The sequence below is a fragment of the Odocoileus virginianus genome, chromosome 22 (assembly GCF_023699985.2).
Source record: "Odocoileus virginianus isolate 20LAN1187 ecotype Illinois chromosome 22, Ovbor_1.2, whole genome shotgun sequence".
Lineage (NCBI taxonomy): Eukaryota > Metazoa > Chordata > Mammalia > Artiodactyla > Cervidae > Odocoileus > Odocoileus virginianus.
The window spans coordinates 1,196,356-1,268,444 of NC_069695.1; the positions used below are offsets into that span (position 1 = coordinate 1,196,356).

The following is a 72,089-nucleotide window of genomic DNA, read 5'->3' on the forward strand; positions in this document are numbered from 1 at the left end:
CACCCCACTCCAGTACTCTTGCCTGGAAAATTCCATGGATGGAGGAGCCTGGTAGGCTACAGTCCATGGGGTCGAAAAGAGTCAGACACGACTGAGCAACTTCATTTTCTTTCTTTCTATAGGTCCTTTTGGAGAAGGAAATGGCAACCTACTCCAGTGTTCTTGCCTGGAGAATCCCAAGGATGGAGGGACTTGGTGGGCTGCAGTCTATGGGGTTGCAAAGAGTCGGACACGACTAAGCAACTAACACACACACACACACAGTCCAGAAAAGCAGTAGTTTATGAGGATCACCAGATCAAGAGGAAACAATTTGCCAAGGTTCGACATCATAAAAATTGATGGCATGGTTCAGAAGACAGTCTGCACAAAAAGAATTCATTCTGAGTTTGGAGCGATGTGTTGCACTGTCATTTTTGATTAACCACATCATCCTACCAAACATGTAATTGAGTTTCTAAAGAGCCATAGTTAATAGTTTCTCTATTTCTGCATCTCTGTTGTCATGGCAACAAATGTAGAAAAGCCACTGAGTGATCAGTCACCTGAAATGAAGGATAGAAAGTCGGATATGAGTTTCTCTATTTTCCTCTGCTTGAGAAGAAGCAGTCAGAAGCCCATTAAATGGGGTCCTATTAAATACTGGTCTTTCCCTAATTTTTGTGACTCACTCTTATTTTAAGACTTCAGATAATCTGTCAAAGTAGATGTGCAGATTTTCTGCCAAAGTGGAAGTTTTCCACGTGGTTCTAGTTGCAAAATATACTCTTTTAATTATATTTGTAAAATCTTTCCCTCCTTTATTTACAAAATATTCGACTCAATTATTTGTCTCCATGTATCTTATCATTAGTGATTCTACTTTTAAAAAAATATCTATTAATAGATTTGAAAATTGGGAGTTTTTTTTTTTTTTTTTAGTAATAGAAGCAATTATAGGCATCTTTACCCCAAACCCAATGGCAGTGGAATCTAAAATAGATATTACTTTTTGGATGAATGGATGAATCCATCATGAACTTTTGGATTCCAACATTTTATTTTGCATCCAGGAAATTCTGCCTATAGAATGGAGTGAAAGTAGTCTATCCATGTTATAAGCTATAATTAAAACATCTGGTAAATAATTAATATATCTGGTAAAATGACTATAACAAGCATGGCAAATCCCCAATTTTAGCAGTATAGTGACAGGGTAATATTTATGAAATATTTACTAGCGCTCAATATTTTGTGACTACTGTTTGTCTCAGATTGACCCTCTAATCATTGAATCAAATCATTGTATTACTTTAGAAGTGCAACCGAGAACAAAGTAGGCATTACATTGCTTTAATTTTCCAGGTTGTTATTTTTTATTTAAAAAATTACAAACAGTAAGATTTACTTTTTACTATATACAGTTCTCTGGGTTTTGACAAAGGCATAGAGTATCACATCCACCACTACTGTCTCTACACAAAAATAGTTTGATCATCTCTTTTGGAGACCATCTCCTCCCACTTGCAACTTTTGAGAATCACTCATCTGATCTCTGTCTCCAATAATTTTGCCTTTTCCTACAATTCATGCATAACTTCTTTCGTTTAACAAAATGCATTGGAGAGTCATCTATGTTGTTACAGAAACCAATAGCTTGTCTTTCTTACCGAGAGTATACAATGCGATATATACCACAGTAGATTTTTCCATTCACAGGTTGAAGGACGTTTGGGTTGTTTCTTGTTTTTTTGGTGATAAGAAATAGAATTGCTATAAATAAACATTTGCCTGTAAGATTTATACAAACAAGTTTTTATTCTTTTTAGACAAACAACTGAGAGTGGAATTTACTGAGTTTTATAGGAAGTCTATGCCTAAGAAAAGGTCAAACTGTTTTCTTATAGAACTGCACTATTTTGCATTCCCATCAGCAATGCAGGAGACTTAGAGCTGATCTGCATTCTGGTAAGCAATTGGTATTGCCAACTTTTTTTGTTCATTCTGGTAAGTCTGAAGTGATATTCCATTGTGGTTTTGACGGGGCTTTTACTAACGAATAATTATGTTGAACATATTTTCATGTGCTTATTTGCCATCTTTGATGAAGTATCTGTTCAGATCTTTTGCCCGTTCTTTAATATCAGGTCCCTTCTTTTTCTTATTGCTGGATTCTGAGGGCTCTTATATAATCTGAAAACAAGTGCTTCGTCGGAAACATGATTTTTCTCCCACTTTATGTTTGTATTCTCTTCTTCACTGTGTTTTCACAGACTCAAGGTTTTTAATGCTTCCAATTTTTCTTTTATGAATTTCACTGAAAACTTTTTAACTAACCCAATACATTGTTTCTTCTATATTTTACATATATATATAAAGTTGTAAGCTATGGGGTCGGGATCGTGGGCATGTGTGAGGCATCACTAACTGTTTGGTTTTGTCATGTAGTTGCCAAGTCATGACCGACTCTTTTCGACCTCATGGACTAAGCACTCCAGGCTTCCCTGTCCCTCACCATCTCCCGGAGTTTGCCCAACTTTATGTCCACTGAACCACTTACTTAAAAGATGATCATCTCTCAATCAACTTATCCTTGAATCTTTGTCAAAACTGATTTACTATATTTATGTGGGTTTACTTTTATATTCTGTTCCAATAATCCACATGTCTGGCTTTTAACCAATAGCACACTGTCCTAATTACTGTAGCTTTATACTAGGTCTTGTAATTGGGTTGCATGAAATCAGTCAAAATGCTTTTGATTGACAATAATTATGCCCTCAGAAACCTGGGAGACTCAGGGCAAAAAACTTACAGCATTGACCCAAAAGTCTGCAATAAAGTGTGTTTCTGTTCTTAGAAAACAAAAACAACTTAAATTTCAGTGATTTTCATAAGTTCTAAGTGTCACAAGTAAATAGTACCATTTGGCCAGGTCCCACAAAACTACTTGCACATGATTTCATTAGGCGTGTGCATTATTGTGAGGACTTGTGAATGTATAAGTCAATCAACAAATAACCCAGCTCTTCATGGTCCCTGACGTATACCAGGTCCTAGACTGACCCTTGCCTCATAGTGCTCAGTGAGGAAACTCTGGTCTTGGAGTTATGGGGTGAAATGTAAGAATAAAATGTAAAGCATTTAAAAAGAAAAAAACCCACAGAAATGTTCTTTGCTTTAGAAGTCAAGGAAAGAGTAAATAGAGTAAATAGAGACTAAACAATAAAGCTATAAAACAACTCTATACAGATGGCATTCACACATATTTGACATCTTACTTCCTGGAGGCATTTAATTTTTCAATACAAAGTTATGGTAACAAAACAACTGGAGTATTAGTGGATTGTGTGTGTGTGTGTGTGTGAGCTGGTCAGTTGTGTCCGACTCTTTGCAACCCCACAGACCGTAGCCTGCCAGGCTCCTCTATTCATGAAATTCTCTAGGTAAGATACTAGAGTAGGTAGCCATTCCTGTCTCCAGGGATGGAACCCAGGTCTCCTGAACTGCAGGCAGATTCTTTACCATATGAGCCACAGGGACATCCTGGGAAAAGTAAATAGAAACCAAATTTAATAAAGGAATAAAACAACTCTGTATAGTTGGCTTTCTCACATTTTTGTCAACTTACTTCCAGGAGACACTTAAATTTTCAATGCGAAGTCATTGTAACAAAAATCAAGCACAGTTGAATGATCATGATAAATAATCTGTTCAAAGGAAATTTTAATTTATGACACAGTTACTGAATGCATTTGCTGTAATTATGCAAAGATCAATCCATAGCATTTGAGAGGGGCTGAGTAATGCTGACTTTCAAAGTTATCCATAAATCACTGAAATAAAGGACATGTGCTAAAGTTAAATTGTTTGAACAAAGTTGTACTTTTAATTATGCAAGTTATTCCCTCAGCTCTGTGATCTGGGCAAAGGGAATTAACGTAAAGCATGAATTATGCCAGGCTTCCCCGGTGGCGCTAGTGGTGAAGAACCCGCCTGCCAATGCAAGAGACGTAAGAGACGCTGGTTCGATCCCCGGGTTGGGAAGATCCCCTGGAGGAGGAAATAGCAACCCACTCCAGTACTCTTGCCTCGAGAATCCCATGGACAGAGGAGCCTGGTGGGCTACAGTCCATAGAGTCGCAATGAGTCAGACTCAATTGAAGCAACTTAGCATGCACAAATAAATGATGTCAAAGCTCTGGAGTGGGTTGCCCTGCCCTAGAGGATCTTCCCAACCCAGGGATCGAATCCACTTCTCTAAGTCTCCTGCATTGACAGGCAGGAGACTTTACCACTAGTGCCACCTGGGAAGTCCTTTAAGCCCTTGAATAAATCAAAGATAATTTGGATAGGTATGGTTTCACTTCTATTTCTATTTATGTTTAAGTGATTTGACAAATGGAAATATAGGAGCTGAGACAGAAATACTGTGTTTACTACCTGTGGAAAGCTAAATTTGCCATAAAATGTTCCCAAGGGACCTCAATGGTAAAATACTGTCAAGATTGCAGAGTTGCTGAGAGAAAATTTGAAATTGTGGGTCAGTTCCAAATGTATGAGATATCTCTGCAGCCAAGATTATTTGGTCTGCCTGGGAATACAGAACCAACCTCAACAAACATAACATTCATTGTTTTGATCCACATGGGTTACTGGCTGTCTCAAAAATTTCCAGCTCTCATAAATGTCTCTATAATTCACACGAGTAACCTTTATTCTTGCTGTATTTCAGCCTTTAAGACACCTAGATCATGCATGTGCTAAATACAGGAGACAGCCAGGAAAACTCACATGGGTCAGGGACAACTCACGGATAAAATTTGTATAAAACTTCTTTTCCTGATACAGTTATGCCTCTTCTTTCTAGATTAATATTATATTTTCTGATAAAGTCTGGTCATTTTATAAGGAAGGTGATGTTCTTTGCACTTAGGAAGTAAAACTATAAAACCTGAGTATAATTGAAAAGTGTTTTATTTTTTTGGCTTTCAGGGACCTTCGCTTCATAAAGTACTGCTAGAATTTAAAGTACTGCTAGAATTTATGGACCACAGCCAATTTAATTTTTTATTTATTTATTTTAATTGAAGGATGATTGCTTTACAATATTGGGTTGGTCTCTGTCGCGTATCAGCATGAATCCGCCGTAGGTTTGCACATGTTCCGTCCCTCGTGAACCTGCCTCCCACCTCCACCCCATCCCACCCCCCGGGGTTGACACAGAGCCCCGGGCCGAGCTCCCCAAGCCATACAGCGGATTCCCCGACCATCCATGTTACATACAGTGCATATGTTTCCTTGCTACTCTCTCCATCCATCTGACCCTCTCTTCCCCCCTACTCCCTGTGTCTATGAAATCTGTTCTTTATGTTTGTCTCTCCATTGCTGCCCTGCAAATTGGTTCATCCGTACCATCTTTTAGATTCCATTTACATATGTTAATATAGGATATTTGTTTATCTCTTTCTGACTGACTTCACTCTGTATAATAAGGCTCTAGGTTCTTCTGCCTCATTAGCACTGACTTAAATGTGTTCCTTTTTAATGACTGAGTAATATTCTGTTGTTTATAATTAAAAACATGGTAAGGTATGCCTCTGGGCTTCCCAGGTGGTGCCAGTGATAAAGAATCCACCTGTCAATGCAGGAGATACACGAGATGTAGGTTCTATCCCTGGGCTGGGAAGATCCCTTGGAGTAGGTAATGGCAACTCACTCTAGTATTCTTGCCTGGAAAATTCCATGGACAGAGAAACCTGGTGGGCAATAGCCCATTGGGTCACAAAGAGCTGGACATGACTAAGCGGTTGAGTGACTGAGTACACACACACACACACACAGATACACATCTAGATGGACCAGAGCTACTTTTTAAAAGAAAATTTTAAGTTATTCTTAATAGGATAGTTCAGAACACTGAGTGGAAGTTGCTAGATGGCAAGACTGTTTAAATATCCAATGAACTACAGAATTTAAGTCACAACAGTGCTCCTCATAAATGGTTCATTAGTTTGAGACTATACAGGTATGGTTTAATGGGCTGTCTATCATTCCTATGTGGAGTTTAAATAACATATTAGCATAGCCACTATCACTGCTTTATCAAGGAAGTGTCTTTTTGTGAAGTTAGTTTTTTTCTACATGAAAAGACATTCCATGTGAGAGTGAAGGTCAGAAAGATTTAATGTATATCTATTCTTGTATTTGTGAAAGGAAAACTAAAATGGGGACCTAGAGATAAGACACTTCACATGAGATTGGGAAAATCAATTCTGATATTTCTGTAAAAATATTTATTAAATTTGTATCCACATGATGCTGGGGATTTGGATTAGGAAAACAGCAGATATGTTTAGATGGACATTAAATATCACTGTTGTTGATCTTCAGAGACATTAAAAATGGCACTGCAGAAGCAACTAATTGAATCACTGCATATAAGATTGGTAGAAGCCACAATTCCTTCTTAATTGAATCACTGCATATAAGATTGGTAGAAGCCACAATTCCTTCTAAATAAAAAAGCAAGGATCAAAAAACCAATCCTGTCAGCCCTGTCATTCTCTTCTCTAACTCTCTGCTCCAAAATACAGAACATTTCTTCATCTGATTTATTGAAATAGAGAAACATCATATATGTACTACTTTATTTTTTTACAGAGACAGAATACTACCATATGATACTGAAAATGATTTGAACTTGGCAAGTCTTTATGCAATGAAATCAATCATGTAAATATATATTAACTTACCAAATTTCACAATGAAATTTCTTTCTTTATAAGAGGAGGGATTTCTGTCTTTTTAATTTACCGATGTATTTTAATGCACCAAGAAATGTCCCTGATAGTTGTGGTGGTTATTCAGTTGCTCAGTCATGTCCGACTCTTTGTGACCCTGTGGACTGCAGCACTATAGGCTTCCTGTCCTTCACCATCTCCTGGAGCTTGCTCAAACTGATGTCCATCTAGTTGATGATGCCATCCAACCATCTCATCCTCTGTCATCCCCTTCTCCTCCTGCCTTCAATCTTTCCCAGCATCAGAGTCTTTTCTAATGAGTCAGCGCTTTGCATCAGGTGGCCAAAGTATTGGAGCTTCAGTTTCAGCATCAGTCCTTTTAATGAATATTCAGGACTGATCTCCTTTAGGATGGACTGGTTGGATCTCCTTGCAGTCCAAGGGACTCTCAAGAGTCTTCAACACCACAATTCAAAAGCATCAATTCTTTGGTGCTCAGCTTTCTTTATAGTCCAACTCTCACACCCGTACATGACTACCGGAAAAACCATAGCTTTGACTAGATGGACCTTTGTCAGCAAAGTAATATCTGCTTTTTAATACACCATCTAGGTTTGTCATAGCTTTTCGTCCAAGGAGCAAGAGCCTTTTATTTTCATGGCTGCAGTCACCATCTGCAGTGATTTTGAAGCCCAAGACACTTGTGACTTTCCATAAATTTTACTGAATTAGTGAAAACAACAAATACATAAACAAACTTGAATCTCTATATCTATCTCCAATGAACTCATTCCCCTGTCATCATCTTACATAACATAGGATAGAAAAGAATCAAGCATTCTAAAGAGAGGATACCATTTATAATATCCCTTTATTATTATCTTCAGTAATAGACTTTTCAAGTTGGTTTTTACATTCAGTATTCAAGTTTATACTGCCATATCATAAATCTTTCCCAAGTCTTTGAATTTCATCAATAAGATAGTCAACATCTGTTTGTCTTGTGGCAGGATTAGAAAAGACCATTCGGAAAAAATTTACTTTGTCCCCACAGGGCTGGTAGCTGAGCATGACTGTACCTTCCACTATCATCTGTGCTTTAATCTTTGGAGCAATCTGTGTATAAATGCAAATATCATTAAAAAGAAAGTTTAAAAATAAATACTGTTCTACCTCCTAGATGCCTACATGACTATCATTAGCTTGAGGTAAATTGCAGGCAATTTAAAACTGTCAGGGATAATTTTTAAGAAGCAGCTTACTACAGAAAAAAAGCAGCCTGTTCTAAACACATATTAATGCTCTTGCTAGTCCATGATTCACAATTACCAAACTCGTAAAATAATGCAAGTGTACTAGAATACATTAAAGAAGGTTGTATGACATTTTGTTTACATTTTTATGTCAATCTAAACAGACATATCCGGGAGAGAGGTAAAATGAACTAGAGAATGGAAAAGTAGGAATACCTTCTGGTATTCTAACTTTCACTCTTTGAGTTATTACCATACAACTTGAGTTTTTCAACAAGGTCACTGTTTTGCAGCGAAACATGGTTTCCTTGTAAATTCTACAGAGGAAAATTCTACCTTTAATGTCTCACACATTAAAAGCTCCTAAAACAATACTGGGCAGGCGATGTCAGATCATATGACACTCTTAGGTCATTATGGATACTATAGGACAGAGTGGTACTGAGACTTGGGGAAAGCAGAGGGCATTCACACGTTATTTAAAATGCAGTATGAAAAGTATAACTCCCGTATCACGCGCACACACAAACTTACCTTTCGCAGTTCTTGATCTCTTTCAAAACTTTTCGGGATATGTTTAAGTCTTGGTGGGAAATACCAGAAGCAGACATTGGTGAACTCAGGCTAAATCAAAAATCAACACTTTAAAAGTATTCTTAAAGTTTTATCTACTTCTTTAGTAATTTTATGAGTATTCTTAAAGCCCTACCTAATTTCTTAATTATCCCAGAGGTATTTTAATTACCCATGCCATCAGGCTGCCAAGGGGTTGACTGGCCCTTGAAGAGGAAGATGGATATAATACTAGCACACTCTCAATTTTACCATTAATACCTATAACTTAGTACCTTATTAATAATTAACCAAGCATTATCAGGTAACTTAAAGATCACTTTTCTTATGTTACCTACTCTCCAGAAACCCAACTTCATAGCCTAACTTACAAGAAAAATGCTAGGAAAAATTAAATTTCTCTTGATTAAGTGCCATCAAAATCAGAAAAGCAATTATAACCAAATAGTTTTATCTTAGTTTTTTTTAAATTGAGTGCCTGGTGGGATATAATTCATGGGATCATTAAGAGTCAGACACAATTAAGCATGCACAAAGGCAAGGCAACTATTAAATTAATCTATTCGGCCCTAAGCCTTTAAAAAAGAGAACTTAATGGAAAAGTTTTTAAGATCTAAATGTTTTGCAGCACTTAGATAAAATAAAATGTGTATGATAATTATTGCATGTAACTTTTGAATTATCTCAAAGTGTTAGACAGGTAATAGATTCAAGAAAAAATACTCAGCAAAGAAAGAATAGATCCATTAAAATATCACCAAAAAAAACCCACTAATAGATTCCTTACCTCTGCATCAAATACAAGCTTAAAGTTATCTTTTTTCTTTAAAACTTTATGGAAGTATTTTGCAAGTTCCATATATCTGTCAATCTGTACCTCAAAGCCATAGGTTCCCTGTAGTTTTAAAAAAAAAATCAAAAGCTTTATTCAAGTAAGTACCTTTAAATTAAACTAAAGAAGCTCTTGAAATATATGAAATTTATTTAAATGTGATTATTATCTTATTAACAGTAGGTATCATCTGTTCTCACTGCATTCTTATTTCTATCTTCTCAATCCGCTTTTACTCCCCACTGTCTGTGGAGCTTGAGGCAAGTTACGTAGCCTTGTTAAGCTTCTGTTGCCTAGATCTACAAACGTTTGATAAATATTTTGACATGAGTTTTAAAAATAATTTTACTTATTTATTTGTTTGTTTTTGGCTGGGCTGTTCTCCCTTGCAGGGAGGGCTTTTTCTTTAGCTGTGGTGACTCAGGGCTACTCTCTAGTTGTGGGGTGCAGACTGCTCTTGTCGCAGAGCATATGCTCCAGGGTGTGTGTGTGCTCCAGGGTGTGTGTGCTCCAGGGTGGGTGTGCTCTAGGATCTGTGTGCTCTAGGATGCATGGCTCTGGGTGCGTGGTCTCTAGGGCGCGTGGGCTTTAGTAGCCGTGACCCCCGCATTCCAGAGCTCAGGCCCAGCAGTTGCGGCTCACGGGCTCAGCTGCTCCACAGCATGTGGGATCTCTCCAGACCAGGGGTGGAACCCGTGTCTCCTGCGTTGGCAGGCGGACCCTTTACCACTCAGCCACCAGGGAAGCCCCTGACATCTAACTTTTCATCTATCTAGTATGCAGAGCAAATTTTTTAAAAAATTTTATACCATGCAGTGAGGAACAGGAGAAATATGAAAAATAAAGCCCTTGGCATATTGGCTGGCATAGGATATCTTAAAACTAACAATTGTTGACCTTTAGCTATATCCCAGGTATGTAGTTCCGTGCTTCGTACTCTTGGTCTAATTTACTTTTGGGAGAACACTATAAAGTGGGTGATGAAGGCACCGAAAAATCGACCCGTCTCTGTCTCCACTCACCTTCTTTCCCTTGGTGATGTCCGCTTATCTCATGGCTCTAAGCAATATGGAAAGGCGATGACTCTCCCACTTATATTTCCTCCTGAGACCTCATCTCTGAACCTCAGATTCATATGTTTGATTCCCTATTAATATAACTAACATCTCAAAATGACATGCCCAGAACCGAACTCCTGACCTTTCTCCACAACTTGTACTTCCCAGTGTTTCCAATCTCCATTCTATCCTTTAGTTGCTAAGGTCCAAATCATCAGCATCTTATCCTTGATTTTCTTTTTTCACACCCACACCCAGTAGAATATTTTGAAAAATTCCATTGGATTTACCCTCAAAAGGTAATTAAATTCTAATATATCTTAACCTATTTGTTGCCACTTTGCTGGCCCAATCACCCCCTTCTGCATTACTGAATTTGCTTTCTAATGATCTCTACTTCTGTCTGTACATTCCAGATATTCTTTGCTGAGGGTACCCATTACTGGTTACTTTAGGGGTATGCAATGTAGAGCCTTTACAACAATATAAGGTGGCACTTCAGCATCTTTTCAATACTTAAGCTTTTGTGATCAGGCAGACTAGTGTCCTTGGGGTCGCAGAGCCAGACGCAACTGAGTGCATACACATACCTGTGTGAAAGACAGTAGGAAGGACGTAGGCAGCCTGGGAAAGCTTTCAGACTGTGAATAAACACGACTCGTGTGTGTGTGTATTAGTCACTCAGTTGTGTCTGACTCTTTGTGACCCCAAGGACACTAGTTGCCATTCCCTTCTCCAGGGGATCTTCCCAACCCAGGGATCGAACCCTAGTCTCTCACATTGCAGGCAAATTCTTTACCATCTAAGCCACCAGGCAAGCCCAAACATGTCTCTAAGTGAAGGGAAAAGATGGGCAATGAAATCTAAGATTTAGGAAGGCCTTTAAGACCTCTTCACATCAACTCAGCTATCAGGAATAGTCTCCTGATACTCTCTCAGGAGCGGTATGCCTTAGACTCCCTGCCACGCAGTCAGTCACTGACGGGAGAAAACCGGGAAGCCCAGCCTTTGGTCAAATGCAACTGTGACTTTAGAAGAAGCAGATGGGGCTCTTGGACAATTAAGCTCCCGATAGCTTTCTCCTGGCCAAACACAGTTATTTTATGAATATGAAACTAGTCCAACTCATGTAGAAAATCCATCCAAAAAAAGAAGCTTGTGCATTACATTTGCTTTTGCACAATAATTAATGTTTGTGGAATCTTATATTTCTATATGATTTTATTACTTAGTTTTATAACCTACCACAGTATTTTATGGAATTAATTTTACTTTAAAGAAATATGAATTTCATTAAAAATGGCTCCTCTTTTCTGTAATCAATGAAGTATTCATTCTGTAATTACAACAAATGAGGAAAAAATATAAAATTTTCACTTTTATCTCTAGACTTTATTATTAATTCCCATCATCTTGTCAAGAGAACTGATGGAGTCTCACACAGCAAATGTTTAAATATTTAGTAGTTATAGATCATGCAACAAACTTGCAAGTCAACTCATCCCTTTCAAGCCTGCCATGGATATTTACCTGAACTTTCATTTTAACATATAAAAATGCTCTTAAATAGGAAAACAATGTCCATTCCACCGTATACTGGGATTTTGTTTCCCTGCTCTCAGGAATGGCCTTGCTTACATAATATCTGCTTATACACCTTTTTTTTTTATAACATAGTTTCCATATGCAAAAGGTGATAAACTTGCTTCTTCATCACTACTCTACATGAGTTTTAGCATTCTCATGGTGCTATGAATTATGTTAAGAAAGATAATATGGATTCGTGGAAAAATAGATTTTTAATCTGAGAGTCAGCTGTGCTCCTTAGATTAAGTTCTCTTCATCCACCAGCAAGTTAATTTCTTTACCTATTTACCAGATATAACCAGCTCAACTGTTGGGACATGTAAGCTAAATAATATAAGTAAAGCTTTATAGCCTAATATATGTTCAACGTATGGTAAACCCATTACTACTGAAGATCTATACTATTGAATAAATATATTTATTATTTCAATGCCTCACTATCAAAAGAATTTAAGGTGAGTTATCAATATATATACATTATTCAAAGTGGATTTTTAAATGCTTATTTCAAACAAGGTGATGGTAAGGTTAGGAAAAAGCAGGTGATAAAAGACAACTTTGTAAGAGAAATGCCGCCAATGTATTATAGATTACTAAAGAAGGATTATGAATTCGCCTCTGGGATTCATGTTACAGAACATATTTTTCTATTTGTGTTTTGTACTAGGAATTATATATCCACAAAATAAAAAATCTAAGCAACTTTTCTGGAGGATAACTACCTGTAATATACACAAGAGCCCCCTTGAGATGCAGAGGATGGGTGATGTGTTGTGGAGGATCAGGGTCCCACTGCATCAAAGAAGCTGTTGGTTCATGTCAAAGCTTTCATCTTCACAGAACCTACTGCCCATCTTCCTATAGAGGACTGGGAAAGAGGTGATAGAAATAGCTTCCTAAAAGCATTTCTATTATTTAAGTTAAAAATTATAAATAAGGTGCAGAAGGAGAGTGCAGAACATGATCTGCTGTTGCAATCTTCAGAGAGACTGTATCTGTTGTCCTTGACTCTGTGTGTGTGTCTGTGTGTGTCTGTCTGTGTGTGTGTGTGTGTCTGTGTGTGTGTGTGTCTGTCTGTGTGTGTGTCTGTGTGTGTGTGTGTCTGTGTGTGTGTGTCTGTGTCTCTGTGTGTCTGTGTGTGTGGTGTGTCTGTGTCTCTGTCTGTGTGTCTGTGTGTGTGTGTGTCTCTGTGTGTGTGTGTATGTGTCTCTGTGTGTCTGTGTGTGTGGTGTGTCTGTGTGTGTGTGTCTCTGTGTGTCTGTGTGTGTGTGTGTCTCTATGTGTCTGTGTGTGTGTGTCTGTGTGTGGTGTGTGTGTGTCTCTGTCTGTGTGTCTGTGTGTGTGTCTGTGTGTGTGTGTCTCTGTGTGTGTGTGTGTGTGTGTCTCTGTGTGTCTGTGTGTGTGTGTGTGTGTGTGTGTGTGTGTCTGTGTGTGTGTGTCTGTGTGTGTGTATGTGTCTCTGTGTGTCTGTGTGTGTGTATGTGTCTCTGTGTGTCTGTGTGTGTGGTGTGTCTGTGTGTGTGTGTGTGTGTGTGCGTGTGCGCGTGTAGTAATCGCCCAGTCACGTCTGACTCTTTTCGACCCATGGACTGTATCCTGGCAGGCTCTTCTGTCTGTGGGGATTCTCCAGGCAAGAGTACTGAAGTGGGTTGTCATTTCCTTATTCAGGGGATCTTCCCAATCCAGGCATCAAACCCGGGTCTCTTGCATCGCCCACATTAGCAGATGGATGTTCTACCACAGCACCACCTGGGAAGCCCTAGCCTTGACTCTAAGGTAGATTGAATATTCAGGTAATTAATAAGTGTTCACATCTGGGAATCTATATTGGCTTCAAGTGGCTTGACCTATTTCCAATTCCAATTAGAAAAAAAAAGTTGTTTTTTTTAAACCTGAAGGCAAATTTATATTCCTAAAGATTTTAGGAATCTGCTATTTAATCTGTTATATAATTCCTACCGCACAATTGCACTCATCTCACATGCTAGTAAAGTAATGCTCAAAATTCTTCAAGCCAGGCTTCAGCAGTACGTGAACCATGACTTCCAGATGTTCAAGCTGGATTTAGAAAAGGCAGAGGAACCAGAGATCAAATTGCCAACATCCGATGAATCATTGAAAAGCAAGAGAGTTCCAGAAAAACATCTATTTCTGCTTTATTGACTATGCCAAAGCCTTTGACTGTGTGGATCACAATAAACTGTGGAAAATTCTGAAAAAGATGGGAATACCAGACCACCTGATCTGCCTCTTGAGAAACCTGTAATGCAGGTCAGGAAGCAACAGTTAGAACTGGACATGGAACAACAGACTGGTTCCAAATAGGAAAAGGAGTACGTCAAGGCTGTATATTGTCATCCTGCTTATTTAACTTATATGCAGAGTACATCATGAGAAACGCTGGGCGAAATATCAATAACCTCAGATATGCAGATGACACCATCCTTATGGCAGAAAGTGAAGAGGAACTAAAAAGTCTCTTGATGAAAGTGAAAGAGGAGAGTGAAAAAGTTGGCTTAAAGCTCAGCATTCAGAAAACTAAGATCATGGCATCTGGTCCCAACATTTCATGGCAAATAGATGGGGAAACAGTGGCTGACTTTATTTTTGGGGGCTCCAAAATCACTACAGATGGGGACTGCAGCCATGAAATTAAAAGACGCTTACTCCTTGAAAGGAAAGTTATGACCAACCTAGACAGCATATTAAAAAGCAGAGACATTACTTTGCCAACAAAGGTTTGTCTAGTCAAGGCTATAGTTTTTCCAGTGGTCCTGTATGAATGTGAGAGTTGGACTATAAAGAAAGCTGAGCGCTGACAAATTGATGCTTTTGAACTGTGGTGTTGGAGAAGACTCTTGAGAGTCCCTTGGACTGCAAGGAGATCCAACCAGTCCATCCTAAGGGAGATGAGTCCTGGGTGTTCATTGGAAGGACTGATGCTGAAGCTGAAACTCCAATACTTTGGCCACCTGATGGGAAGAGCTGACTCATTTGAAAAGACCCTGATGCTGGGAAGGATTGAAGGCGGAAGGAGAAGGGGATGACAGAGGATGAGATGGTTGGATGGCATCATCGACTTGATGGACATGGGTTTGGGTAAACTCTGGGAGTTGGTGATGGACAGGGAGGCCTGGCGTGCTGTGGTTCATGGGGTCGCAAAGAGTCAGACGTGACTGAGCGACTGAACTCAACTGAACAGATTTTACTCCTACCATTTGATAGAATACATAATTAATGGTAAAACAAGCTAAAATCTTATTCACCTCAGTAGAATTTTGAGCTCAGAAACCAAGCTTGTCATTTGTAGTTAGAAATAGAGCAGCTTCCTTGACAGAAGTTTAACAAAATAAAAGGACCATAGGGCTTCTCTGGTGGCTCAAGGGTAAAGAACCCTCCTGCGAACGTAGGAGACAGAGATTCAATCCCTGATCTGGGGAGATCCCACACACCACGGAGCAAATCAGCCTGTGTGCCGCAACTACGGGGCCTGTGCTCTAGAGCCTGCAAACTGCAGCTACTGAGTCCACGTGCTGCGACTACTGAAGCCCCATGCACCCAGGTCCTTTTCTATGCAACCAGAGAAGGCACTGCAGGGAGAAGCCCCGAAACTAGAGCGTAGCCCACCTTCGCCCAACTAAAGAAAAGCCTGCATAGCAGTGGGGACCCAGCACAGCCAAAAACAAATAAATAAAATTTTAAAAAGAGAAAAACTTAAAATAATAAAAGGGCTATAATTTGGGAAAAGACATCCAAAGTAAGCTCTAAAATATGGAACTAGTTACATCAGGTATCCAAGTACATAGGACCTAATAAAAGATGGCAAATTCCTACCTTTGCCTTCCACATTAACCAGAGCTTAAAGACATCAACGTGTCGGCCACACTGAATAGTTTTATCCCCGGTGTCAAAGTTAATATTGTAGACTTTATCAGGCTGGAAAAGGTATTCAGCTTGCATCTGGTTGCATGCTCCCAGAAGACCCTGAAAAAGGAATGATATATCTACTGTGTAAGCCATCCACTTCTCAATAAGAAGCCACAATTACTTATTTATTTCAGTTCACTTAGCATGTCTACTTTAAAGGCACATTTAAATAGAATTTGTGTTTACTTTATACAAAAATATGTTACTTTCTGAGGATTTTCATGGATTCAGTTGTTCTTTGGATTTATCTGGAACAGTAGATGGTGTAATTAGATTACCAGTTGTCTATATTTCTTTAACTTTTCTTAGAAACCTTGAAGTTTTGCGGCTCTTTTGAAATTACGTGACCAGCCTGCATTGAAGTTAATTAGAATTGAGTGCCTGGTTCACTTTAACTAAGGTCCCTCATGAATCAACCATTTAGATGCCAGTCAAGCAAACTGCTCTGATGGCCATGGGAGGTAGAGAATAAAACAGCCCATTTATTTAATTTTGCCCTTTCCTAGCCATTTCTTCCTACATAAAAGGTGTCGAAAAATTCCTCCTTGGTATTGAAAAATGGAGAAATATTCCTTTTGAGTGATTAAATAATAATCACTAGAGAAAAGAAATGTTTTCCATCAAGCAGTTGAAAAGAGGCTTTTCTCAGAAGATATGCATTGCCACAGCATAACAAAGGCTAAACCTGTGTGCACTGACTGGGTAGAGTTTAAATATATACCAACTATAACCTTTTGAATATGAAGCAAATAACATATTTATCAGGTGCCTATTATATGCTGGACACATCACAAATATACCATCTGATCCTCATGGACGACTTAGGGCCTAAGAGCTACTATTAGATCATTTTTATAGATTGGAGAAACAGAAACTTCACCACGGTAAGTAATTTTCAAGATCATATATCTGTACAGTGGTAAGTTTGAGAGCTAACAAGAGGGTAGTTTGTCTGGGAGTCTGTGGCAATCCGAATCCAAGGGAAGAAAGCTCATACCCTTATTTAGGAGCAGCTTATGGATCTAAGGCAAGGATCACAATTGGTGACAAGATTTGAGGTACTGGGGTGAAATAGAGAGGAAATGATACCTCGCGGAGGAGAGTACGTTGTCTGTGTGTACAGTGTGTGTGCATATACACATATATATATATATATATATACTATATATATACTATATAAATATATGCACTACATACACACACATATATATATACTATATATATACTATATAAATACATGCACTACATACACTGTTTTAAAATATTTTAGTTTCCAGTTCCTATCTAACAAAATATTAAAGTAGAAGAATACCAGAGTGCGTAGCCATTCCCTTCTCCAGGGGATCTTCCCAACCCAGGGACGGACCCATGTCTCCTGCATCTCCTGCATTTCAGGCAGATTCCTAACTTCTTTACTGTCTGGCTCAGGAGAATCCCATGGACAGAGAAGCCTCGTGGGCTACAGTCCGTGGGGTCACAAAGAGTCGGACACGGCTGAGTGACTAATACACTTCACACTATAGGGTCCAATTTACACATGAAAAATATTCTCCATTTAGTTTACTTCAAACTTCTACTTTAATATTTTGTTAGATAGGAACTAGAAACTAAAATATTTTAAAATAGTGTAAACAATGTGAGTTTTAACTATAGCTCTTAGGTAAAGATTGTGAGTATGCTCAGTTAGGTCTGATTCTTTGCGACCCCACGGACTATAGCCCACCCGGTTCCTATGCCGATGGGACTTCCCAGGCAAGAATACTGCAGTGGGTTGTCATTTCCTTTTCCAGGGATCCTCCCAAGCCAGGGACTGGACCCACATCTCTGGCATCCCCTGAAATGGCAGGTGGATTCTTTAGACCGCTGTGTCACCCAGGAAGCCTCTGAGATAAAAATTAAGCACCTAAAATCTGTCACACTCTGTGCTGGGACTGTGGATTTGTGATAAGGAAAACCTCTAGCCTTGTTGAGTTCACAGTCTGGGTTGTAGGAGGCTGAGCAGAGAAGGGCAGGGCTACTTCAACATACTCATTATGAATGAAGAAATGAAAAGCTGCAGAAAATTTGTTTTTGAGCCCTGAACATAAAAGTACCAGAAATCTGAAAGTGGAATACAGATCTGTTGGCAAAGTGGAGAGGTTGCTGCCATGCAGCCAGCTGAGCAGAATCTAAAGTAGAGCTAATGGTTCCAGCCTGAACTGCTGAGAATGCCTAGGGTCAAGAGAGAACAAAGACTGTCTCAGAGCTAGAGAAGAGGTGTGTATTTAGCTCTCAACAGAAAGTGGGGAGTGCCAGCTCAGGCAGTTTATAATGGGAAGAGAAGCACTTTATTTTTCAATTCAAACCACTGAATTGCTTGTGAATAAGAGAGAAAGAAAACAAAGCTATAAATGCCAGCTACGTCAAGTGTGTCTGCACCTCAACAACTAAGTAGAGATAGGCAATATTCAAATTGAACTTTGTAATTGCATCTCTTCTTGCAGGAGATCACAGGCTTATCTCCTTGTGTAGCAGTACATTTACTATTGGCAGAGATAAAATACACAAGCTTATAAGCAAAAATTAACTTCATACACCCATAATTTTTTGTTTTTTATGCTAAATGTATATCACCGTTACTGATAGTCATCCCTACTTAAAACAAGTCTTATTTTGGTCTTACTCTCTGAGGTAACAAATTGGTCAGCAGGCCAAATCTGACTCCAAAGAGACCTTCCATTTGTTCATGGTGTGTTTAGAAGGTAGGTCATGAATGACCACCTTTTCTGTCATCTGTTCTATTTCTCATCACTGTCTACTGTCTTATCCCAGATCTTATTCATACACTAACTTACGACCTGTCGCCCTGCAGTCGTTGGATTCTGTGGCACTTTAGTTACCACTGCCGGCGTTACTCGCTCAGTCGTGTCCGGCCCTTTGCGACTCCATGGACTCTGTCCGTGGGATTCTCCAGGCAAGAGTACTGGAGAGGGTTGTCATTTCCTTCTCCAGGGGATCTTCTTGACCCAGGGATCGAACCCGGGTGTCCCGCATTGCAGGCAGATCCTTCCCCATTTGACCCTAGGGAAGCCCAGTGGTTGCTAAGTAAGGATCAGCTTTCCTCTGCAGGGCAAAAGGTCCTGCACGGCATTAATGCAACGAGGCCAGAATGATTTTGGTTTTGAACATACACAGTGAACCTAGTCATGACCAAGATACCCATTACATCACCACTTGAAAATGGAAATCGTTTACTTTTTCCCGGGTCAGGATAGCAGAACACTGAAGGGGAACACCCATGAGTTTATGGGGATTCCAGGTCACGGAGTCGGCCCTAGGTGATAAAACAACGCCCGTTAGTGCCCACAGTCTAAGGAGACAAAACAGAAGCCTGAAGAGGTTCTTCCACTTGCACAAGCAACGGCCCAGTTCTCACCTTTCAATGCCACTGAGTTTATAAGAATGGTTTCTGGACAACAGCAATCCACCTCCCCAAGCTGCCTACAATGGACACAGAGGATTTGTGTTTTTACATTAAAGATTTCTTTTTACATAGCACTGACTGCCCTTTCCTATGTTATATTTTTTTCAAAAGTTGATGAAGATTTAATTGCTATGCTAGATAATTACAAACTTGGCTATAATTATCTCACTTAAAAGAACAATGCAAAAAAAAAAAAAGAACAATGCATTTAAAATTTTCCTCCTATGAATTCTCATTGTCTATTCATGACATAGTAAAGCTTTAGGTTTCTATTGATAATTAATTCAAAGAGACACCTTCTGTATAATTTCCAGAGACAGAATTTTTTAAAAGTTGTCTCAGATTTGGCAATACTACAGAAAAATTAAAATATCTACCATATTATATAACTTTACATTTCTCCAACTCTAATCAAAGCCAAAGACATTTTTGCACAGTCATTGTACTAATAGCATCAAAAGTTTTGATTTTCACAACAGCTATTAATTAAGAAATATATATTAGAGTAAGGGGCTAAGTCTCTTTGATTTAAAATATTTAACTATTTCTTTATATTGATCTTCTAAATTGGTGGTTGAATATTGATAGGCATTTAGACTTTTTAAAAAGTATATTGATACATATGTAGCTCTTTTTATGGCAGCGTATTGTATATTTTAAGGTAATTTATGCAAATGAGACTATTTTTTCTTGATTGAATAGTATAGAATATAACATATAGAAATAGTATAGAATTCATTATAAAAATTAGAGTTACAGAGAAATTTTGGTCTTGCTTGTAATGTCAATTAAGAAATTATGAGGGCAGTTCACAGGTTACATTTTTTTAAAAAGGGAAATTACCAGCCAGACTCGAGGACGTGACTTACATCCACATGCATCCAGAGTTTGTGTATCTCACAAATATCTGCGATGTCATGGAGCGGGTCGAAGGCCCCGAACACGGTGCTGCCAGCTGTGGCCACAACACAGAAAGGAGTCCGGCCCTGGGATGACAAAAGCTGCGTCGTTCCTACAGTCTCATGAAGCCCATTGTTCTTTCGCTGCTAAGTCATTTTTGAATCTTGTGCGACCCCACGGACTGGAGCCCGCCAGACTCCTCTTTCCAGGGGCTCTCCCAGACACGAGCAAGGAGCGGGCTGCCGTTTCCTCCTCCAGGGGCCGCTCCGACCCGGGACTGAGCGCGCGCCGCTTGCATCGACCGCGGCTCTCGGCTGCTGACTGACCGGGGCTCTCGGCTGCTGACTGACCGGGGCTCTCGGCTGCTGACTGACCGGGGCTCTCGGGGGCTGACTGACCGGGGCTCTCGGCTGCTGACTGACCGGGGCTCTCGGCCGCTGACTGACCGGGGTTCTCCGCCGCTGACTGACCGCGGCTCTCCGCAGCTGACTGACCGCGGCTCTCGGGGGCTGACTGACCGCGGCTCTCGGCTGCTGACTGACCGCGGCTCTCCGCTGCTGACTGACCGCGGCTCTCCGCTGCTGACTGACCACGGCTCTCGGCTGCTGACTGACCGGGGCTCTCGGCTGCTGACTGACCGGGGCTCTCGGCTGCTGACTGACCGCGGCTCTCCGCTGCTGACTGACCGCGGCTCTCCACAGCTGACTGACCGCGGCTCTCGGGGGCTGACTGACCGGGGCTCTCGGCTGCTGACTGACCGCGGCTCTCCGCTGCTGACTGACCGGGGCTCTCGGGGGCTGACTGACCGGGGCTCTCCGCTGCTGACTGACCGGGGCTCTCGGCTGCTGACTGACCGGGGCTCTCGGGGGCTGACTGACCGGGGCTCTCCGCTGCTGACTGACCGGGGCTCTCGGCTGCTGACTGACCGGGGCTCTCGGGGGCTGACTGACCGGGGCTCTCCGCTGCTGACTGACCGGGGCTCTCGGGGGCTGACTGACCGGGGCTCTCGGCCGCTGACTGACCGGGGCTCTCCGCTGCTGACTGACCGGGGCTCTCGGCTGCTGACTGACCGGGGCTCTCGGGGGCTGACTGACCGGGGCTCTCCGCTGCTGACTGACCGGGGCTCTCGGCTGCTGACTGACCGGGGCTCTCCGCTGCTGACTGACCGGGGCTCTCGGGGGCTGACTGACCGGGGCTCTCCGCTGCTGACTGACCGGGGCTCTCGGGGGCTGACTGACCGGGGCTCTCCGCTGCTGACTGACCGGGGCTCTCCGCTGCTGACTGACCGGGGCTCTCGGCCGCTGACTGACCGCGGCTCTCCGCCGCTGACTGACCGGGGCTCTCGGCTGCTGACTGACCGGGGCTCTCGGCTGCTGACTGACCGGGGCTCTCGGCTGCTGACTGACCGCGGCTCTCCGCTGCTGACTGACCGGGGTTCTCCGCCGCTGACTGACCGGGGCTCTCGGCTGCTGACTGACCGGGGCTCTCGGGGGCTGGCTGACCGGGGCTCTCCGCTGCTGACTGACCGGGGGAGCCCCGACTACGGACCTTAGGTGCCTAATTACTGCAGACACCTGGAGGCGCCTACAGTGACGGCAGGGCTGATGCTGCAGCTGAAACCCCAGTACTCTGGCCACCTCATGCGAAGAGCTGACTCACTGGAAAAGACCCTGGTGCTGGGAGGGATTGGGGGCAGGAGGAGAAGGGGACGACAGAGGATGAGAGGGCTGGATGGCATCACCGACTCGATGGACATGAGTTTGGGTAAACTCCGGGAGCTGGTGATGAACAGGGAGGCCTGGCGCGCTGCGATTCATGGGGTCGCAAAGAGTCGGACACGACTGAGCGACTGAACTGAATTGAACTGAACAGTAATGGAAAAAGTAGCTTAAGCATAAGATGAACAAATATCACTGTCTCTGGGTCTCATTTATTGTTATTTCTCTCTGAATTTATTTTCAGAAAATCATACCACAACAATAAAGATGATCAAACTCCTTTAGTAGTAAATATTGGTGATAACTTTTCTTTTGATATTTAACAGAAACAAAATGATCAGGGGAGCATTGCAATGTCATTTAATTCCCTTACTTCAGCTTTAGAAGAAATTTCCTGCATTTTGAGATTATTTTCTGTAGCAATTCTCTTCAGTTTCTTGCCACTAATGAAAGTCAGTAAAGAAAATAAAGGTGCATCTGCAAGTTAAATATGGAACTTCAGAGCTTACCTTTCTTTTAGCTTGTAATATATTTTTCTCTAACTCAGCTGGAATCATCTTTCCCCTTAAAAAACAAATACACATTGTTTTCTTATGAGTGAATAAACATATCGATTCTACCAATTAGAAGAATTAGTAATATTCAAGATTAAAAAATTAGTTCTTAGTGTCTCCCAAAGGCATTTATAGGTGTAAAACAAAGTGTTAAGCTGTTCCCTAAAACCAAGGTAAAATATCATGTTACTGAGTTAAAGGAAGTTGAGTTTACTATTCAATCATCTTAAAAACTACATTATTTACATATCAGAAGATTCCGATTTTTCTAAGATACACAATGGTTTTCTTCCTTCCTTCTTTTCTTTTTTCCTTTCTTTCTCTAATGATTAACCTTTAATTATAAAGACTTCTTAGGGCTTTCCTGATAGCTCAGTTGGTAAAGAATCCACCTGCAACGTGAGAGACCCCAGTGGTTTGACTCCTGGGTCAGGAAGATCCCCTGGAGAAGGGATAGGTTATCCATTCCAGTATTCTTGGGTTTCCCTGGTGGCTCAGCCGGTAAAGAATCCACCTGCAATGTGGGAGACCTGGGTTCGACCCCTGGATTGGGAAGATTCCCTGGAGAAGGGAACAGCTACCCACTCCAGTATTCTGGCCTGGAGAAATCCATGGACTGTATAGTCCATGGGGTTGCAAAGAGTCGGACATGACTGAGCAACTTTCACTTTCACTTTCATGAAGATTTCATGGCATTAAGGTAGAAAAATCAAAGATAGAAATTGGTGAGGGGAATGTGGCAAAAATTCAGGTGGTCTCACATTTTTCTTCACAGCAAATTTCTGGGACAAAAAAACAAAAGCCAGTATTTTTCTGCTCCATCCAGTTATCAGACTAAAACACAGTCTACTGTTAATTCACTAGAAGCATTCCTCTTAAAGTTCAGAATCAAATAAGAATGCCTACTACCATCAATATTATAGCATTTTTTTCTGAAGAAATACCTGTTACCTAGGGAGGTAATTATGATGATAATAGATGATAGATAGATAGAAATGAAAATAAGAAAAACTCCTCATTTAAGTACATATGGTTGTATACCTGGAGTAGCTAGCATTGTTTATTGAAAAACTTTTGAAAACTATAAAAATGTTGAGCAATGGGAGGGTTACAACAGTAAAGTAGGTTCCTAATTTTTTAAAACTAATTGTTCTGAATAAACACAGAACATATCCTATTCCTAGTAGTAAAATCAGATATAAAATATCTAGGAAAGAGATTCTCAGCAAATGTACACAGTTTATATAAAGAAAACCAAACAACTTAAAATAAGTATAGAATGACAAATATATAAAGCATGTTTGCAAAATATTTTATATTCATATATTTTGCATTTCAAAACATCTCAATATATAAATATTTTTACAAGCCAATAAATAATAAACTACCAATAAACAATTGGCAAATGAAAATGAACAGATATATTATGGTAACACACAGCTGGTTGGTCAAGATACTAGACATATATAGTTCCAAACAACTAAAGGTCATCTTCATCTATCAGAATTTTCAAGTACAGTAGCATTGATAATATTCAAGCTTCTCTCAGTAGATAAGCGTCAGTTAACTCAAAAATATTTGAAGAGCAAATGAAAATATATATGACATTTAAGTGCAGACAATCTTTGAACCTGTAATTTAACTTCTAGGGATTCATGTGAGAAATATTCAAACACAGACACTCAATATACTTGTATAAGTATATTCATTAAATCAGGGCTTCCCAGGTGCTGTGAGCAGTAAAGAATCCACCTGCCAATGTAGGAGACCCAAAAGACTCAGATTCAATCCCTGGGTCGGGAAGATCTCCTAGAGAGGAAATGGCAACCCACTCCAATATTCTTGCCTGGAAAATTCCACGGACAGAGGAACCTGGAAGGTCCATGGGGTCACAAAGAGTCAGACACGACTGAGTGCACACACATACACACACACACATTCATTTAATCATTGCCTTTATATACTAAAATCTATGTGAAAATCTTTTAAATAAGATGTGTGAAATTAAATATACAAAATGGGAAACTCCAAAGTAATTAAAAAAGAATAAGGAAAGTCTGTATAAATGCACAGGTTAAGATTTCTAAGATATATTCTAAAGCCAAAAATGTTAAAAAAATAAGTTGCAGATTGTAACACAGAATTTGATATGTATAAATATATTTAATATGCATCAAAATGATCTTCCAGAACATATGTATAATATAGTTTATTCATGAAAAGTAAGATTCAAGAGAAATGGAAATATATTTTCACTCTGTAAATTTGTGATGCAACTGAATTTCTCACCTCCAAACATCATTATATTGCTACTTTAATGTACTTAAAACAAAGAGAAGGTATGTGACTCTCTCACTTGTATACGACTACATTCAGTAAAGAAATCTTAACAATAGGATAGGATAACTTTGGTGCTTCTTTCGTAATTACTTCTAGTTAAAATTATTGAAACTAATCTGGGAAAGTATTCTTGCTAAAAATTGGGATAATAGAAAAATGGGATTTTAATCTTTATATGAAGCATAATGATAATACAAATCTTGAGAATGTGTTAAGAAACATACCTTTCATCACATTTTACTTCAATTACATTATCCGTTCCAATACCAAGGGTTGCTGCAGCTTTTTTTATGGAATAATGACCCTTGGACAAAAATGAAAACAGGAAAGGCATTAATTTTCCTGCCTTAAATCATCACTTACACTAGTGCATCACTCAAATTAGGCCATATATGCATACCTCTGAGTGGATCTGTGCATACACACACACACACACACACACACACACATATAGAAGTGTAGTTCTCAAGGCATACTTCCAGACCTTTATCATGACATTAGTTGAGATGAAGAAGGAAGCACCTCTTTCTAGGAGGCACTGTCACTCAGCACAACACTTTAAATGCAGGAGTTTGAATATCTTATTCTAGTTTTCTGTATCCACATGAATCATGTCACTTATAAATTTAGTGACAATATCCTCCAGGTAAGTCCTTACATGCTATGGACAGCTTTAAGTCTTGAATTTCCAATTTTTTTTTTTTTGTTTTTTTAAAGAGAGGCTTGAAAAAGTGAATCAATTTTTCCTCTGCTTGTAGTTTTAAATTTTGATTTTGATATCAACTTTGATTTCTTGCCTTCTGGGTAACTACTATCTCGTGGCATAATTTACATAATATAAACAGAATCAGTAAGATGGAGGTGACAGCTCAAAGAGAAACTTCCTGGGTTATTTTTAGTTGCCTGGAAAAGACCACATACATGAGAGAGAAGAGAAATTTAAAACCCTTACCATGTTTTCATTTCAACAGAGAATATCAATACATACATTAAATAAGAAATGATTTTTTTAAGAAAATCTACGTTATGGGATTTCAGCTTATTTGCTCATAATATTGAAAAAGTACATGTCAAATGATGAAAATGACATTTGTAAACAAGTATCTTTGATTGTATTGTTTTATAGTAAAATACATTAAGTATGCAGCGGAGGGACTCAGTGGTAAAGAATCTGCCTGCCAATGCAGGAGACTCTGGTTCAATCCCTGGATCAGGACGATCCCCTGGAGAAGGAAATGGCAACCCACTCCAGTATTCTTGCCTGGGAAATCCCATGGACGGAGGAGCCTGGTGGGCTACAGTCCATGGGGTCACAAAAGAGTCAGACAAGACTTAGCCACTAAACAAAAACAACAATGCAGCAATGGCCCCAATTTGATAATATGTATTTATATAATGCTAGTTTGAGTTTAGTAAAGGCAGAACATTGCAGACATAGGGACATTTTTAGAAAATCCAGTGTTTCCAAGTACTGTTAGGTATAATTCTCAAGCTGTGACTTCAATTACACTTTAAGATTATAAATGTTACCACAGTGGAAAAGAAAAAGTGATCAGATTTATCAGAGGGGTTAATTGATTTTTTTAAATGAAGTTTTGATTCTATACAGAGTCAGAACATGAAAGCTAAAGGAGACCTCAGTGGATCTATTGTCAATTTCATAAACATTTAGCTGAGGGCATATAAAACAAAGCTTTCTCTTCAACCAACTTCTTCAGGCCTAACTGGAAAAAGAACATTAATCACTTTCTTGTTCTCTTCATGCAATGTTAAAAAGAAGCATTAAATATTTGAAATTTTTATGCCTTAATTTTTTTTTGGTAAAGGTAGCAGAAAGTTTTATATTTACAGTCATATCTTTTTTTCTATTAGTTTCTCCTAAGTTGAAATAAAATTTTTCCCAAATTATTTGTATTGCTAATCTATATAGTCTGTATAGACTGGAAAGTTGTTTTTCTCCTTTCCAATATCAATATATAGATCCAAAAAGAGATTACAGAGTATTTTTAACATAAAAATGAAGCTAATATTCTCAATGTTTAAATTACTTTATCAGTATATCTTAGAAGATTCTTAAATCTTAGAAAAATCTAAACTTGATACTTACTTGTTCAGAAACAAACAATACAATTCGTGGAAGGACTGTCATGCCTTTTGCTTTTATCTCTGGAAATTGCTTATAACGAGCTACTAATATACCATAGAGGTTTGATATACTCCCACCTATGGAAGAGAAATTGTGACTGTTAATCCAATTTCAAAAATCAGAAATGTTGATTGAGACGATTTGAGAGTTTTCGGAAACTAAAATGGTGCCAAATTACTGATGTCATTTTTAAAATAGTCTTCCTTGAAAGTATTAAGAGAAATCACGAACAACAGAATCCACAACTTCTAGATTTCAAAAAAGTTTGTTTATGATTATAACCAACAATATGGCTTATGCAAATTAATTGAATGACTCAAAAACAACCATATTAATTGAAATACATTTTGACTATCTCCTATTATTTTTTTTCACTTATAAACCTTTTTCTTACCAGGCGAAAATATTCCATCTGCTTCTGCTTCTCTCCAGCCAATAATTTCACACATTTTCTTAAGAAGAACTGCTTCCATGACAGTAAATACTGGAGCTATTTCATAGGTAAACCTATAACGCATGCATAGAAATTCCACTGTGAATCATGTTACATGAAAGAGGATAAATAAAATCATGTGCTAGGTAAGGTTATATATGCTTTTGTATTCTACAACAGACTGTGCAAGAAATGGTTAAGTTTTATATGTTCTTGTCCCTCATCAAGAGTATGTGAGTTCTACAAAGTGTCATGGCTTCCATTATTTAGTGCAGTACCTGAGAATTTCATTTGCCACCAAAAGGAAATTGAAAGTAGCCCCATCCCCTCAGCACACACACAACACTGTTAGGGACAGAAAATGCCCAGTTATCAATAAAATATATACACATTTCCTGAGGGTCAACACATTTACAGCTACAGATAATGATTTGCAGAATAAGAAAGCACTTCTTCTAAAAACTGATGGATAAATGTTTTCTAGCTAAAGATTGTACTATGAGCAAACACATCAAAAAAAAAAAAAAGGCTAAAATCTGTTGTTTCCAATAACAGCAAGTAGATGGTACAGGCAAGAACACCTCATCAAAAAGAATTCAAAGAAGACTGTTGTGGGGGGCTCTCCTCTGAGTCACCCTGTGAAATCAGCTCTACATAAAGGAGTTAAAACAGAGGCTCAATGCTTTTCTCTATAAACACCAAAATGCAATAAATAATAATGGATGTACTAGGGACACCCAAATCAAACAGTGGGTCTAGTTATTCTCAAGAAATCCTTGCTGTTTGTCTTCAAAACAATTTTAAAGACCCTTTAAGTGGAGCTCCACGTGGATCCCGGAACCAGGCACCAGCTCTGCGCCACCGCAGAGGCGCTCAGCTTTCGCCTTCTCAGGCCCTGGGGCGTGACTCAGGCCCAGCCTCCATGACCACGTTCACCCACAAGACGATAGAGAACCACACACTTGCGGTCCCTAACCTTCAGCCCTGGGACTTCCTTTTGCCCTTAGCGTGACAAGTCATGGAATCAGCTGGGAGTCCCAAGAATGCCCAGTGACAATGTGTGGGGAACGTAACATCCCATTGCTTAGTCCTTTGGTCATAAGAGACGTGGTGGAGAATAAATTTGTTCCCTTGCTCCCGACAGAGGGCCTGATGGTAGAAGCAGATCTCTACAGGGGGGTATACATCCCCGGAAACCATGCACTCGCTTCTGCTTATTCTAAGGGGTAGCCAGGTCTAAAAGACCCCTCGAGTTACCCTCTGCCTTGTCCTGACTCCCTTCATTCCCCCTCATTCCTGCTACCCTGGATCGCACGCCCTCATAAAGTGATAATACATAAGCTCTGGCCCAGGGCTCTGTACAAAAACCCAGACTAAGAAAACCCACTGCCTATTAGAATTAAGCTTCTGTTCTAAGAGGAATAAGTTTACAAAGCAAGCCTTACAGACTTCTCTTTCAATGAGGCTCGTTTCTGCCAGTGCTTTGGCAATTTCAGCTTCTCACAAACATTACTTTTTGATCCTATTTCAATTCCATGGAGTAGACATTATTATTTTCAGACAACAGTCAGTCAGTCAGTTCAGTTGCTCAGTCATGACCAACTCTTTGCGACCCCATGGACCGCAACACACCAGGCCTCCCTGTCCATCACCAACTCCTGGAGTTTACCCAAATTCATGTCCTTTGAGTCAGTGATGCCATCCAACCATCTCATCCTCTGTAATCCCCTTCTCCTCCTGCCTTAAATCTTTCCCAGCATCAAGGTCTTTTCCAATGAGTGAGTTCTTTGCATCAGGTGGCCAAAGCTTTGGAGTTTCAGCTTCAACATCAGTCCTTCCAATGAATATTCAGGACTGATTTGCTTTAGGATTGACAGATTGGATCTCCTTGCAGTCCAACGGACTCCCAAGAGTCTTCTCCAACACCACAGTTCAAAAGCATCATTTCTTCAGTGCTCAGCTTTCTTTATAGTCCAACTCTCACATCCATACATGACTACTGGAAAAACCAGAGCTTTGACTAGACAGACCTTTGTGGGCAAAGTAATGTCTCTGCCTTTTAATATGCTGCCTAGTCTCTGCCTAGGAGACTTTTCTTCCAAAGAGTAAGCATCTTTTAATTTCATGGCTGCAGTCACCATCTGCAGTGATTTTGGAGCCCCCCAAAATAAAGTCAGCCACTGTTTCCCCATCTATTTGCCATGAAGTGATGGGACCAGAGGCCATGATCTTCATTTTCTGAATGTTGAGTTTTAAGCCAACTTTTTCACTCTCCTCTTTCACTTTCATCAAGAGGCTCTTTAGTTCTTCACTTTCTGCCATAAGGGTGGTGTCATCTGCATATCTGAGGTTATTGACACTTCTCCCAGCAATCTTGATTCCAGCTCATGCTTCCTCCAGCCCAGCATTTCTCATGATGTACTCTGCATATAAGTTAAATAAGCAGGGTGACAGTGTATAGCCTTGATGCACTCCTTTCCCTATTTGGAACCAGTCTGTTGTTCCATGTCCAGTTCTAACTGTTGCTTCCTGACCTGCATACAGGTTTCTCAAGAGGCAGGTCAGATGACCTTGTATTCCCATCTCTTGAACAATTTTCCACGGTTTGTTGTGGTCCACACAGTAAAAGGCTTTGGCATAGTCAGTAAAGCAGAAGTAGATATTTTTCTGGAACTCTTGCTTTTCCAATGATCCATCGGATGTTGGCAATTTGATCTCTTGTTCCTCTGCCTTTTCTAAATCCAGCTTGAACACCTGGAAGTTCATGGTTCATGTACTGTTGAAGCCTGGATTGAAGAATTTTGAGCGTTACTCTACTAACATGTGAGATGAGTGCAATTGTGTGGTAGTTTGAACATTCTTTGGCATTGCCTTTCTTTGGGATTAAAATGAAAACTGACCTTTTTCAGTCCTGTGACCACTGGTGAGTTTTCCACATTTGCTGGCATATTGAGTGCAGCACTTTCACAGCATCATCTTTCAGGATTTGAAATAGCTCAACTGGAATTCCATCACCTCCACTAGCTTTGTTTGCAGTGATGCTTCCTAAGGCCCACTTGACTTCACATTCCAGGATGTCTGGCTCTTGGTTGGTGATCACACCATTGTGCTTATCTGGGTCATGACGATCTTTTGTGTATAGTTTCTTCTGTGTATTCTTGCCACCTCTTCTTAATATCTTCTGCTTCTGTTAGGTCCGCACCATTTCTGTCCTTTATTGTGCCCATCTTTGCATGAAATGCTCCCTTGGTATCTCTAATTTTCTTGAAGAGATCTCTAGTCTTTCCCATTCTATTGTTTTCCTCTGTTTCTTTACATTGATCACTGAGGAAGGCTTTCTTATCTCTCCTTGCTCTTCTCTGGAACTCTGCATTCAAATGCGTGTATCTTTCCTTTTCTCCTTTGCCTTTCACTTCTCTTCTTTTCTCAGCTATTTGTGAGGCCTCCTCAGGCAACCATTTTGCCTTTTTACATTTCTTTTCCTTGGAGATAGTCTTGATCCCTGCCTCCTGTACAATGTCACGAACCTCCATCCATAGTTCTTCAGGCACTGTCTATCAGATCTAATCCCTTGAATCTCTTTCTCACTTCCACTGTATAATCGGAAGGGATTTGATTTAGGTAATACCTGAATGGTCTAGTGGTTTTCCCTACTTTCTTCAGTTTAAGTCTGAATTTGGCAATAATGAGTTCATGACCTGAGCCACAGTCAGCTCTCAGTCTTGTTTTTGCTGATCAGAGACCATTAAAGGGTAGAGTTAGGACTTAAATTTGGTTCTTCCTTTAATTCCATCTCACATGCTTTTCTATTATCTCACTTTATGGTTGGGATTCCCACATGGCTCCAGGGGCAAAGCACCCACATGCTAATGCAGGGCATGCAAGAGACAAAGGTTCAGTCCCTGTGTCAGGAAGATCCTCTAAAGGAGGAAATGGCAACCCATGCCAGTATTCTTGCCTGGACTATCCCATGGACTGAGGAGCCTGGAGAACTGTAGTCCAAAGAGTTGGATACAACTGTAGTGACTTAGCATGTGTGCACACATCTGTTGACTGAAGTAAGAAAAATTCAGAGGTACAGAACCTTCTCTTAAATCCTTTCTCTTTGCGTTTCTCCTACTATTTCTCTATTTAAACCAAAAATCTATATTTTCTTCATACAGAGAATGACTGTTTCATAGCAATAGGGTTCCAAACAATGCAGTAAGATTTGTAAAATGATTTTATGTAATAATTTATATAAAATGCATCACATTTTATATATCACAAATGATATAGGTTCTTTAAGGGTCTCTTGCATTGCAGGTGGATTCTTTACCAACTGAGCTATCAGAGAAGCTCCCAAAAGTGTTACTCTATGTGTATTCAAATAAAGGGCTACAATCAAGCAATGAAAATTAAAACTAGCAATAAACTATGTAGCTTGTTTTTCTATGCATTTCGCATTTATAAAACCCTGTGCACCATTAAGATCCCAATACAACTAAACAGTTAAAGTAAACCACAGCTTTCCTACACAGTAAAGAGTCACTTCTCATAAATGTTTAGTTTCTGGTTTTAAAGTTTAAATTTCTACCAGCTATCTCTTTTGATTGTAGTTAAATTATATTAACATCTGAGACAGAGTATTCCTTCCAATTTCATAACCAATCATTTCCCTATCCCTTCAAACTTGAAATATATTGCCCTAAAATTAATTTTACTTCAAAACATTATAGCAGTGTTATCTCATTTTCATATAACTGAAAGTTTTGCTGTGGCAAAGGTCAAAACTTTTAAGGAATCATATTGGAATTCGATTTAACTTTAATAGTTTACTTTCTTCACCTTCGGGCAGATTGAAGTTCTAATTAATATTTAGGCAGCTTTTCATACACTAGTGTGTGCCATCTTTGGACTCTGTGCTCTGGGCTGTTTTGCATAGTACTGCAGTGATTTCAGTCCTGGAGCTGGACTCCCAGTCTGCACACTAATAACTCAGACTAATCAACTGAACTTTACTGTTTACCAGGAAATTCAGCTCCTGAAAGTTTCTAGAGAGGAGAGACAGTCCAGAAGAGCAGTTAAAATGTCCCCCAGGGAACAGGAACCATCTTCTTTGCATTTCTCTCTGGTATCACCTATTTGTTTCTGATAGAGCAAACATCCTGTCCAGCAAAACAGAACTTCAGCAACTGACACCTTCACTCTTGCTCACGTGCCGCACAGTCTCACGCTCCTTAGATCCAGAAGGATACTCACATGTTGGTATTTGCAGTGGCTGTTAACCATTCCCCTGCAAGTCCAATCACATCTAGCCCACTGGAGAGCTGGTTAAAATAGCGAGGATGTCCTTGAAAAAAAGACAAAATTGCACATGGGTCAAATTTCAGCACAGGGCTGAAATGTGGTTAATTGTTATAGCAGTTTCTCAGTGAACAGGTATTATGGATCAAGCACAGCATTTCATTCAGTGAACACTCCTGAGCGATTATCATGTGCTGGGAGTGCTCTGGGTGTTAGGGCCCAGTGGTCATACACGGTGGACATAGCCGCTGCCATGGGGATCTCACTTACTATTGAAAGAAGGAGATAATCAAGCAATGACACAAATGTATTTAAGTAGAGTAAAAAGCAAAAATTATGAAGCAAAGGATCAGGATGTTATAAGACCATTTCTAAGGGGTCAGGAGTAGGAGAGGCAGTCTCCAGAGAAGGCTTTTGGAGGAAGTGATCTTTCAGGGAAGATCTTAAGTTTATCTCCAACCAGTGGAGGAGGAGGAACAGCTGTGAGAAGGCACCAAAACGAGAAAGGGCTCAAACACCAGAGTGAGGAACCCAACTGGAGCAGAAAGACCGCGGGTGGCTGTGGGGAGCCACCTCAGTGAATGGGGAAAGATCACCTGGAAGATGAAATAATTTTCCCTCCAAAGCTGCATATACATTTTGGATGAAATATCAGGTCCCCAGAGATTATCATACTAAGCAAAATAAGTCAGAGAAAGGCAAACACCATGTGAGAGTTGGACCATAAAGATGACTGAGCGCCAAAGAATTGATGCTTTTGAACTGTGGTGTTGGAGAAGACTCTTGAGAGTCCCGTGGACTGCAAGGAGATCCAACCAGTCCATCCTAAAGGAGATCAGTCCTGAGTGTTCATTGGAAGGACTGATGCTGAAGCTGAAACTCCAATACTTTGGCCACCTGATGCAAAGAGCCAAAGCATTGGAAAAGGCTCTGATGCTGGCAAAGATTGAGAGCAGGAGGAGAAGGGGGCGACAGAGGATGAGATAGTTAGACAGCATCAGCGACTCAGTGAACATGTATTTGAGCAAACTCCAGAAGACAATCGAGGACAGAAGAGCCTGGCCGCAGCCCATGGGATCACAGAGTCAGATGCAACTTAGAGGCTGAACAAGAAATACGTGGAATCCAAAATACTACACAAATAAACTTATCTACAAAACAGGAACAGAATCACAAACATAGATAACAGACTTGGGATTGGCAAGGAGGAGAGGGGTGGAGGATGAACTGGTTTGGGAGTTTGGGGTTAGCAGATGGAAACTGTTACATGTAGGATGGATAAACAGCAAGGTCCTAGTGTAAGCACAGGATATTCAATATCCTGTAAGAAACCATAATGGAAAAGAATTTTTTTTTAAATACAGGCAGCAAAAAAAGATAAATAATTTCAACTATAAGAATATCAGGTTCCTCTTATAATGATTTTTTGAAATTTTATATTAAGGAAGAATTACCAAACACTTCTTGTGAAATTGAACAATCTATATTCAGCTCAGTTTAAATTAAGCTTCTCCTCCTTAGCTCCACAATGGATTGTTCTGTGCACTTGTTTTACACTCTATCTTAAAGATAATGTGTGTGATAGCTCTTTGTGAATCTCTGTTTTGCCTCTAGAATTTTGTTCAAATATCATTTGCTCCTGGAAGTACCACTGTTTTAAGAGATTAAGAATTAAGTTATAATAATGTTATTTTAATCAGAAAACACTTTCTAAAATATAGGCTGCATATATAATATATATATCTAATTTTAGCATTCTATATTTTATTGATGTACAGAGATAATAAATCAAGCATCCAGTAATGAATATGATCAAATAAAGCAGAAAATGAAAAAGGTAAATAAAAACTGTATGTTATTTGCCATTGGGATATATCCCTCCAAACCAAAATCATTTTGTTAACTTTCTTTGTTAATTAATAAACAATTCATATATGAAAATACCAATTTAAAATAAATTAGGCAAATGTTTTAAATAAAAATGAATGAAATTGGGATATGTTTCAATGCAAATGTACACTCAAGGCTACTCATTCAGTCTCCAGTTCGGGCAAACAAATTTGAAAATTACCTGTTTTAACACCATATTTTAAGGTGTCTGTGCAATCAACAAGCAACTGCTCCAGAGATTCAGGATGGTCAGACAGTTCTAAGTCAAACCCATCCAAACCTTCAAGAAGCTGATGAGGATGATGAAAGTCCAATATTTTACTCTTAACATCGAAAGTTTTCTCAATGTAGTGCAGAAGAATATTTACCACTCGCAGCAGAAAACATTTTGTTAAATCTTTGCCCTCCTTGGATGGCAACAAATCTAGAGAAAAAAGAAATAAACAACAAGGTTGGTATCTAAAGAGTCAAAGAAACTCACTATCAGATAGAATTTGATCATAGGAAATTAAAGATATTTGAAGGCCATGTCAAATAGTAAATAAAGCAGCATTTGTCCAAATCCTACAAATAGTTTTCATTTGCAGTCCCACTGGATAACAATTTTCACCAAAAAGTAAGCCACTTTGGGTTAACGCCATTAAAGTAATTGGTCCTTTAAGCTCTACCAGGTGGTCCTTATTTGACTGTCATCAAAAATGAGCTGGTAAGCTGTACTTTTAAAAGTCAGTTAAAGTATACTTACAACAGTCAGTCTGTAGATGTTAAGAAAATCAAAATTACTTCAATAAATATGTAGATAACATAGAATTTTATAAAAGAATAAAACAAATAACATTTGTTAATAGTATCCATACCTGAAGCATAAGCATTTGATAAATTAGTCATTAAATTCTCAGTGTGAGTTTCTTTTATCACATCTTTGTCAGTTGATTGACAAGGATGAATGGATTTTTTTCTCATCTGTTTCCTATCTAAGTTGAGAAAGAAAATATGTGTAATTATTAAAACATGCTAATAGGATGTATTACTGTAATCAAATCTGTAATCAAATAGATGCCTCAAAAAAACTCATAATATTTGAAATTTTTATTTACACGTGACCTCTGGTGGAGAGGGATAAACTGGAGAGAAGCATGAATTCTACTGAAATTATGTAAGGTTCTTTTATCACCACACAGAAAGCAATGATACAACTCTTACATGTTAGCTTCATATCAGCTTAGCATAGAGGATTATTAATTTAATAATAAAGACCTATCATAAAATAAAGTGAGTGTTAGTCACTCACTCTGCCTCTTTGCGGCCCCATGGACTGGAGCCCACCAAGAATTCTCCAGGCAAGAATGCTGGAGTGAATTGCCATTCCCTTCTCCAAGGGATCTTCCCAGCCCAGGGACTGAACCCTGGTTTCCTACATTGCAACTTGACTCTTTACCGTCTGAGACACCAGGGAAGACCTGCTGCCTTTAACTATAAATAGCAATGCCTGCTGCAGGGTAAGATCCTTCAGTGCCTTGCATGTGTATTAACATTTAAGCATATATAGCCATATCTACTGCATATTAAGAGTCCTAAGTTCTGTGCACACAATTTGATCCTCACTGTAACCATACAATATAGGAACATTTCCCAGTAAGTAGATAAACAGATTTAAAGTTAAGGAATAGTAATAAACTAACTCTTGTTGAGCACTTATTATGACCCAGGCACTGTTCTAAGTACTTCACATGTATCATTCTATTCAATCCTCATAATATAGGCTTATGATATAGATACTATTATTAACAAAAATAGCTTTATATATGGTTGGACTGGAATTTATAGACAAGTGTTTGAATACAAAGATCAATAAGTCTTTAAAATATCATTATCCTCTTTAAAATTTAATATTTGAAAATAATAAGTCAGAGTCTTCTTCAATAAAAGTGTTAAACCAAATATCCCATCAAGCAAGCTATTTCATTGTTAAATATCATTTCATGTCCTAAACAATGTAGGAGAAAAAAGAAAGTACAAACTGTAATTTATAAAATCTACTTGCTTACCAATAGTTATAAAGAAAAAACACGAAGTAATCAGAAAATGCCCTGGAGAAGGAAATGGCAAGCCGCTCCAGTATTTTTGCCTGGGAAATCCCATGGACAGAGTAGCCTGGTGGCCTACAGTCCATGGGGTCGCAAAAGAGTCAGACACGACTTAGCAACTAAAAGACAACAGCGAATCAGAAAACGGTGTATGGCTAAATTTTGTAGCTTCTATTTTGTAAGCTTAGTAGTATTGTTTCAAGTTCTAATGGATTTTTCTTAAAATAAAATAAGCTATTCCTCTATACAATCCAGATTGCATTTGTTAAAACTGCAGCAAGATTAATTTGGTTTAACTTTTAAGCACTGATACATTTATCAGTTTATAAAACAGAGCATTTTAAATGTTTATGTACAGCAGACAAAAGTATTTCAGTATAGCTTTCTCTGTAAATAAAATCCTAATACATGAGAAAATTTCACATAAGAAAAGACACCATAGATTACAGAAATGTGAGATGATTTTGCAGAGAATTCAGTGTACTTAAAAACAGATTTTCATACTACATGGTGATCCAGTAGACATAAATTAATACATTGTATAATTTTTTTTTCTAGAGGAAAATTGCTTTTCCAAGTTTCAGTGCTATAAACAATGAGTAATAATTGATAATAAATAAATTTTAAAGTACTAAAGCTTTATATGCATCACTTCTTATAAATAGTGGAAACAAAAATCACAAGAAAAGTGAAATAAAAAAATTCTATACATGAAAGAGTATTACAGAACATTTATTAAAAAGTTAGTAGCAACTAAAAGATTTGATATTGTGGAATAAGAATTATACTCCATTAATAGTTCAACTACACACTGGCTCTACAACCTGAAACTAAATTAATACTTAATAACAAAATGCTTGCTTTAAATGCATAAGACAAAGATTGCTAATATGCTCTGTCAAATTATGTTAATAACTAATAATCATAGAAAATAAGCAAGACTTGAGAGTCTGAACTTTTAATTTTCACTTTTTCTCACAAAATTTCAACTTACTTGCCAGGCTATATCCACACTCCTTGAGGTCCATGTACAGTGAAAAAAATAATACCTACTTTAAGAGAATTCTGCAGCCAGAGTGCACTTTTAATGTAACAGAAAGAACTTGACTATTAAAGATGAGGAACTGCTGTAATTTATAAGGGGCCCTTTCAAGGTCTTTTTTTTATTTTTTGATGGCATAGAAATTTGGAGCAATTCCATTATTTGTAAAACAGGCCACAATACAATGCTCTTATTTGTTTAGAGAATTTACTAGGAGCATTGTATGTAAGGGTTACTCGCTCAGTGGTGCCCAACTCTTTGCAACCTCATGGACTGTAGCCTGCCAGGCTCCTCTATTCATGGGGTGCTCCAGGCAAGAACACTGGAGTGAGTTGCCATTTTCTTCTCCAGGAAATCTTCCCAACCCAGGGATCAAACCCAGGTCTCCTTTGCAGGTGGATTCTTTACTGTCTGAGTTACCAGGGAAGTTATTATTGTATGTATCAGTGTTTAAACATAACTTGCTTTTTAAAAGTATGATTTACTGGGAAAAAAGTGAATTTCAACTTCCCTTTAACAATTACAACTTTTATCTATAGATCGATAGGTATGTTAGGTATATTAACATTCTAGGGTACAAACAAAAATAGCACATGGGCATATTAATGGTATAGTTCACATGTTTGTAATACAGGAATTATTTTCTACTTTTGGATTGAAAATTCTAAAATAATCCAAAAATACATAATGATCGTCATTTCTGAGTCCCATTTCCAGGTGAACCTTTTCTCAAGAATTTGTCAACTAGTCCCTTGGAATTTACAGCTATTAAATAACGCGCTGGTCAACATTGCTATTTTTTTAAATTAAGCATCTTTAGGGCATGCTAATGAAAGAACATGAAAAGATGCTGCTGCTGCTAAGTTGGGTGGTTCACAAAACAGAAGGACCTGGAAATATGTTAGCTTCTCTTCTGTGCGTTTGGTGCAGTCTATAAAAAGATTCAGTGATGTCCAATTCACTCTGATAATGATAGGAGGAAAAACGAGGGTTGTCAAAAGCCACTGACAAATTTCAACCTAATCTGGACCCATTTTTACAATATTATCCTCATCAAGGAGTTCACTAGAGCCTCTAACAAATAAAGAAAAAACATATTGGATGATTTGAAGACCATTCTGTGTCTTTCTTTCTCCTTTCATTGCTTCCCGGTAGAACTGATTGATGACTGAGAAGTGACATAGAAGGGGGGAAAAAAGAAAAAATAAGCTTCACGGAGTCCATAGCTGCTTTTCCATTTCCTTCAACGATCGACAAACCTTCCTTGCGCTATTAGCGTCGCCCCATCCACTGTGCGGTGCGAAGCCGCTTCCATCCTCTCCGACTCTGTGCGACCCCGTGGATGTAGCCCACCAGGCTCCTCCGTCCATGGGATTCTCCAGGCAAGAAAACGGAGTGGGTTTCCTCCTCCAGGGGATCTTCCCGGCCCAGAGATCAAACCCAGGTCTCTTAAGTCTCCCTGCATGGGCAGGCGGGTTCTTTACCGCTGGTGTCACTACATCCGCCAGGGAAGATTATCTCATTATCTTCACTCGAAGAAGATCCACTCTGCTCTTGACTCCTGGACACCCGCTCATTTCCGTTAATAAACCCGCCTCTGTCCCTGCGGGCATACGCAGCGCATCTCACCTTCCTCCTCCTCATCTCACCTTCCTCCTCCTCATCTCACCTTCCTCCTCCTCATCTCACCTTCCTCCTCCTCATCTCACCTTCCTCCTCCTCATCTCACCTCCTCCTCCCCACGCGCTGTATCCACCCGCACTCAGACAGTCCGGCTCTGAGGAAGCGGTCCCCCCGACAGGATGCTCTGTCATTCATTTCTTCCCCTTCATGTCCCGGCAGTTAGACCTTTACTTCTAAACACACTGAGGTGAAGCCGACCCTCCCCAGCCCGAGGGGAGATTAATGTTGCTGTTTTTTTCACTTGATTCTAATTTTGTACATTTGTAAAATATATATAAATTGAAATGGAAACTCAATAATTTTTATCTACAAAGCATGTGAAAGATTTCTTGTATTATATTACACTGTATTAGATAGGACTTCAAGAGGAAATGGAGATAATACTCTTAGAAGCCATAGTCACACAAGGTTAAACCTGCAGCTTTTTTCCTATTGGACACCTATTATATTTAATACAGTGCTAAATATATTTCATACATTGACTCCTCATAGAACTGGAGTGATTTAGATATTATTACTATTGTGTTCTGTCTCACATCCTCCTTTACTCGTCCTCCCATCAATAAAGCGGGCACCATAGTAATACCTACTCATGAGCTTGCAGCATAAAAAGAGATGATGCTTTTGAAGTGGTTATAGCAAACTATGGATTCATTTCCCTGACAATCTTGACAGACAGAACAAAAACTACCAAAAAATGATTCTGATAATGTCATTGCCTTGACCAAAAACATCTAATGATGCTATCTACTATAGTCTGTAAGTTGACACTTTTCTTGTCTTGCCTCCTACCACTCACCTGAGAAACCTTCTGCATCTCAAAAATAGTTCCCTCACTTTCTCCTATTAACTTCACCTCTTCTTACTTCCTTGCACTTTATATAGAGCAACTTCGTATGTTTTAAGTGACTTCTCTCCTCCTTTCTCCTAATTTGAATCCCATGTATCACACATTTACTGAGTGCTTATGTGCCAAGCACTCTTCTAAGATAGATTCACATTGATTCATTTAATTCTCCCTGCAACCTTATAAAACACTGCTATTTACTTCCCTCATTTTATAGATGAATAACCTAAAGCACAGAGAAGTCAGCTATTTTCCAGAGATCACAGAGCTAGTAAGTGGCAGACCCAGGATTTGAACTGGATCATTCCTATTGTAGAGTCCACTCTCTTAATCCCTCCTCTGTCACATCCTAGTAACTCCATAAATGTTTGCATATTTCCACCATTGAGCTGAAGTGATCTTTATTTCCCTCTGAATTATCGCAGCAACATTTTTTCAATTTTTGTATAGCTTATTCGGCAGTTTAATGCATTTATTAGAAGTTCTATCTTGGTGTTGGAGGGAAGGTACAAAAAGTATAATCAAATCCACCCTCAAGGAAGTTACAGTTTAGCAGAAAGGAGAGTAACAGACAAGAAAACACTCTACATAGTTTAATGATGTGAAAAATGCCACACTTATAATAAAATTATAATCAAGAGTTATAGCAGTGCCCTGGGACAGGGTGGTCCATAAATGTGCCACCAAGTTGCTCTAAGAGAGTTAACAAAGACTAACACAGTCTGAAAGGCTGCCTGCAGCTCTCTGAAGAGGGTGTGTACGAGCTGAAATTTGAACTAAGTGGCATTTAACTAGGCGATGAGCCGGGAAAATCACATTCAAGAAAATTTTTGAAAATGCACCAAATCTTGAGATGCTAATTGAGGAAATAAGGGGAAGTAAGTGTATATGACATCCCAGAAAACCAACAGAGAGAAGTTTTCAACAGGGGAAGTGGGAAAGGCACATCAATGTGTTTGGCGTTTAGCGTTACAAAACCACGCAAGGATTTGGGCTGTGGAATGACGTGATCGTGGTTTCCTTATGGTTGTAGAAACAATTGTGAAGGGATTGTGGGTGAAAAGAGTCAGTCTCTTGGTAAAACTTAGAGCAGGAGTTGCTTTTTTTAATTGTCTGTGAGATTAGCAGAGATGCTAGAAACAGGAGCATAGATAGGCTTTCTGACAAATTCTTCAAAATGAATCCCAATTAAAAGCATGAAATTGAATGATGATGGCACTATGTAATACAAATATATAAAGTGGGCTATAGGACTATGGAGGGTGAAAACTTCTTTCAGTTTGGAAATATATTAAGCATGATAAATCTTATAAACTTTGAACTTTTAGCATGCCGTGCATGTGGGCTTAGTTGTGTCCGACTCTTTGGGACCCCATGGACTGTATCCCACCAGGCTCCTCTGTCCATGGAATTTTCCAGGCAAGAGTACTGGAGAGGGCTGCCTTTTCCTACTCCAGGGGACCGTCCCAACCCAGGGATCAAACCCACATCTCTTGCGTCTGCTGCGCTGGCCGGCAGATTCTTTACCGCTGAGCCACCGGGAAGCCCGGGCTTCAGTATGGCAGACTCTAGCCTGAGTTCTTTAGGAGTGTTAATTCATTCGATCCTCGCAACAAATCGATGAAGTAGTTTATTAGTTAGCATAGCGTATGGCCGCCTCAACAGAAACAAAAATAAGAGTGCTTGAAACCAACAATTTTATTCCTCTTTTACAAAGAAATCGGCACTGGATGGAAGGTGTTCAGAGTTCTGCTACATGAGTTCATCCAAAGACCTGCGCTCCTTTCTTCTTGTGGCCCTCTCATTCCCTTGATCCGGGCTATCTATTTTATATGGCACTTAAAGGTAAGAGAAAAAAAATTCTCATTAAAATTGCATATTTAAAAATTTTTTAATCAAGTGAAATTAACTTTAATAATATATTTAAGTTTTATCATTTCAAGCATGAACTGCTTCTCAATGAGGATGTTAAATTTCATTTGAAATACTTAGTCTGTATTTAGATTTCATGACATTTTCAAATAAAGATAAATGAACATACATAAATTGTTTCAAAGGTACTTAAAAGTCTCCAATAACTAAATTGAGTATGAGTTTTTATATTTAAATTAACTATAAGGAAGTAAAATTTAAAATTTATCTCTTCAATTACACTAGCTACATTTCAAGCACTCAAAAGCACACGTGGCCACTGTCTGCTGAACTGGACAGCTCAAGTCAAGATTGCTTCTTTTACCCACTTTTTACCCACAGAGCTAGCTTATTAGCACTGTACCCGAATTCTAGACCAAGGAATGGGGGGGAAGAGATAAAAGAAATTAGGCTACTGTTTAAAGTGTGAGTTAGAACTTACATACATCCCATTGGCCAGATCTTAGTTCCATGGTCAGAAATAGCTGACCTGGTCATACAGAACTGCTGGGAGACTAGGTTAGAAACCATAGTCACCTTCTAAGCAGACTTTTTCTCCTTATACTTTGTGCATAGGGTAAGGAGGAGGAGAGCGGGGGGAGAGAGGTTTTCCATTTCTAAAACAAAGAAGAGAAGAGGAACACTGGGAAAAATTAACAGGCTGTGCCATATGCAGATACTATTATAGTACTTTCTTTAGATAAGTAATGGGAAACACAAAATGATCATGCACCTTGGGCACATTTATAGTTTTTAACAAGTAGAGTTGAAAAAAATGATATTTGGACCATGATAAAAAAGGATGTTTGTAATTTCAGTATATTGTTGGAAAAATAAGGTTGTGGATCATTGTCATTTAATGTTTTATTATTTTTTTTTAATTTTGCCAGTGTTGATATTCTATCCCTTAAATTGCATAAACTTTGAAGACAGAAAAAAATATTTAAGAGTATTTTTTTCTGTCTTCAGAAAATCATTTAATTATTTTCATATCTATATGATGCTTAGTCATACCACAAAGTCCAAAGAAGACTTGTCACCCCTTTTGTCACCCCTCTCACTGGAAATATTTATTAGCCTTTCTTTCCATAAAATGTCTGATTATCTGGGTTCAAATAGAAAGATAAATTTGAAGATAGAGTAAATAAATAAGACTGTGGAATAGAAAGATACAAATAACACCCAGAAGACATATTGATATGTGTTTACTTTGTAAGTTTTGACTTCATTTGTTTTCATTAGTCACTGATTTCTTCTGGGAGAATTTATTTTCATCTTTGAGAAACTATTTTAACAATACTATGAAGCACAATATTCTAAACACACAAAGGACTGAGAGAATAGCTCTTGCTTATGGAACAATCTGGTCTTTACAATTATGTGATTCTTTCATCTTACATTTCACTTTAGTTTTCCCATAAGCACTTGCAAACTTACTGTTTACACATTGTAAGGAGAAAAGATTATAATCATTCAATATACTTGAACCAATATTTTTCTTTGTACTTTTTGTGTCTAAACTACAGGACATCTTTCTTTTATCAGCTTGCTTTGTAAAGCAGAAAAAGAACTTTTTGTTTTGCTTTGTTTTTTGTAGCAAAGCAAAACAAATGCCATTCCCATTATTTAGATATATAATTCTAACAAAATACCAACAGTGTAGAAACTATTTTACAGAAAACTTAGGGAGTTTGCCCCCTACAAAGTATAACTAACAACTTTCAGAACAGAGATCAACCCCAGACCAAAATGCAGATCTTCCAACTTTAATCTCTTCATTTTATTAAAACAACATAGCCTACCATTTCCCATATCTTTTCACCTCATGACTTTTTTAAATACAGTCTATCATGTTATCAATATTTTATATTGTGTTCAGTTGGTGTGTGTTTTCACTTCAACATAAAATATTAATATATAAAGTAATACTGATCCTTGGCTTTCAAAATTCCTAATTTACCCCCTTCTTCAGGGTTCCTTCCCAACCCAGGGATCAAAGCCAGGCCTCCTGCATTGCAGGCAGATTCATCACCATCTGAGCCAGCAGGCAAACCCCTCATTGAGGGACTGAATCACCACTTCATGTTTCTACATTCTATTTGTTAACACATGGACTTTATATTTCTTGTCTCACAAGCTCCTACATTTTCAAGCATGATTTTAGAATATGGACTAATAGCAACAAATAATTCCAAGTTGAATTTCACAGAGTTTAGTGTAACCTGGCCTGAACCGGATCTATAATATCTGTGCTAACTGACGGACAGCAGCTTTAGAAAACAAGACAAATCTCAAGCTCTCTCAGTCATGAGAGCCGGAAATCAGCTAGGTGTTAATAGCATCCAGTTTGCTACAAATAGCTGTTACCATAAGTTTTAGATTGGTTTTGGAAAACAGAATTATTTCTTATAAAAACCATGTTATTTATGTTAATATATAATGCTTTGCATGCAGATTCTTTACCATCTGAGCCACCAAGGAAGTGCAATATATATAATAGATTTATAATTTTTACTTTAAAATAAACTGATAAATATTTTAAATTTACTAATTTTAATTTGGTATATTTCTAGTAGAACAAGATTATTAGATATAACCCACATAAAGCAAATTCTTTGAGGTTTTCACTAATTTTTAAGACTATATGTAACGGGATCCTGAGACCAAAAAGTTATAAAGTGCTGTGCCTGTAAACTTCAATGTAGATACAAAACTGTTCTGAAATACACAACAGGATTTCAAATGGTATTGTCTTACTTAAAAAGAGGCAATAAGTTATTTTTTTTCCTCATGAAAATGTATTATTCATTTTTTAATGATGGACAGATATGACAACTACACCTAGTGTTTGCATTTGAATCTCAGTTGATCATTACTGAATACAAAGAGGAAAAAAATAACATCTGGGTATCACGAAATAAACCAATAACACAAATTGGCTCATGAATATTTATTTGCGCATTAATTCATCTATAGATAAAACAAATGGATAAACTCATAAATAGCCCCTGAATTATTTATCTATGCATCTTTTTGTAGAAGATGCTTTTACAAAAATTTTGCTCCTTGTATAAATGACATCTGAATAGTTTTTACAAATCCTCTCCCATTATAATCACTGGATACCACTATGCTAATAAAAAGCAAAGATGAAAGATGGAGATTTGCATAATTGAACACTATTTGAAATGAGATATTAGCTTGATTCTAGTTTACATATTAGAAAGCTTTAAAACTGTCAGAGATAGCCACAATTAACCAGAAAAGAGCAGAGGACAATACATTTATCTCTCATCTCTCTAGTTTGCAGTAGGAATAAGGATGGAGTTCTCTTCATCTATTAATTGTCATTCACTCAGTCTACACTGTGAACTATATATACAAGATGAGAGGACCTTAGTCACTTGAATTAATTAATCATTAAATGTATTTCTTTTGCTATTAACTCAATTTTGCATGTCTTCCCCAAATTTCCTGTATTATTTGAAGTCCTACTTATTCTTACAGGACTCACTTATTCTTTCTCAATACCATAAGATGAAATAGTTTTCTGTTTCCCTATTATTGATACAGAATTTTTTTTCAGTATTCTGGGTTTTTACCTTAGAGTGTTGATTATCTTCCAATGTAATCGCTTTTATACATTCTGCTTCTTTGACTACATTGTCAGTTTCTTGAAGTAACTACTATTGTGTCTTTCTCACCTTTGTCTATACTGATCTAGTGCAAAACTGAGAACTTAGTAGATGGATATTTTGTGTTAATGAAGTGAATTAAACAACCTCAGAAAATTCTATCAGCTTAGTCCAAATCTCCTGGTGTGAGGACCAAAAAATAAATTTTAACCAAGGAAATAAAGCATCAAGAATACCATCTTTATATTTTCTATTATTATTGAATAAGAATTTAAGAACACATTATATCTTACCATGAAAGAAGAAATATAAAGTGCATGTTTTTAAGTCTTGGAATAAATGCAGAATATAGACCTAGAATTGAGGCATCTACAGATCTGTGACACTGAGGTTCCATTTCTGGGAGTCAGTTCTAATCCTGTCTTTGTCTCATTTCCTTCTAAGTTGCCAGCAAGACTTCAAAAGTTTCCTAAATGAATTTATTCTCTGTAATTACATTTCTTTCTTTTTTCTTTTTCTTTTTTAAATTATGAAGGTATGATAACACATTTACAGGGGATTTGGAAAATTCAGAACAAAGTAACATTAATTATATTTTATTCAATGCTCACAAACCACAGCAAAGTGAGTGTTATGTTAGTTCATTGATTTTTTCAAAGGACATTTATTGACTGTAATGTGTCTGTGGGGGAGGAAAAAATTTTTTTCTTTCCAGAAAATTCTAGGTTCTTGTCTTAGACTCATCTGTAATAAAGACATATTAGCAGAATGAAAACAATAACAAGTTTAATAACTTGTTTGCCTCCTGCATACGTAAGATTTAGCCAGGAAAACCTTTGTAACTCCCAAAATGGCCCAAGCCACCACCTTAAATACCATCTTCAGCTAAAGATAAAAGAATATGTTGGAAGCCTGAGGGGAGACCAGTTGTGGGAGGCTGTCAGGAAAATGCAGGGTAAGGTTGTGCAGATTTACACCAGCACCTTCTCCACTGAGAAGAGTTTCTAGAGGTGTGTGCCTGTGGGCATGCTCATTCATGTCCTACTCTTTGCAACCCCATGGACCATAGCCTGCCAGGCTCCTATGTCCATGGGATTTTCCAGGCAAGAACACTGGAGTGGACATCCATTTCCTACTCCAGGGATCTGCTGACCCAGGGATTGAACCCGAGGTTCCTGCATTGGCAGGCGGATTCTTTACCACTAAGCCACCAGGGAAGCCCCACGGCTGCATACCTGATGTGATTTACTATAAAACAATAACGATGAAGATGCTTGTTCACAAACGCCATGTTCATCATTCGACATGTACTTTTTCAATATTATGTAGTATCCCAACAATTTCCCTTTTCTGCTATGCTTAATTCTTCAAAACTCAATTATCTTAAGGACTTCTTTCATCTTAAACGGCCACACAAAGATTAGTTATTTCTCTCTGGAGAAAAGTCATGGGGGGAAAACATTCCCTATTCAGAGCAGATGTAAACTATGTTTAAACAGTTAAACACTTCTCTATGTGCCTTTGTATTATTCCCTTTGCCTGGAATACTTCCCTTTTTTCATACCTAGCCAATTTATACTTCAAAGTCAGTTCTAATCTTATTTATGAAGATTCCCTGCTTCTTATAGTATTACTAACATCTTACTCCTCCCAAGATAGATCTGAACCACTACAATTGTGTAATTGATTGAGCCATGGCAACCGATAAGTTCAATCCAAGTAATACCTTTGACTAGACTGTGACCTTTTCAGAGTTAGGAATAGTGCTTGCTTTATTCCATATTTTAGGGCTCTGGCATATGCCTAGGACCTAGTACACATTCAATTAAGACTTTTTAAATGAACAAAAACAATATTTCATCCTCAGAACTGGATCAGAATTGCTTCCCTTCAAATAAGCCATGAGGAGGATCCCTACATCCTGCTCTTTTTATTGACTTGTACCTGGCTCTCTGCATCCAAAACAGATTTTCCATCTGCTCAAGCTGGTCCCCATGAAGCAAATGTGAATAAGTCCAGCTGATGAATCCAAATTCTAAATGTGAACCCAAATTCTAATTTTTAAAATTAACACTGATGCTCAAAAGTTGATTCACTCTGAGGTTCAGATTCCACTTAAGTTCATCTCAGCAGGACCCTTGCATCCATGGAAGGCTGAAGGAATGTAGCTGAGAAAGGAATCTGAAATCTGAGGAATGTGAGAGTGGAGCTCTTTGAGGTAAAGACTCTGGATGAGCATAACCATGTACAATCCATTTAATTCCATTTTCTATATCATCAGACAACTTATTTCTTTGTCATCATGGGACAGATGGAGCAGGAGTAAAAACCGCAAAATCAGGAGATTGAAGAAAAACTCACATTTCATGAGAGAAATTTGTGAGTTTACATCACACCAGCAATAGTGGTCAGCAAGCAGTAAAGGTGGTCAAAGTGACAAATCATCAGTGGAATTTTTGTATCACATGAAACATTAGTTGTACTTTTGGAAAATAATTTTTTTTTTAAGAATACACTACTTGACATAAATGCTGAATAAATTCATATCTTAGTTTTCTTGCTGTAATAGTATGAATTTTAACAGACTTTAATAATTGTGCAGTACTAACTTACAAGTAAGGAGCTGAAAAACGGTTTAAACTACATTTAAACTACATAGACGTTTACAACACAGTTATAATTACGGTCACTCTCTTTAGCTCTCATTTTATTTACTTCGCTGCTCTTGCAGATGAGATTTACTCCCCCACCCCACACCCGCAATTGCTTTCTGTTCCAGAGGTTTCTTAAAAAATTATTTTTCTACCTTCCACTTGTAGGTGCCGTCTGCAATCTCTCATCCTTTGCAACAAACAATCCTCATTAGTAGTCATGGATGTTTTAACCCTGTTTTATTCCTTCAAACTAAGTATTATATTCTTAAACCCAAGGGCAGTGTCTTTCCAAACATCATAAGATAGTGAGTAAATATGCTTTGTACTGTAAATAAGCCATACCTTGTATAAAAGGAGGTACTGGGTGATTGTCTTAACCTCTATGGAAGAACAAATAGCTTTCTTATATAGAGAGTTTAATGATGTTTGAAGAAGATAAAACACTGATAGATAGCTAATAATAAAAGTTAGGAAAAGCAAAATCCCATAGATTTTATTTTTCAAATTAATCAATACTAAGTCATGAGAGCTTCAAGTCCTCAACACCTGCTTTAATACCTTTCCGTTAACTACTTCCTATCTTTAGTCCCTTCCCCAGCTAGCAGAGGCCCCACGGTTCATTACTGTAGTCTCTTGTCAATATCCTCAACATCTTGCTTTATTGTTTTCTAGCCTCTTTCCCACCCAACAAATCTTCCTCAAAATTTTAGCCCAACTCCTCGACCATATTTCTTCTTCCTGCAAAGATAAAAAACCATCAAGCTCCAATATCTCTATAAACTAAGGGCGTCTGCATCTATCTGGCTTTCAGCTTCTGTTGTCTTAAAGACCCCTCCTCTATAGTGAATCCTCCTCCGCATCTTTTTCTATCCTATCTCCCACGGGAGCTTCACTCCCTCTTGATTCCCTTCTTTCTCCTCTGACTTCAACTCCTTCCCCTTTACAGGAAACATAGCTCCAACAGAACTTTTTGTGGGTGGGGTCGGGTCCCCACAAATCTCATATGTTGAAGTCCTACCCCCCAGTAGCTTAGAATGCGACTGCATTTGGGCATAGGGTCTTTAAATAGCTGATTGGGTTAAATGGGGTTATTAGGATGGATCCTAATCCAGTATAACTGGTGCTGTTATAGGAAAAAGAAATCAGGTCACAGAAATACACAGAGGAAAGAACAAGTAAGACAGAAAGACGGCCACCTACAAAGCCAAGAAAACAGAGCAGACTCGGAAGAAACCAGTCTTACCGACATCTTAATCTCAAGACTTCTAGCCTCTGTAACTGAGAGAAAATAAGTTCCTGTTGTTTAAGCTACTCAACCTATGGCAATTTGCTATGGATGCCTTAACAAACTAATACAGATTTCATTGGTCCTTATAGAAATTCAAAACTTCTCCAACTTCAAAACTTCCTCTATTTTTGAACCCATATGATTCACTTTTATCACACAATATTTTTCTTCCTCTTGAAAATCAGGCTTCTTAACTCGTAGGTCATTTTACCTATGTTTCCTCCACTTTTAGTCAATTATTCAATTCATTCCAATTTGCATTCTACCTCAAAGGTATTGAAACTTTTTCCTTTCTTGTCTCCAAATTTCAATCCTGATGACCACTCTCTCCTTTCTCAAATGCTTCCTTAACTTGTTTTTTATAATATCATATTATGCTGATTTTCTCTGAACCTCTTACTGATGATCACACCATCTTCAGCTCTACTGGGCTCCGGTTTCTCTTTGATATTTGTTTATTTAGAGTTCAAGCCATGAATCTCTTCAATTCTTATTTTACTTTCCATGCTCATCATTTTAAAGTTCTACTTCAACTTGCTGGGCTTTAAACTCATTAGAAAAATAAACTAATATTCTAAATTGACATATTTAAGCCAGGACTCATTTCCTGTCCTTCCTGACCTTTCTCCTATACCTGTGAATGACAGCATTGTATATTCACTTTCCCAGATGAGAAACGTGTCGACCCTTACTCCTTCTTCTCCCCAACATCTCCCATTAAACAGTTAAGTATTTTTGACTTATCTTCTTCAATAGTTCTATATTTTTATACTTCTCTTAATTACATCTCTACTAGCTTGATTCCCTAAGTTCCACTCTTGACAGATGCTGCATTCATCGTCATCAGTTTGAAGCATTAATATGACTTTAAAAGTTATCCTACCTAAAATCTTTTAGTGGTACAAAGGCCCAAATTACTTAGTATGATATATAAATTCCTTTCTGCTTCTGTCTATGCCACCAGGTTTAACACTTCTCTTTCCCCAGCCTTCATAATCTATTTTCAAGGGAAATCTGCTTAACACAATTTCATGTTCTCTGACCTGGTTCATTTAAAATGTAATCCCTTTAGTCTGCATCTTCCTCCCTAACCCTTTGTTTAGCTAATTGGTGTTCATCCTTCTGGTCATAAATTACACATTTTCATTTTCTGGAACTTCCCATAGCATACAAGACTGAGTTAGGCTCCCTTTCTATGCAGTTCTTTGGAATTTTATGCTACATATTTAAGTATTCAGACAGGTAAGCAGTCACTTCTGTTTTGATGTGATCATTCATCAGTTGTCTGTCAGTTTACATGAATTTCTGGACTTCTTAAGAGACAATAAATATCTGTTAAATGAAATAATAAGTCAATGTTTGAGTTTTGCATCAGAGGATATTTCTTAAGCAAAACTGATGCAGCTTGTAAAAAAAATCTATTTTCAATATGTCCCTACTGTGTTCCACACAGCATGGAGCTTGGCATATTATAAATTTTCAAGGACAATATGAACTTGATAAAAACAAGGAAACCCTAATAAACATAACTATTTTAAAATTAGCTTCCCTACTTCTACATTATTTTAACAATGATAAATGTTGTTAGGGAATAATTGACAAAATATTTTGGGACAAAATTATTGAAAATTAACAGTGACATTTCTTTTTGTGTGTGTGTGTGTGTGTGTGTGTGTGATAAAGATTTATTAAAGTATGAAAGAGAGAGAGAGACAGCTTCTGACACAGACATCAGAAGGGGGCGGAAGGAGGGACCCCTGCTGCTGCCGCCGCCGCTGCTGAGTCTCGTCAGTCGTGGCCGACTCTGTGCGACCCCACAGACGGCAGCCCACCAGGCTCCCCCATCCCTGGGGTTCTCCAGGCAAGAACACTGGAGTGGGCTGCCATTTCCTTCTCCAGTGCGTGAAAGTGAAAAGTGAAAGTGAAGTCGCTCAGTCGTGTCCAACTCTTCGCGACCCTATGGACTGCAGTCCACCAGGCCCCTCCATCCATGGGATTTTCCAGGCAAGAGCACTGGAGTGGGGTGCCATCGCCTTCTCCAACAGTGACATTTCTTAAACACTATACTCTGGTGTTCCATTAATAATACCCTAGACACAATCTTATTGTGTTCTTTTCCTGCGTTTTGACTTTGTCACCCTTATATTAGTGTCTCCTAACATGTCACTGTAGATAAAATAAATAGCATCAAGTCTCTCATATGACTTCAAAAATCCATTTTTATTAAGTAGAGTGATGTTCATAAAACTAAGCTCTTTATGATGGGTAAAGAAAATTGCTAACTTTAAATCTTACATAAATTCAAAGAGCTGGGGTGTGTCAGTGATATCCACGAGAAAATGTTTTACAAAACAATGTAAGTCTTCCAATAAAAGAAAAAGAAATGTATTTACTTAGCTAAAAGCACTTTATAAAAATAAAATACACACCCAAAATAAATACTGTAAGGTGTGGCAGCAGTAGATTCCAGACTTTGAAGGAGTGAATGAGTACAGAATGACAGTCAGCAGCCAAAAACAGTCAACAAAGAAGCAGCAGGAAATGCTAAATATTTGCAAAGCCATTTACACACATGAGCAATGAAACTACAGAGACTCATGGGATTTTGCAAAACCTTTGAGATGCAGTCAAGTTTCTAAAACTTTTAAAGTCAAGTTTCTCATTGGTGAGATTGGTTTAGTAATAATTGCTAAAGTCTCAGAAAATCACACAAAATTGTGAATATCAAACTAAATAATGTGTGGATGCTCTTAAAAAAAACAAGTGCAAGAAACAAACATTGTCTACCATGGCCCAGGATAAAAGGCTAAATTATGGGAGTAAGGGTGAAAAACATCTTCTAGTTTTTTCTAAAAATGCTCAGGCACTTTAACTTGAAAAACTGAACTATAATCAAATAATTTGAAATCAATAGTCAGAGTAGAATAGATAGTAGATAGAAACTGTCACATATAGAATAGTTGGACCACACAATCCTACTATATGGCACAGGGAACTGTATTCAATATCCTGGGATAAACCGTAATAGACCCACTCCAGGGTTCTTGCCTGGAGAATCCCAGGGACAGGGGAGCCTGGTGGGCTGCCGTCTACGGGACCACACAGAGTCGGACACGACTGAAGTGACTTGGCAGCAGCAGCATGCAGATGTGTAAGTCACTGAGTCACCTTACTATACAGCAGAAATTAACACAGCATTGTAAATTAACTTTATTTTATTAAGATAATGCAAACTATAACAGATAGAAAAGAGATACATGAAGCAGATACATGGGAGCATGGAGGGGAATGACCAGCTCTGCTTGGGAGCTGGGAGGTTTTGGAAGAAAATGTAGTTTTAACTAGATTTATAAGTTAACTTGTAAAGAAGGGTAGAAGAGCATCTCAAGCAAATGGAACTGTGATCTAAACAAAGAGGTCTGAAGGTCTTCGTTATGAACTCACACTACAGTGTGTTGAGTGCATTGACCTAAAGTTGGGGAAGCAGGGACGCAGACTGGAGCTCTCTGCACCCACCCAGCTCTGAGACAGTCCGTGCCTGGGTCTTGTGCGTGTGCGAGTGCGGAATCCCTTCAGTGGTGGCCTTGCAGCCCCATGGACTGTAGTCCTCCAAGCTCCTCTGTCCATGGGACTCTCCAGGCAAGAACACTGGAGTGGGTTGCCATGCCCTCCTCCAGGGGATCTTCCCGACACAGGGATCGAACCCACGTCTCTCGTGTCTGCTGCACTGGCAGGCGGGTTCTTTACCACCAGCACCACCTGGGAAGCCCCGAGTCTTCTGGGTCCTGCCTGTGATACAGCTGCTGCCACTCCCTATGGACAGGAGGATGGGAAGATGTAGGGTGCTGGCCCCAGAAAACTGTCAGTTGCCCAGTCATGTCTGACTCTGTGACCCCACGGACTGTGGCCCACCAGGCTCCTCTGTCCGTGGAATTCTCTAGGCAAGAATACTGAAGTGGTTGCCCATTCCCTTCTGCAAGGGATCTTCCTGACCCAGGGGTCAAGCCCAGGTCTCTTGCATTGAGAAAGCTTCTTTGCCATCTGAGCCACCGGGGAAGCCCATGTTGTGATGCTCAGGTACACAGATTTGTCTGAAGGGGAAGGAGCCTTTGTATTATTCGTTGAGCATTGCCAGTTAAACTATTTTCTCTTTCTCCAGGGGTCCAGCCAGTTAATTTCCAATTTTCGAACTTTCATTTCCCTCTGACCTTCACTTGCTATCTCCCTACTCTAGTAGGGAAATATCACCCTAGTCGGATGTCCAGTAGGTTGCTCTGTCGAGACCAAGGGCCAATTATTTCCTTACCATGAAAACCAAGAAGAAGGTGACTACAGGTGATTCAACCTCTAACACATACACATGTACACACAACCTGGACAGTCAGAGAGTTGAGTTACAGCATAACTATTTTACCTCCAAATTACTGCCAGTGCTGAAAAGTACAAGTATTTATCTAAAGTGTTTCAGGGTTATGTGTGGGAAAGTTGAATGTTAGGTGGAGTTTAATTTTACCAACAGCTGTTGTGAGATGAACTGTCAGAAACAAACTTGTTTTTTTTTTTAAATATATATATATATATTTGTCTTTATTTAGCCTCTCAAAGATCAGGTCAGCAGGCTTCCTTGATGGCTCAGAGGCTAAAGAATCCACCTGCACTGCAGGAGCCACAGGAGATGCAGGTGGGATCCCTGGATTGGGAAGATCTTCTGGAGTAGGAAACAGCAATCCACTCCAGTATTCTTACCTGGGAAATCCCATGAACAGAGGAGCCTGCTGGGCTATAGTCCTTGGGGTCATATAGGGTCGGACACAACTGAGCAAACATAAACACCCACACAGTCTCTCAAAATTCAGAAGGCCGGCGATTCTAAAGGATATTGTTCTGAGTTGAATATAATGAAATCCATGCTTTGTGCTCTGAGACAATGGGAATATCCTTCAATTTGGCTGATGGGGCATGAAATTCAATTACTGTTCATTCAAGTATTATTTGAACTATTCCTTTGTTCTTTTATAAAATTTACCATATGGAAAGGAAGTAGAATGTCTTCCAGTTGAAAGATATAATTGGCATTAATATCCTATAATTAAATTGGCTTTATTTTCCACTACTTTTTGAAGACTTGTATCCAGATAGACAGTGAGAGAGAGAGAGAATAGTAATAAAAGAGCAGAATAAACCTGAATAACTCGACTAGATGGCTTATATCAACTTGATGCTGAGCAGTACCCTGTTGGACTTCCTGGCATGTCCCGCATTTCTTGCAGGCATGACTCCAGCCTCCATGACTTTTCCTGAGTTCCAAGGGGCAGATCAGTTGCTAATCAAGGGAGCTCCAGCAATGAAACTACCTGGGGCAAGATTAAAAAGGCCAGGGAGGCGCATTAAGATTAGGAGACCCACCACCTAAGACTCTATGCAGTGTGTTCAATTGCCAAGTCACGTCCAACTCTTTGGGACCCTACGGACCGCATCACACCAGGCTTCCCTGTCCCTCACTAACTCCCAGAGTTTGCCCAAGTTCATGTCCATTGAATCGGTGATGCCATCCAACCATCTCATCCTCTGTTGCCCCCTTCTCTGCCCTCAGTCTTTCCCAGCATCAGGTGAGTCAGCTGTTCAAATCAGGTGGCCAAAGTGTTGGAGCTTCAACTTCAGCATCAGTCCTTCCAATGAGTATTCAGGGTTGATTTCCTTTAGGATGGACTGATTTGATCTCCTTGCAGTCCAGGGACTCTCAAGAGTCTTCTCCAACACCTCAGTTCAAAAGCGTCAATTCTTCAGCATTCTGCCTTTTTTATGGTCCAGCTCTCACATCCATACATGACTCCTGTAAAGATCATAGCTTTGACTACACGGATCTTTGTCAGCAAAGTGAGGTCTTTGCTTTTTACTACACTGTCTAGGTTTGTCATAGCTTTCCTGTCAAGAATCAATCGTCTTCTAACTCCAGGGCTGCGGTCACCATCCACAGTGATCCTAGAGCCTCAGACACGGAGACCAGTCGCCTCCTCCACCTTCTCCCTCTTCTATTTACTGTGAAGTGATGGGGCTGGATACCATGGGCTGAGTGCTTTTTAATGTTGAGTTTTAAGCCAACTTTTTCAGTCTCCTCTTTCACCCTCATCAGAGGCTTTTTAGGTCCTCTTTGCTTTCTGCCATTTGAGTGATATCATCTGCATATCTGAGGTTGTTGATATTTCTCCCAGCAATCTTGATTCCAGCCTCTAACTCATCCAGCCTGACATTTTGCATGACTCTACACATTCTAATCTTGTCAGCAATCTCTTCCTTTTGGAAATTTGCAGCAGAAAGAATGCAAAGTTACTGTTACTGCCTTGATCCTTATCACATAACCTTGCCTGACTCCATAACCTCTCCTTACTCACCAGGAAGAGGGGCACAGTTCTTGGGGTGCTAGCCTACTGTGTTCCCTCTTTGCCTGGAAAGTAATAAAGCCATTCTTTCCTTCTCCTTTGTAACTATTTCTGTATTCCTGTTTAGCACTGATGCATAGAAAGCCACGATGTTAGCAAGAACTCAGCAAGTTTTTCGACTTAATTTTTTATAGCAATCATCTATAGTATAAATAAGTTAGCAATACATTTCATCATGAGATCGTCTCATTTAATTACTCTACCAAAGATAGAGCATCTCCTCTGAAGTATCTGTGTCAAATGATACATCATATTCTCTTAAACCAGAATCTGCCTTCATGTTAGTTTCTCTGGGATCCAAATAACTTCATCCTGCCTGCAAAAGTGAAAATACTGGACCAATCTTCCCTTTGAAACCTCCAATTTCCACATGATTGATTACAGTTATTTTGGAGACTAGCTACAATTTTCTTATCAGCCAAGAAAAATACAGAATGTGTTATTGGTTTTCATGAAAGGACTGCAGCATGACTTTTATAAACCTGCAATTTCAACATGTATTAAAAATGCTGGGGCTTAATTTAGACTTCTCTTGCCCTAGAATGCAAGCCATGAATCTTACAGAATTGTATTTACAAGCAGCCATTATTCATTAGAAGATCTGTTGCTAATGCTGAAGCTCCAATACTTTGGCCACCTGATGTGAAGAGATGACTCACTGGAGAAATCCCTGATGCTGGGAAAGATTGAGGGCAGGAGGAGAAGGGGGTGACAGAGGATGAGATGGTTGGATGTCTTCACCGACTCAATGAACTTGAGCTTCAGCAATCTATGGGAGGTAGTGAGGGACTGGAGACTGGTGTGCCACAGTCCGTGAGGTCACGAAGAGTCCAGAACTTAGCAACTGAGCAGCAAACTGTTTTACTTAGAAACTTCCCAGATATCAAGCACAATGTTTGCAGATGAACAACAGAACCTTCCTTATAACCTTATCAGGGAGCAGGTGTGGTCAATAGCAATTAATTTCAGTTTGTTTTTTATGCTCAAAAAATAGGGTAAAAGACTATTTTGAAGGAAAGCATAAATATTAGATAACTAAAATAAGAAAAATAAATCATACATATGTTTTTATATCAATTATCTAAATTCACCTAACTTTAAGTATGTTACAATATCAGACTTTAGCTAAAACACAAATTCAGTATAAACCAAAGACCTCAGACTAGCCACTTACATATGATTTAAATAACATAATTAAGAATCGTCTCACATCCCAAAAAGGGTAATTGAAAGACTGCTAAAACATTCTAATTCCAAATTGTGCCAAGTGTTAAATCCAATGGTACAAAAATAGCACCAAGTTATAATCCCAAATTTTCCTTATGTCAGTTCCCATTTTTTTTCTTGCATTCATCCTGTAGAGAAGAGAATAGAATTTCTGTCTAAGGTCTCACACCAATGATGCTAGTTATATGAGTCTTGGTGCAGTCCTCAGTATTGGTACTGCCTCATATTTTCAGACAAGTCTCCTGAGAGCTCCCACCGTCACTCATCCATTCCTCATCATTCTGACCTGTAACTCGCATGTCACTGTGCTGTAATTTCTCAGAGCACTCAAAACTATCTGAAAGCGTAAAATTCATTTGGCTATTGACTATTTTATTTTCTGAACACCCTTCTCTAATCTCCCCATGAGAGTGAGGTTCTCGATTTATTCACTCCTGTATCTCTGGTTCCCAAGATGTGACGGTGTATATTGTTGTGTAGTTACCAAGCCGTGTCCGACTCTTTTGCGACTGTAGCCTGCCAGGCTTCTCTGTCCTTGGGATTTCCCAGGCAAGAACACTGGAGTGGGCTGCCATTTCCTCCTCCAGGGGATCTTGGCAACCGAGTTGAACCCACGCCTCCTGTTTTGCAGGCAGATTCTTCACCACTGAGCCCCCAGGGGAGCCCAGTGGTATATTTTGTGCCCTGCTTAGTCGCTCAGTCGCGTCCAACTCTCTGTGACCCCAGGACTGTTTCCCTCCAGGCTCCTCTGTCCATGGGGATTCTCCAGGCAAGCAGACTGGAGTGGCTGTCCCCTCCTCACAATGTTATTAAGTAGCTGATAATGATCTGGAATAAATCAACTATTTGTTTTTCCCTTAAAAACGTCTCCAGTCCTGAATTTATTCATCAGGACTCAAAATGTTTACCTATGAAATAATACCTTTAACCAGAAAATAAAATTCTTCATCTAATGAAAACTGTTGATTCATATCAATTAGGCCACAGTGACAACACCCCAAGTTCAGAAGTAACTAAGTTAACCCTACTTAACAAACTTCTTCATCACACATCAGTACCCTTAAAAATCAAACTGAACAAGAATATTGATTACCAAAAGTGGAGTCCATCAAAAGAAATTGCTATGTTACTTTTGTTAGGAGAAGTCATCTAGAAAAGGGTGCTGTTTCTAAACATATGACGATATTAAGTAAAGATGACTAATGACAATTAACAGCTGTCGACTCTAAGAGTTATTTGATCTCAAAGATAAACATAGTACAGGAGCGAGTTTTCCGGAAATCTAATTCCAAGCAGTGACAACCTTTAGAGATCACATTAAAAAAAAAAGAAGAAATTCCAAAATTACTTAAAATTAAGATATGGCTTTAAAAGTGTCATAATAGGTAAGATTTAATTTTTTTCCAGCAACCTATGTCAGACACCTATCTTCTTAAAAGATCAAAAGATATTGCTGATTTAGAAATAGAAAATATTGAGAATTATGTATTTTAGGTGAAAGATTATATGACTAAACTTTTCTTGTTATATTTATTTTATTTTGCAGATGTAAATCATCAATCTGAGGTTAGAGTTTTGTCTTCTTGATCATTCTGCGTTGTTTTTCAAACATTGGAATTTCGTACAGAAAATGGGAAGTAGAGGGCACTCTTGGACTTGCGATCAGATGTGGGAAGCCTGGGCAGGATGAAATTCAAGCAATTAACTCAGCAAGATCCGCTTCTCTCACTTTGTCTACCAAAACTATTTTTTTTTAACTATTTGATAGCCCAACAGGCTGCTTCTCCCTCTTACAGTGTATTAAGAGACAAAAGTATTTTTTAACTATTGATAGTCCAACCTGCACTTTTCCCTTTTGCAGTGTATTAAGAAAATCATATTGCTGAATTATTCATACAGGGATTTTTTTTTTACAAATATAGCAGAAGTATTAATAAAATTACTTAAAAATGAAGTGGAGAAATTTATAATGGGTCAGGTGGTACACGTTTTCAGTTCTGGGGAACATATGTATTGGCTTGGAGAGATCATGTTTACAGAAAAAATATGCTTTAGATGTGATTATCCAGGATTCCCACAATAAGAGAAAGTATTTCTTTATCCATATTCAATAATCCTCAGTTTGTTCATAACACTCATTTTTTGACGCAAGCCATACATATTTAATTGCCTCTCTTGATTGAGACGAGTGCATTTTTGTATCCCATTTCTTCTCCTTATATCAAAAATGCTGCCAAATTGTTAGCAATCATGAGAAATTCCACCTCAATCTCCAAGTCTTTTGGTACCTGTGACCCACACATTCTTCCCTGAAAGGAAATCTAATCATTTGTCTTCATTTCCCCACAGGGACATTCTGTGTCCTGCCATATCACGCGTCACATCACAGGCGTTTGTGAGCATGTGTCATCCCCTTACTAGATTCTCGAGAGCCACGGTCACGAAGCCTCCGTCTAGAGACCCCAGAACCAAAGCCAGCCACCTGACTTAGTTGAGAGGCCTCCCAACCAAAGGCCCAGGCAAGGACCTACTTGGTGAAGTGGAACAGAGTTTGCCAACTTCCATCTTCAGCCCCCTTCGCCCCCACCCGTGGTCACATTCTCCTCTCCCCCCACCAGGCGAGGACCCACTATCTCACTCTGCTGTGTCACTTGGGCTGGTCCTCACTAGACGAGGTAAACATATGTGTGTGTGCTGAGTCGCCCAGTCGTGTCCGACTCTTGCGACCCATAGATTTTGGCCTGCCAGGCTCCTCTGTCCATAGGATTCTCCAGGCAATAAGACTGGAGTGGGTAGCCTTTTCCTTCTCCGGGGGATTTTCCTGACCCAGAATCAAACCCCAGTCTCCTGCATTGCAGGCGGATTCTTTACAGACTGAACTACATTGCTTCTTGACCAAGGTAAATATATAATTTTCTGTTTAAAGACTTGAGAATAGAAAGATTACTACTAAAATACACAGGCCTGAAACTTGCATTAACAATCTGAATGCCATTTAGCAGGGTAACATTTAACCTGAGATTCACATGTGAGATAAAGAGAGGTTATTGGTTCAATATCTTAGGGCCTCAATTACCCACTATGTGCATATATACTGAGTTCCTCAGGGATATTTCTATGAAATGATGGAAGATAGAAGCGATTGAATTTTGTGTTTAGTTTTCTCTTAACTGAGAAGAAGAACAGAATACAGAGATGAGTGCAGACTCTCTCTCCAAAGAGAAAATCTTCAGATTCTCCCATGGCTAATTCGTAGCAAAGAGGCAGGAGAACCCACTTCTGGAGGTTACAGTGTCTCTACCTGCTAGAAAAACAGCCCAGCCGGAGATTTTACTGCTGATGCATCCACGGGAGCCCTGCTGTGTAGGATGGGAGCCCTTACTTCTCCCTTGGAGGACGGGTCAAGAGGCGCTGTGAAAGGAGCAAGGATTTGTGGTGTGGATCTGGGTAAGTTAGAAAAACCTCGTTAACCTCACAGAGATTAACACCTTCATTAAGATCATTCTGAAGGTCAAATGAAATAACGTTTCCACTCACTAATTCTTTCATTTATTTGCTAAAAAATTAATAACTAATTGATTACTAAGTGCTATTTACCCTTCTAAGCATTAAGGATATTGTCTTTAGAAAACAAAAACAAAAAACCCTTGGTATTAGTGTACTGGCTATTGACTTGCTAATGAATAGTATTCATTCTGTAAATGTCAGTGATTTATAGGCGCACATTTGTTTCCCTAGAATGCTTACATTTTTTTCTAGTATATACAAAGTATAAATTCATAATCTTTACTTCATAAACCCAGGACCACAGATTTAGTACAGGGGTAAATACAAATTAAATCTTAAACATAAGAAAGAAAAGATAAATATTATTTTAGACATGGCCATTTTAAAGATATTTGGTTTTCAGTATTTTAGAAGCAACTTAAGATGATAAGAACATATTATTACTCAATTCATTTGGTTTTTAACTGCTTCCTCAGAGCTGGAAAAAAAGAACCTCTGCCTTTTATTACATATATATACTAAACTAACTAAAACATGCCCTATGCTTACTCAGATCTTGATAGTACCGGAAGCAAGTGATATTTTTTACTTTCAAAAGAAGTCTTTCATATATGTGTTTTTAATTATGAAAGATTTCAAACATGATAAAAGTACAGAGAACAATAAAGCAATGTACTCACTACCCAGATTTTAAAATTGTTTTACTGTGTTTACTTTGGGATTTTATACATACATATTTATTATAAAATGTGTATATGTGAATAATATACCTTATTATATACAGATTTTGAATATATAAAAATAAAATTTATATAAAGTGTTACAAAAAGGATTAAAAATCTCTCCCTATCTCACCATCAACCTTTCCCCTTGTGAGGAAATCATGTACATCCTTCTCTTTATGATTTGTAACATTATAACATATTCACTATCTATAAACAACAAAATACAATTCCTCTGTGTATTTCTAAAATTTACACCTTAAAATGATTCTCCTTCCTTTTTTAACCACAGTGTTAGATTTTAAATTTATCAATTCTGACTGTAATTAATTAAATTTCTTTCTACTGCATAAAAGCACCATAGTAAGGCGTTCCTTGTATATATTGGTAAACATTCATTTTTTCATTTGCTTTTGCTTTCTCAAACAAGGCTAGAATGATTACACTAGTATGCTCACCTGCACATATGTTCAGGTCTTTCAAACAGATTTTAATTCTGTAAGTAGAATGTCAGGATCAAAACACAGGCAGAGCTCAGCTTTACTAGAAATTGCCAGCTGTTCCCCTAAACAGTGCAAACATTTATATTCCTACAAGCCCTGTAGGAGAGATTTTATTTCACAATATTCTAGCTAAGACTTGATATTATCAGAGTTTTAAGGTAAGCCAATTATGTGAAAATGGTATTTTGCTGTTGTCATAATTTACATTTTCCTAATAAACAGTAAGATTGAGTGTTTTTCATATGTCTATTGACTCTTGGGGTTCCCACAACAACAAAAAAGCTCATCTGGTGTTTTTGTAGGGATCTGATTTGCCTTATTAACAATATTAGGTCTTCCAATCCATGAACACACAATATCTTTTCATTTATTAGATTTATTTTCTTTCAACAAGGTTTTGTACTTTTCAATGTAAAATCTTGCACTTTATTAAATTTATTTCTAGGTACTGATATTTTATTCCTTTTAATAGCATTGTAAATTTAATCATTTCCTCAATTTTATTTTTGGATTTCTGTTGCTATTTTATAGAAATGCAATTGATTTTTTAATATTTATCTCATATCATGCTGCTTTGCTTAATTCTTTTATTAATTCTAACAGACTTGTGGGGGTAGATTCACTGGTATTTTTCTAGACCCAAAATCACGGCATGTCATCTGCAAGTAGGGATAAGCTTTGTTCTTTCCAGGCCACATGCCTTTTGTTTCTGTTTTTTCTTGTACTGACTACACCCTTTCAGTATATTGTTGAGTAGAGGTAGGACAGTGAACACCCTAGTCTTATTCCTGATTTGGTGGGAAAACATCTGGTCTGATGTGTTCTGATAGGAAAACATACCAGTAAGTATGATATTAGCTATAATTTTTGTGGGTTTTTTCATTTATGACACTCATCAGTTGGACGTAGATCTCTTCTTTGCCTAGTTTGCTGAGTGTTTTTACTATGAAAGGTAATTGTCTTTCACAAATGCTTTTTTCTGCAGCTTTTGGGATGATCATGTGTTTCTCTTCTTTATTCTGATGATTAAATATGCTACATCACTTGATAGTGTTAATTTGAACATCACTCATGACTCATATTTTTTGTTTTCAGTTTTAAAAGGCATACCCAACTCCAATAGCCAGCCTATACCTGGGGTAAATTACAAGCTTCTTTCTACTTTTCTAGGCTGGTTAAAAGATTTTTTCCAATTTCATTTTCACTAAAGAGGGAACATCTCAAGGTCCTAGTCTTGTGGTTTTATTTAGGATTTTTTAATCTATTTCTAAGACTTAATTAAAAGTCCAAGGCTCCATGTGGAATCAGAACCTCTGCTCCAAATTTCTAGGCTTTACGTCTGGTCTTGTTGTTCCCTCTTCCCATTTTCAAGGTTTCCAAAATCATCAGCTTTAGTCTCTTGACATGGCATTGAGGGTCTTACCTATTTCTAGTACTCAAACATTTTTTTCTTTACTTCTCATCTGTATATTTTAAGTGTTCTTATATTTTATTCAACATTTTATCATTTATAATGGACAGGATCCATTTTGGCTCTGTCCTATGTTTTGGTGGAGACACTGATATTTATTCTTTCACATTCTAGTGAATATCCGCAACAGTAACAAAAAACTAAATCATTGATTATTTAAATAACAATATTTGTTATTAATAAATAGCCATTAGTTATTAGCAAATAGTTATATTAGTTAATAGTAAAAAACCATACAATGTAACATGAGATCTTTGCCTTATATCTTAGAATTCTTGTTTTATCAGAAGCCAAGAAACACAATCCAGTAAAGAAAAATGCAAATTTGAATATTTTTCAATGACTCAAATGGACAGTGTGTGAGGATTTATTTTTTCATCCAAAATAAATCATTCTACTAAATTGATACAAAATAATCATTATGTTTGAATATATGCCTATAAGTGTGATATTCAAGGGCGAGAAGATAGAGGAACAACGAAGATTCCCCAAATATTAGGAAATAGGAATGTCATGCGAGCGCCACCACACTTCACCACGTGGTTACACACACCCCAGACATTATCACGCTTGTTTACATCATGACTTAGTCTTCTGTCTTTTTATGGTTCTCTAGAGGAAAGAAAAGCAAAGCCTGAAATCTTGCCAGCTCTTGGAACTCTTTCAGGATCTTCCCTGGGTATATACCAGCTGTAGGAGAGCTAAAGACCGCAGAGAAATAAAAGGTATTTCTTCCTCATGAGTTTCCCAGGTGACTCAGTGGTGATGAATCTGCCTGTCAATGCAGAAGATGTGGGTTCGATCCCTGGGTTGGGAAGGTCCTCTGAAGAAGGAAATGGCAACCCACTCCAGTATTCTTGCCTGGGAAATCCTATGGACAGAGGAGCGTGGCAGGCTACAGCCCATAGGGTCACAAAAGAGTTGGACATGACTTGGTGACTAAACAACAACAATTTCCTCATGAAGAGTTGGAGTTCTCTAGACAGGAAATTAATTGTTTCTCTAAGAAAGTCATGGAAGTTCATTATAACTGCACTTTTAATAGAAGAAACCTTGAACAATGCCTGGCACAGAGCAGGAATTTAATTTCCTACCTTTATTCTCCCTAGTTATAGTAATTATCATCATAGGCTAAGTCTTTGCACATCACTTCAGTAAAGAACAGGAGAAACGGCCTGTGGCAACTGGCTAAGGTTCCTTGCCACAGGGATAATGTGGGTACATTTCTGCAGTGATATCACTGATGCACAGGCATTGTGTCTGATTTCCCATCACTGCTTGGAGGGATGTATCTTTCACATGCCCTTGTGGTTTTGCTCACTCAGTCGTGTCTGACTCTTTGTAACCCTATGGACTGCAGCACACCAGCCTTCCCTGTCCCTCACCATCTCCCGGAGCTTGCTCAAATTCATGTCCATTGAGGCATGAATCCATTCACATGCCCTAGGCTTTTCATTTACAGGGCTTCAAAACACCCCTGTAAAAAAAAAAAAAAAAAAGAGTGGGGCCGATTTTCTTCACTTTGAAGATGAGGCTCAAAGATGAACCTATTTGTGTAAGTAAGAGGCGGAGCTTGGATTACAATCATGCTTTGCTCAATTTCAAAGCATTATAATGTCCACGTTCTTAAAGGGGACACATTTCTGATGTTCTATGTGCAGCAGCAACGTCTTGAGAAAGAAATGGTTGTATTCATAAGAGTGCGTGGTCAGGGCTCTCACATGCATGAAGTCGCACACTCTTTCTTTTAAGCCATTGTGAATGCCTGGGATGTTTCCCTTTATAGGAGGTACACCTGCAAAAGTTTAAAAAGAAATGGATGACTCTTTGGGAGGGTCAGTAATAACAAAAATGCTTTGCCTCTCTAAACTTCATATCTTTTTTTTCATAAGGAAAACAGTTTCATGTTTGCAGGGCCTAAAAACCCATGAAGTGAGTGAATAGGACTGTGCTAAGACTAATCATTTTATCTCGATGGCTAATGGCTTATATGAGTAGATAGATTCATAAATAAGGCATATCATCCTCTGGTGATGCACTTGGGTAAAGCAATAGGATGAGATATAGCAGAAACTATTTTATCACTCTAATGTAGTGAAACTGATGATGCTAAGATTGAATTTTAGGGAACACCATGTGATAACAACTCGCAAAACCACATTCAAAGGTGATAAATATATAGCATTTACACAATTCCAGGAAATGGGGTATATGAGTTAGTAGTGCAGAGCATGAGGGTACTATTCTATCCCCAAGACATGCCCATGCTGACCGCCTGCTGACATTTCTGTCTTCTACTAAGAATCTTGATTTCTGAAACAATGTGTGTGATAGATAACATTATTTGAAATGTACTCCTTATTTCTGGTTGCATGATTTCTTGGTTGCTTTATGTCAGTGACAAACTGGCCTTTAGTTCATTTCAATTGAAGGACATAGTGGAAACCTCAAGAATAGAATCACTTTGCTTATTTTCTATTCACTTACAAGAATCTTCAGTTCAGTCAAAGGGCGATACTGAATACTGAAGAAGGGAAGACTGGTGTTTTCCTTTGTTAGAGACATTTGTGTCATTTATGGGCTTTGTCCTATGAATCAACTTTCTGACTCTCAGTAATCTGAAAATATAAAAATGGACAACTATGAGTTGTCCTATTGATGATGCAATCAATTATTGTCTACCTCCCGTCTTTAAACAAAATTTCATGGTAGCAAATCACCAACCACTTTTCTCTTATAAGCACTGATTTTTTTTCTAATAAGCAACAGAGCTTTTCTTTTTTTAGTTGCCTGGATTCTACATGCTAAGCACTTGATGTTTTTGGATCCCAGAAGGATAAATCAAAAAAGCATGTTTGTATAAATCAGGATTTTCTCTGTTCTTGTGAGATAGTTAAACTCTTCTACTGAAAAACAATTGTCGGCTTCTCAGAGCATTTATAAAGACTAAAGTTTAGAAAATAAAAATATAGCTTATAATCTTAAGATAGGAGTGAGAAAAGATTTCATTCATCTGGACAGATCTCTTCTTTTCCTCCATTTACTGTTCATTAGACTTTCCTGTCACTCAGTCGTGTCCTACCCTTTGCAACCCTATGGACTGTGGGGTCCCCAGCTGATGCCTGAAACCAAATCTTGTATATTTGAGGTTTATTTAAACAAATTTAAGCTTCAGTGTCTTTCCTGCTGCTAGTTCCAAATTCATACATTTCCCTACAGGGATAATATTGATGATAATCAGGGCTTATGTTCAATCATCTCTGAAATATCATATAGGTTATGAAAACACTGAAATAGTTGTAGAAGCCCTGCATCCATAACATCCTCCACTATATAGCCCCACCTTCTGCCAGGGACCTTGAACGCATCTGGAGCTGGAAATATTGGGAAGTTAAAACTGAGATTCCTGCCAACTGAGAACACTGAAATTCAATGTATGAAATTGAAACGGATTGAAATTTGGAAGGTAGAAGTGGGGGAAGCTCAAGAGTCAAGTAATTCAAGACATATTTTGTGATAATTTATAGGCTCTTTTTGTAGCTAACTTTAAAAAGACAAATACTGCATGGTCTCATTTTAGGTATGGAATCTAAAATACAGTAGTCTCCCCTTAACCACAGAGAATTTCTTCCAAGACCCCCACTGTATATCTGAAACCACAGACAGTACCGAACCTTATATGTATTATGTTTTTCCTTATATGTGCATACCTATGATAAAGTTTAATTTATAAATTAGGTACAATAAGACAATATCTGACTTGCCAGCATCACTACTATTGCTTTTAGGGGCCAATATTAAGTAAAATAAACGCTACTTATACAAAAAAACTGATACATCGACAGTCAGTCTGATAACAAGCATTTAAGAGCCTGGAGACATCAGACAAAGTGGAGATTCACACCAAGGGATGGAGCTGGTCAGCGCAAGACTTCATCACACTACTCAGAATGGCGTGCAATACAAAACTTACGAATCATTTGTTCCTGGAATCTTCCATTTAATATCATCACATCACAGTTCATTGAGAGTCACTGAAACTGCAGACAGAGTGACCTCAGACAAGGGGGGACTGCATGCTCAATCGCTTTAGTCATGTCAGACTCTTCATGACTCTATAGACTGTAGCCCACCAGGCTCCTCTATCCATGGAATTTTTCAGGTAGGAATACTAGAGCGGGTTGCCATTTCCTTCTCCAAGGGATCTTCCTGACCCAGGGATGGAACCTGGGTCTCCTGCACCTCCAGCACTGGCAGGCAGACTCTTTACCGCTAAGCCACCTGGGAAGCCCAAGGCGGCACTGGTGTAGACAAATTCATACAAGCAGAGAATAGGACAGTGGTTCCCAAAGACTCGCAGGAAAGGGTGACACTGCTCAAAGGGCAAAAGCTTAGTTATGGAAGAGGAGTTCTTGAGATCTAGTATACAGCCTGGCAGCATAGTACCTATCATTAACACTATATTGCATACTTTAAATTTGCCAAGAGGGTAATTATGAAATTAAATTTTTAATCACACACAAAAAGGAAATGGTAACTATATAGAGGTGATGGATGTAATAATTAGCCTGATTGTGGCGATCATTTAACAATGTATACATATCAAAACATCAAGTCACACATCTTAAACATATATGATGCTCAGTCGTGTATGTTATATATACACGTATATATGTCTGTTATAACCTCCATAAAGCTGTCTTTTTAGAAAAAGCCTGTGGTGGAAGCAATGCTGTCCAGTGATTTTCATAGGGTCCATTGAATGATAAACCAAAACCTAGGGAGCTACTGGTATCAGTCTGGGCCCAATCAGGAGACAGAGGCCACATAGTGATGTAAATATTACAGGGAAGTTAAATATAAAGAATTATTAAACTGTGATTTAAGAGAGGAGCTTTCTTGGTGGCTCAGACCATAAAGAATCTGCCAGCAATGCAGGAGATCTGGGTTCAATCCCTGGGTCAGGAAGATCTCCTGGAGAAGGGAACAGCTACCCACACCACTATTATTGCCTGGAGAATTCCATGGACAGGGGAGCCTGGTGGACTGCCATCCATGGGGTCGCAAAGAGTCGGATCTGATTGAGCAATTAACACTTTAAGAGTAACTGTTAAATGTAAGAGAATTCTGTATAGCATGCAGGGACTAAGGGCACACACTCTAGGAAGGGAAATCTTGAAAGGAGACCCTCATCCCAGTGTTAGGAACTACACGTCACTGGGAAAAGTGTGGTCACAACCCACCGGATGACAGAAGATTACTAGCTGGCCTGCCCTCGAGCTGGTCGGCAGAGAGCATGCTGTGGGAATATACATGAGGCTCAATTCACGGCTGTGTAAGGAAAATCAGATGCCAGATAACGATGCCTTTTGCAGTTTGGAAATCAGTATTATATTACTTTAATGGAAAAAATTGGGAAGCATTCTTCCTTTACAATCTAGAACAGTAAATGTAAAGAAAAGACAGTCTCACAACAAGGTCCCACTGTATAGCACAGGTAACTATATTCGATATTCTGTGATAAACCATACTGGGAAAGAATATGAAAAAGTAGGTGTATATACACATATATATTCATTCACACGTAACTGAGTATATGTGTGTATGTATATATGTGTGCATGTCTGTGTACACACACATATATGTAACTGAATGACTTTGCTGTGAAACAGAAATTAACACGTCATTGTAAATCAACTATACTTTAATAAAATAAATTAAAAAAAAAAGGAAAACGTAGAGTCATATAGGTCTGTGTAAACTTAAATACAGAACTTTGTAAGTTCAGATTATAAAGTCATTTAAAATGGAAAAAGTAGTCTACTCTGATAATGTTCTACTTAATTCTATTTTGGTAAATTAAGCCATATTTGAAGAGTATAGAATAGTAATTCCACCAAGATATTCTTGTTGATATTAATTAATATGTTAGATACCCTACATTCTGGTAAATATATTTTTTTAACTAAAACTTGAATTCAGACTTGCTGTCTTTTTCTCTTAATTACCCTCACTGAAGGATGTGTATTATAATGGTGTTTTCAAAGACCAGCAATTTCACTTACTTATTGTATAGCGTTTTTATTATTAGGTATCATTGGGTTTTGATGTGATTTCCTTATACTTATTTTACTTTTTCCTAATCTTTAATTGGATATTAATTTTCTGATTTTTCTGATTTAATAACAGCATTTAAAACTATGAATTACATATAGGATACTGAAACAGCTTAGTGTGAGAAGAATGACTAATGCTATTTGGAGCAAGAAGGCTGGACATACAGATTATCTAACCAAGCAAAGAAAGTCAGAAAGAGACCAGTACCATATGATATCACTTATACATGGAATCTCAAATACGACACAAGTGAACATACCTATGAAATACAGACCCACAGACAGAGAGAACAGACCTGTGGTTGCCAAGGCGAGGGATGGAGGAGGGAAGAGTTGGGAGTCTGGAAACAGCAGATTCAAACTGTCATGCACAGAATGGGTAAGCAAAGTCCTACTGGATAGCACAGGGAACTATATTCAGTATCCTGTGATGAGCCTCAATGAAAAAGAATATATTTATATAGAATACATTTATACATATACGGACATTGGCAATTTGATCTCTGGTTCTCCTGCCTTTTCTAAATCCAGCTTGAACATCCAGAAGTTCACGGTTCACGTACTGTTGAAGCCTGGCTTAGAGAATTTTGAGCATTACAACATTGCTTCAGATATATAAAATTCAGCAAAGGATTTTTAAAAGAAATGCTATTGTATTACATGATGGATTAGTCTGCAAGGATTACAAATAACACTGTAAATCTATAATTGTTAATATGGGAAAACATTCTACAACATATACCTATACAAAACAACAGCAAGTTGCAAAGCAGTATATGAAGTAGTATTCTATTTTTTAAAAAAACTTTTAATTTTAGATCAAGTTTGGATTTACAGAAAAATAATAAGCATAATACAAAGAGTTCGCATATATCCCAAATCCAGTTTCTTCTCATTAATCTCTTACACTGCAACTATGTCTCATGGTAACTTTCTGTAGCACTTTATTTGAGGAATGGTTCTTGGTAAACACTCAAATATCTGGATTTTGTTGTATGACACTAATAACATTTATCTTTTAACAGGTATGTTTTATATTTTTACACTTAAATTTTAAAAGAATATGTTTGGTCTTTTTCCTCTTGTTTAATTGTTTTATGCAATATTTATATATCATGGTACCTTGTTTTCTATTGTTTCTTTTACTGTATGAACTGGCTTTCTTTATTGTTTTTAGTTTGTTTTTTACTGTATGAATTGGTTTTAAGGAAAAGACTACCAGATAACACTAAGCTTTTCATCTCCCCAACCGTCACTGCAGTGTCTCTATCTGCACCTACCTCTGCGTCTACCTCTGTGTCTCTGTCTACATTTGCATTTTGTTTGTCTCTATCTTCATTCAACCTCTGAGTGTTGTGCTTGCTTTTGTGTTGTTGTTTTTATGAAAATAATAGAAGTAATACATTATCTGAGTCTTTGAATAACAAAAAATGTCTTCACACTACATTACATAATAACCCAACTTGATGCGCAAGAGATGTTTGTCACAATATGTCCTGTGAAAACTGTCTGTTGCATCTTTACGTTTGTTACTTGTGTAACTCAACAGTTTAAGAAGTCTGTTATTTCTTCCTTTGCAACTAGTTTGTGTTTATGTGTGCCTGTGTGTTTTCGTGTGTGCGTTTTCTTTCTAGCAGTTCCTTTTTTATCCTCAAAATTAAAAAAAAAATTCTCCTACATACATTTAGGAGCCAGTCTTTGAATATTCCAGATAGAAAAATATACACATTGAAAGACTGGCTGAAAATCCCATGGATGGAGGAGCCTGGTGGGCTGCAGTCCATGGGGTTGCTAAGAGTCAGACACGACTGAGCAACTTCACTTTCACTTTTCACTTTCATGCATTGGAGAAGGAAATGGCAACCCACCCCAGGGTTCTTGCCTGGAGAATCCCAGGGGTGGGGGAGCCTGGTTGGCTGCCATCTGTGGGGTCACACAGAGTCGGACACGACGGAAGTGACTTAGCAGCAGCAGCAGCAAATGTATGTAGGAAACTTCTTTTAATTGTTTTCCTCCAAGTAGCAGACTCATTCTGTTCATTTGTAATAAAATATCTGCCAAATATCCAAGTCTAAAACAACCATAGATTGTCAGTCATTCTTTCAAGCGAAAATAGTGTTAGATGAAAAGAAGATGCTAGTTCAGCTCACCATTCAATTGAACGAGTGCTTTCCTTAGGACAAACTTGGTAGTTTGCTGCCCAGCGGAACTGCCTTATGTGTATTTCCTATTGCGTTATAGAGATTATTTCTCCCAGGCAACAAAGTGGTAAAG

At 38.5% G+C, this 72,089-nt stretch overlaps 1 protein-coding gene across 1 annotated transcript; it reads right to left on the bottom strand.

The window, feature by feature from the left end:
• Positions 1 to 7,599: 7,599 nt before the first annotated feature.
• LOC110142106 (glutamate decarboxylase 1-like) lies at positions 7,600 to 39,629 on the bottom strand. The gene is made up of 14 exons (XM_070452414.1): positions 39,541 to 39,629; positions 34,864 to 35,141; positions 32,748 to 32,838; positions 27,468 to 27,580; positions 27,035 to 27,150; positions 25,152 to 25,231; positions 22,543 to 22,597; positions 20,285 to 20,401; positions 19,368 to 19,432; positions 19,187 to 19,265; positions 15,860 to 16,009; positions 9,336 to 9,443; positions 8,510 to 8,599; positions 7,600 to 7,838 (listed from the first exon to the last, which is right to left on the bottom strand). The coding sequence occupies exons 1-14, from the start codon at positions 39,627 to 39,629 to the stop codon at positions 7,665 to 7,667; spliced, it is 1,605 nt and encodes a 534-aa protein (XP_070308515.1). The 3' UTR covers positions 7,600 to 7,664.
• Between the last annotated feature and the right edge of the window lie 32,460 nt (positions 39,630 to 72,089).

Coding starts and splice junctions, on each gene's coding strand:
- LOC110142106 (XM_070452414.1), bottom strand. CDS start 39,629: ATGAATGACAGAGCATCCTGTCGGGGGGACCGCTTCCTCAGAGCCGGA. Junction 19,266..19,367: donor AAACTCAGTGGCATTGAAAG/GTGAGAACTGGG, acceptor TTTATCACCTAG/GGCCGACTCCGTGACCTGGA. Junction 7,839..8,509: donor GAGATCAAGAACTGCGAAAG/GTAAGTTTGTGT, acceptor ATTTATACACAG/ATTGCTCCAAAGATTAAAGC.